The sequence below is a fragment of the Cherax quadricarinatus genome, unplaced genomic scaffold (assembly GCF_038502225.1).
Source record: "Cherax quadricarinatus isolate ZL_2023a unplaced genomic scaffold, ASM3850222v1 Contig1253, whole genome shotgun sequence".
NCBI classification, from domain to species: Eukaryota; Metazoa; Arthropoda; class Malacostraca; order Decapoda; family Parastacidae; genus Cherax; species Cherax quadricarinatus.
Window position 1 is genome coordinate 30,574 of NW_027196279.1, and position 68,416 is coordinate 98,989.

General features: G+C 41.6%; 1 protein-coding gene and 1 long non-coding RNA gene across 2 annotated transcripts in view; both read right to left on the bottom strand.

The window, feature by feature from the left end:
* LOC138851618 (uncharacterized) overlaps positions 1–3,359 on the bottom strand; it is a 4,400-nt gene extending 1,041 nt beyond the window's left edge. Inside the window, exons 1-2 of the long non-coding RNA XR_011391308.1 lie at positions 3,114–3,359; positions 1–253 (exon numbers count right to left, since the gene is read on the bottom strand). The exon at positions 1–253 is cut by the window's left edge and continues 1,041 nt beyond it. This is a non-coding gene — a long non-coding RNA (uncharacterized lncRNA). The remainder of the gene's footprint in view (positions 254–3,113) is intronic.
* Positions 3,360–11,876: 8,517 nt separating this feature from the next.
* LOC128691079 (putative inorganic phosphate cotransporter) lies at positions 11,877–60,498 on the bottom strand (the record flags this gene model as incomplete). The annotated part of the gene is given in 4 exon segments (XM_070080919.1): positions 11,877–12,251; positions 30,099–30,282; positions 36,083–36,324; positions 60,366–60,498. Coding segments are annotated over 4 exon segments (549 nt in total). The 3' UTR covers positions 11,877–12,228.
* Between the last annotated feature and the right edge of the window lie 7,918 nt (positions 60,499–68,416).

Genomic DNA, 68,416 nt, shown 5'->3' on the forward strand with positions numbered 1-68,416 from the left:
GTGGGGGAAGTTCATGAGGCAGTAGGTAAAATGAAAGGGGGTAAGGCAGCCGGGATTGATGGGATAAAGATAGAAATGTTAAAAGCAGGTGGGGATATAGTTTTGGAGTGGTTGGTGCAATTATTTAATAAATGTATGAAAGAGGGTAAGGTACCTAGGGATTGGCAGAGAGCATGCATAGTTCCTTTTTATAAAGGCAAAGGGGATAAAAGAGAGTGCAAAAATTCTAGGGGGATAAGTCTGCTGAGTATACCTGGTAAAGTTATTATTGAAAGAATTAAGAGTAAGACGGAGAATAGGATAGCAGATGAACAAGGAGGCTTTAGGAAAGGTAGGGGGTGTGTGGACCAGGTGTTTACAGTGAAACATATAAGTGAACAGTATTTAGATAAGGCTAAAGAGGTCTTTGTGGCATTTATGGATTTGGAAAAGGCGTATGACAGGGTGGATAGTGGTGCAATGTGGCAGATGTTGCAAGTGTATGGTGTAGGAGGTAGGTTACTGAAAGCAGTGAAGAGTTTTTACGAAGATAGTGAGGCTCAAGTTAGAGTATGTAGGAAAGAGGGAAATTATTTCCCAGTAAAAGTAGGCCTTAGACAAGGATGTGTGATGTCATCGTGGTTGTTTAATATATTTATAGATGGGGTTGTAAGAGAAGTAAATGCGAGGGTCTTGGCAAGAGGCGTGGAGTTAAAAGATAAAGAATCACACACAAAGTGGGAGTTGTCACAGCTGCTCTTTGCTGATGACACTGTGCTCTTGGGAGATTCTGAAGAGAAGTTGCAGAGATTGGTGGATGAATTTGGAAGGGTGTGCAAAAGAAGAAAATTAAAGGTGAATACAGGAAAGAGTAAGGTTATGAGGATAACAAAAAGATTAGGTGATGAAAGATTGAATATCAGATTGGAGGGAGAGAGTATGGAGGAGGTGAAAGTATTCAGATATTTGGGAGTGGACGTATCAGCGGATGGGTCTATGATATATTTTTTTCATTAATGTTAATAATTTTTTTTTTAATTTTGCATCAAAAGAATCTTAGAAAACTTACCTAACCTTATTGTAACAAGAACAATTTATTTTTGCCTAACCCAACTAAATATATTTTAAATACGTTTACAATAATTTAGTACTAAAACACAATCAAATATATTTTTTTTACGTAGGTTCAGAACGATTTTGGCGAAATTATTGCATACAAAAATTTTCACTTGTCCTATATGGCAAGATGAGCGTTTCCATTTAAGGCAAGATAGCTAATTCTGTCTATTCGGCACGACATACATACATACATATATATATATATATATATATATATATATATATATATATATATATATATATATATATATATATATATATATATATATATACGTATATATATATGTGTGTGTGTGTGTGTGAGTGTGTGTGTGTGTGTGCGTGTGTGTGTGTGTGTGTGTGTGTGTGTGTGTGTGTGACAACTCCCACTTTATAAAGAATCACACATAAGGTGGGAGTTGTCACACTTGTTCTTTGCTGATGACACTGTGCTCTTGGGAGATTCTGAAGAGAAGTTGCAGAGGTTGGTGGAAAGGGGGTAGGGGAGTTTCGGTGGGGGGAAATAAATGGGATTAAATCTGGAGTATCTGAGAGAGTTAGAGCAAAGGAAGGGGTAGCAGTAATGTTGAAGGATCAGTTATGGAAGGAGAAAAGAGAATATGAATGTGTAAATTCAAGAATTATGTGGATTAAAGTAAAGGTTGGATGCGAAAAGTGGGTCATAATAAGCGTGTATGCACCTGGAGAAGAGAGGAATGTAGAGGAGAGAGAGAGATTTTGGGAGATGTTAAGTGAATGTATAGGAGCCTTTGAACCAAGTGAGAGAGTAATTGTGGTAGGGGATCTGAATGCTAAAGTAGGAGAAACTTTTAGAGAGGGTGTGGTAGGTAAGTTTGGGGTGCCAGGTGTAAATGATAATGGGAGCCCTTTGATTGAACTTTGTATAGAAAGGGGTTTAGTTATAGGTAATACATATTTTAAGAAAAAGAGGATAAATAAGTATACAAGATATGATGTAGGGCGAAATGACAGTAGTTTGTTGGATTATGTATTGGTAGATAAAAGACTGTTGAGTAGACTTCAGGATGTACATGTTTATAGAGGGGCCACAGATATATCAGATCACTTTCTAGTTGTAGCTACACTGAGAGTAAAAGGTAGATGGGATACAAGGAGAATAGAAGCATCAGGGAAGAGAGAGGTGAAGGTTTATAAACTAAAAGAGGAGGCAGTTAGGGTAAGATATAAACAGCTATTGGAGGATAGATGGGCTAATGAGAGCATAGGCAATGGGGTCGAAGAGGTATGGGGTAGGTTTAAAAATGTAGTGTTAGAGTGTTCAGCAGAAGTTTGTGGTTACAGGAAAGTGGGTGCGGGAGGGAAGAGGAGCGATTGGTGGAATGATGATGTAAAGAGAGTAGTAAGGGAGAAAAAGTTAGCATATGAGAAGTTTTTACAAAGTAGAAGTGATGCAAGGAGGGAAGAGTATATGGAGAAAAAGAGAGAGGTTAAGAGAGTGGTGAAGCAATGTAAAAAGAGAGCAAATGAGAGAGTGGGTGAGATGTTATCAACAAATTTTGTTGAAAATAAGAAAAAGTTTTGGAGTGAGATTAACAAGTTAAGGAAGCCTAGAGAACAAATGGATTTGTCAGTTAAAAATAGGAGAGGAGAGTTATTAAATGGAGAGTTAGAGGTATTGGGAAGATGGAGGGAATATTTTGAGGAATTGTTAAATGTTGATGAAGATAGGGAAGCTGTGATTTCGTGTATAGGGCAAGGAGGAATAACATCTTGTAGGAGTGAGGAAGAGCCAGTTGTGAGTGTGGGGGAAGTTCGTGAGGCAGTAGGTAAAATGAAAGGGGGTAAGGCAGCCGGGATTGATGGGATAAAGATAGAAATGTTAAAAGCAGGTGGGGATATAGTTTTGGAGTGGTTGGTGCAATTATTTAATAAATGTATGGAAGAGGGTAAGGTACCTAGGGATTGGCAGAGAGCATGCATAGTTCCTTTGTATAAAGGCAAAGGGGACAAAAGAGAGTGCAAAAATTATAGGGGGATAAGTCTGTTGAGTATACCTGGTAAAGTGTATGGTAGAGTTATTATTGAAAGAATTAAGAGTAAGACGGAGAATAGGATAGCAGATGAACAAGGAGGCTTTAGGAAAGGTAGGGGGTGTGTGGACCAGGTGTTTACAGTGAAACATATAAGTGAACAGTATTTAGATAAGGCTAAAGAGGTCTTTGTGGCATTTATGGATTTGGAAAAGGCGTATGACAGGGTGGATAGGGGGGCAATGTGGCAGATGTTGCAGGTGTATGGTGTAGGAGGTAGGTTACTGAAAGCAGTGAAGAGTTTTTACGAGGATAGTGAGGCTCAAGTTAGAGTATGTAGGAAAGAGGGAAATTATTTCCCAGTAAAAGTAGGCCTTAGACAAGGATGTGTGATGTCACCGTGGTTGTTTAATATATTTATAGATGGGGTTGTAAGAGAAGTAAATGCGAGGGTCTTGGCAAGAGGCGTGGAGTTAAAAGATAAAGAATCACACATAAAGTGGGAGTTGTCACAGTTGCTCTTTGCTGATGACACTGTGCTCTTGGGAGATTCTGAAGAGAAGTTGCAGAGATTGGTGGATGAATTTGGTAGGGTGTGCAAAAGAAGAAAATTAAAAGTGAATACAGGAAAGAGTAAGGTTATGAGGATAACAAAAAGATTAGGTGATGAAAGATTGGATATCAGATTGGAGGGAGAGAGTATGGAGGAGGTGAATGTATTCAGATATTTGGGAGTGGACGTGTCAGCGGATGGGTCTATGAAAGATGAGGTGAATCATAGAATTGATGAGGGGAAAAGGGTGAGTGGTGCACTTAGGAGTCTGTGGAGACAAAGAACTTTGTCCTTGGAGGCAAAGAGGGGAATGTATGAGAGTATAGTTTTACCAACGCTCTTATATGGGTGTGAAGCATGGGTGATGAATGTTGCAGCGAGGAGAAGGCTGGAGGCAGTGGAGATGTCATGTCTGAGGGCAATGTGTGGTGTGAATATAATGCAGAGAATTCGTAGTTTGGAAGTTAGGAGGAGGTGCGGGATTACCAAAACTGTTGTCCAGAGGGCTGAGGAAGGGTTGTTGAGGTGGTTCGGACATGTAGAGAGAATGGAGCGAAACAGAGTGACTTCAAGAGTGTATCAGTCTGTAGTGGAAGGAAGGCGGGGTAGGGGTCGGCCTAGGAAAGGTTGGAGGGAGGGGGTAAAGGAGGTTTTGTGTGCGAGGGGCTTGGACTTCCAGCAGGCATGCGTGAGCGTGTTTGATAGGAGTGAATGGAGACAAATGGTTTTTAATACTTGACGTGCTGTTGGAGTGTGAGCAAAGTAACATTTATGAAGGGGTTCAGGGAAACCGGCAGGCCGGACTTGAGTCCTGGAGATGGGAAGTACAGTGCCTGCACTCTGAAGGAGGGGTGTTAATGTTGCAGTTTAAAAACTGTAGTGTAAAGCACCCTTCTGGCAAGACAGTGATGGAGTGAATGATGGTGAAAGTTTTTCTTTTTCGGGCCACCCTGCCTTGGTGGGAATCGGCCAGTGTGATAATAAAATAATAAATATATATATATATATATATATATATATATATATATATATATATATATATATATATATATATATATATATATATATATATATATATATCCGTGTCGGCGGATGGATTTATGAAGGATGAGGTTAATCGTAGAAGCATTCGTCTCTCGACCTGCGGGGAGAGAGGACGCTTCTACTGGTTCTCTTGCACGCCACCTGGTGAGGAAAACATAGTATTAGCACCAAGATGGCGGACCGACTGTACCGGCGCATAAATACTGTCTGCATTCAGCTGGTTAGAGGATCTTTAAGCAACGACACGATGAACGTTCTCCTGCCAAGCATTATCAGGGACTGTTATGGCATCCCCAATGAAGAGCTGTATGGTGTGGCATTGAATGGAATGTCAAGGGTCTTCGTGAAGTTCATGAGGGCTGACTTCTACTCTACCATCGTAGATGAATTTCAAGAACGACGGATGAGTATCAATTCGGCAGTGGAAGTATGCTTGCATGATGTGTCTAAGTATTTTACTTGGGTGAAGGTAAGGAATGTACCTTTTGAGGCAACAGCATACAGCCTACAAGATGTGTTCAGTGGTTATGGAACTGTACACTCGACGAGCATGGGAATGTGGAGGGACGGCCCTTATGAGGGGATGCCGGAAGGATCCTTCACACTGAAAATGACCCTGAGGAGACCGATACCATCATATGTTACATTGCATAACCATAGAACACAGGTTTTTGTACACTATGCGGGGCAGAGGAAGACGTGCCGTTTATGTGACTCTTATGAGCACATGGTGGCACAATGCCCCAGGAGACAGGGCCTAGGCGTCAGGAGACAGCTTCTGTGGATACGCCATTAGAAGCCACGGATGTTATGACGGGTGAAGTGGAAAGCCGGGGTACAGGCCTATGGAGTGAGGAGGTCGACAGGGCAGAGGTGGTTTTGGAGACGTGTGTTACACTACCAGTGGAAACGGGGGGGGAGGGAATATCGCCGTCAGACAGGCCGTTAGATAATGCAGAGTCAGCTCAGGACGGGATTTTGGAGGCTGTGCTGAAGGATTTTTTGGAAGAGTCGGAGCATGGTGTGGAAAGTGATGTGAGGTCAGGTGATGACAAGGTGATGGATGAACAGAAGCAGGGTAAGGAAGACTTGAGTGAGGTTCGAAAGGAGAGCAATGTGGTGGTGGAGGTCCATCAAGAAGATGTGGTTGCAGAAGAAATGTATGTAGAGGGTAGCTCCCGCAAGAGATCAGCGGGGGCATCAGACATGGACGAGGTCCTCACACCAGCGCAGAGGCCTGGGAAGAAGATGTGGGCAGCTGTGGTTGCAAAGGCAAGTCAGGGAGGCGGGGGGGGGGGGCCCAAGGGGAAGCTAGGTGGGAAGGGACAGGGAGGGGTTGGAGGGCAGGAACGAGGGATTGATAGAGAAGAACCGAGACCTATGAAAGGAGGACCAAGTAAGCCTCAGCGGCACAGGGGTAAGCCGCCATTCTTGTAAAATTCAGGTGTGTAACTTTCAATGTAAACGGTCTTAAAACCGAGGTCAAGAGGGTATGGTTAGAGTGGGTTTTGAGGAGATTTAGTATTGATGTCTGTTTTTTGCAGGAACATAACCATAGGTTAGGATGTGAGTTGTTGTTGAAAGGTTATAGGTTGTTTACATGTGATGCTTTGAGGTTGAAAGGAGGTGTGGCTGTGGCGGTAAAGGAGACCAGTCCTTTGCGTATCCTGGGTTGGGAGGGGGGGGGGGGGTGGGAGGGTTGTCAGGGTGGATGGGTTTTGGGGGGCCAGGAGGGTTAGTTTTGTAGGTGTGTACATGCCAGCAACTAGTAACACTAGAGTGAAGGTGGATTTTGTACGCGAGGTTCTGGTATATCACTTGAGAGGTTTACCTGCTTTTACGGTGATTGGTGGGGATTGGAATTGTGTCATTAGGAAGGGTGATGTGGTTCCGAGGGGGGCGGGTTGTGTTTTGGGGGTTCTGCGGGATGTTTTGCGAGATGTTGGAGTGGTAGATGTGGTGGGAAGTAGGGGATATGGAGTGGAGCACACTTTTATTCGTAGGGGATATGAGGCACGGTTAGATAGGATTTATGTTAGGCAGGGCATAGGTGTGGAGAGGGTGAGGACTATCGATGTGGGTTTTTCTGATCATCGTGCTGTTATAGCAGATTTGAGGGTAGATGGCATAGTGAGAGTTTATGCAGGATATTGGAAATTAAATGTGAGGCTACTTAGGGAAGAGGGTGACCCTACGGGGTTTGAAGATTGGTGGAAATCCTTTTGGGAGACTAGGAATATGGAAATGGATTTGCTGGATTGGTGGGAAATGAGGGCTAAAGTTGAAATTGGGAAATTTTTTAAAGTACGGGGTAAGGAGATGGCTAGGTGGAGCTATGGCCTACAAAATTATCTTGAGGGTCAGTTAAATGACTGTTATGCAGAGGAACGGGTGGGGCGGAGTGAGGACATGGAACGTTTGCGAAATAGGTTGGCGGAAATTCACAATGAAAAATTTGAGGCAATTCGAGTTAGGGCAGGGTTGGAGGATGTCTTAAGGGGAGATAGGCCATCGGGTTTTGTATTAAGGAGGTTTAAGGAACGGCAGGCGAAGACCACCTTGGCGTATATTGAGGCAGGTACAGGGGGGGGTGGCTTTGAGGAGGGTCAAGGCCTATCCACCACGGAAAATATTAGTTTGTATGCAGATTTTTGGTTTAGGGAGAAGTGGAGGAGGGTTGGCAGGGGAGTGGGTGAGGGACGGTTTGGGGATGAAGGGTTTAATAGAGTATTAAGTGAGCAGGACAGTGACAGAATCGAGGGTAGTATTAATGTAGAGGAGGTGGAGGAGGCAGTTTTTGGGATGTGCCAGGGTAAAACCCCAGGCATAGACGGAATACCAAACGATTTTTATAGGTATCATTGGGGGAGTGTACGGCATTGTCTGGTGGGGGTTTTGAATTGTATGTTAAGTAGTGGGAGGATGGGGAAATCACAAAGAACGGGTGTCACGGTTTTAGTGCCCAAAAAGAAGGAATGCCGAGTTTTGAATGATTACCGTGCGATTACGTTAATGTGCTCGGATTACAAGATTTTTGCTAAGGTTTTGGGCAACAGAATGAGGAAAGTGTTGGGTTTAGTGTTACATAGGGGACAGTTGGGAATTCCGGGAAGAAGGATGAGGGATGGACATGGTTTGATTAGGGATTTTCTAGAGAGATGTACGGGAGGGGGAATACTAGGTTTAGATTGGGTGAATGCTTATGATTGCGTGGACAGAGATTTCTTAGGGGTTTGCTTAGAGAGGTTGGGGTTTCGGGAGGGGGTAGTGAGGTGGGTGAACACCCTGTATGATGGGGCAGAGGTGAGGGTACAGGTCAATGGGAGGTTGGGTGAAAGTGTACCAATGGAGAGAGGTTTGAGACAGGGCTGTCCGATGTCACAGCTGCTCTTTGCGTGTGTGCAGAATCCTTTTTATGAGTCTGTTGAGAGGGTAATGAACAATCAGGAGATGGAAGGGGGGTGCAAAGGGGGCATCGTTGGGTATGTGGATGATACTACTGTTTTGCTAAGGGGTAAGGAGGAGTTAAGGAGGGTGGGTAGAGTGATTCAGATGTTTGGTATGAATACCGGAATGAGAGTTAATACGGTGAAATCAAGGTTACTAGAGGTCGGTAATTGGATAGGGGGGGGCTTGGGGATAGGGTTAGGATGGACAGTGGTTGACAGAATCAAGGTATGTGGGATATGGTATTTGGCGGAAGTGCAGGCATGCAGAAGGGTAAATTCGGAGTCTGTCACGGGTAAGGTTTTAAGTAGACTAGGAGGTTTAAGTGCGAGGGACTTAGCTTTACATCAGAGGGTAGTGGTGGTAAATTCACTTGTCTATAGCAAGGTATGGGGGGTGGCAGAGGTTTTTCCCTTAGAGGTACGAGATATTGTGGAAATGCAGAGGAGGGTGCTGAAGTTTGTGTGGGGATTTGGGAGGGCATGGTTAAGTAAGGAGGTAGTTATGACGGATGTTCGGAGAGGGGGTTTAGGTTTGTTGCCTTTAGGACTGAGAGTAATGGCTGTATATATCAAGTGGAGGTATATGAGGGAAGGGGGTGTGAGGGGCGCTAAAGTAGGAAGAGTTATGGAGGAGGCACGTAAATGGTGGAGTGGGAAGGAATTGAGGGTTTGTGAAGATATGTTGAGATTTTTATTGACAGTGCAACAGGTGGATAAAATCAAAGTGAAACGGTTGGTGAGGGTAGTGAAAGGTCAAGGAATTATGCAAGGGGTAGCCGTGTATCCAACGTATGATTGGGGGGTTATTTGGAAAGATTTTAGTAAGCTTCGGATACCGGCTAGAGTAAGAGAATTAGTATATAGGTTTATCATGGGGATTCTGGCTTCCAAGGAGGTGTTACGTAGTATGGGGTTTGTGGAAGAGGCTTTTTGTCAGTTTTGTGGTGATGTTGAAACGGCGTTTCATGTGGTCTTTTTTTGTACCTCCTTGGAGGGGGTGAGATCATGGATGGGTGGGGTTATCAGACTGTTGGGGGGGGGGTCGTTTGCCGCTTTTAAGGGCTTTACTACTGGATGTAAGGGGAGTGCCTAGGGATGTTGGAAGGGCTATAATGTATATCATAGTGGATTATCTGGACATTTCATGGGGAATGAGGGGATTAAGGGGTGATATGAGGATAAAAGCGTTGGCGGCCAGATTCTATAGGACGAAGTGTAGGAATAAGTTGGTTTATGGGGCGTCTTGGGAAAAAAGTTTCCCGGAAGGTTATAGGAATCTCACTGTGGGTTCCCTTAGGCGGGGTCCCTGAGGATGGACAAAGGAGTGGTCTCCTTATGGGGGGATGTAAAGGGGGGGGGGGTTGTTTTTGGTTTATCTGGAACTGATGTAGTGTGTAAGAGGAAGGTAGTGAGAATTAGGTATGGATGGTAAGCCATGTTTCACGAGAATGTTTGTCATAGTGAGATATAAGTGTGGTTTCCAGGGTTACATTTCTAAGCCTGATGGTTATGTTCACTGGGTTTAAAATTTCCTTGAAAGCCAGGATACCGAGCCCTTAGGATCTCGTTTTTAAGTAATTAGATTGGCACGTTGGTATCAACACAAAATTTTTCTGAGATACGTGTCAGTTCTTTTGGGACTGGCACATTACAGCAGCCTTATTCTTATAACTACTCTAGTTTTATTTTAGTCTCGGGTTCTTTAAATAATTTACATAGCCTAGTATTGTACCGCTAATGTGGCATGTGGTGTATTATCTTGCATTTTGAGTGTGAACTTCACTATATGCAATGTTTTGAATGTTTGTAATTCATGGTTAACATTAATATTTGATATCATATTGGTGGTGTATATTCTTCTACTTATTACAGTGTATGTGTATAGGAATGTAATGTTTCATATCTGTTTTAGTCTGTAAATTTTGTGTTTTTGTCTTGTTCATGCACTACCAACTTTTAGGTTTTGATGAGGTCAGGGTATGACCTTTCATTAGGATAATTCAATGTATGTTATTTAGAACGGGGACTGTACATACGGGGAGGGGGGGGGGGGTAGAAGTGTCAGCTGTGTCTGCACTGGCAATAATGATTATTATAAAAGGAGGGTTTATAGGTTATGTATATGGTTGTGGGGTTATGTATATGGTTGTAATATGGCCTTGATCTATGGTGTTCTTAAAATGTACCGGGATTGTGTACTAGAGGTTTTGTAATATCTAGTATGGTTTTTAATTTTATACTATAATCATTATTGTATTTGCTCTGTTTATAAAATTCTGTATTGTAAGGATGTGGAAGGTTGGGTTTTCAATATTGTGGTGTATGTGTTAGGTATGGTGCTCCTGTTTAGCCAAGTACTTGTGACATGCAAGTAAACTATATGTATTTTTTCTGTATACCGATCTGAGTTGTATATTAATTTAATTTATATATATGTATGTGTGTGTGTGTGTATATGTGTATATATATGTATGTGTATGTATGTATTGTCATCAATACTAAGTACTTCTATAAAGTTACAGTGGATGTGGTTGGTTTTATTGACTAGTTTGTAATGTTGGTGTTTAATTTCATGTTCGGAGAGGTATGAAGTTCACTGTATGTACCATTTATTTTATTTTTCACCGTGGTTTGTTTTGTAAGTAATACAATGTATTATGTATAAGCAGTTATTTAAATAAAATATAAAAAAAAAATCGTAGAATTGATGAGGGAAAAATGGTGAGTGGTGCGTTGAGGTATATGTGGAGTCAAAAAACGTTATCTATGGAGGCAAAGAAGGGAATGTATGAAAGTGTAGTAGTACCAACACTCTTATATGGATGTGAAGCTTGGGTGGTAAATGCAGCAGCGAGGAGACGGTTGGAGGCAGTGGAGATGTCCTGTCTAAGGGCAATGTGTGGTGTAAATATTATGCAGAAAATTCGGAGTGTGGAAATTAGGAGAAGGTGTGGAGTTAATAAAAGCATTAGTCAGAGGGCAGAAGAGGGGTTGTTGAGGTGGTTTGGTCATTTAGAGAGAATGGATCAAAGTGGAATGACATGGAAAGCATATAAATCTATAGGGGAAGGAAAGAGGGGTAGGGGTCGTCCTCGAAAGGGTTGGAAAGAGGGGGTAAAGGAGGTTTTGTGGGCGAGGGGCTTGGACTTCCAGCAAGCGTGCATGAGCGTGTTAGATAGGAGTGAATGGAGACGAATGATACTTGGGACCTGACGATCTGTTGGAGTGTGAGCAGGGTAATATTTAGTGAAGGGATTCAGGGAAACCGGTTATTTTCTTATAGTCGGACTTGAGTCTGGGAAGTACAATGCCTGCACTTTAAAGGAGGGGTTTGGGATATTGGCAGTTTGGAGGGATATGTTGTGTATCTTTATACGTATATGCTTCTAAACTGTTGTATTCTGAGCACCTCTGCAAAAGCAGTGATGTGTGAGTGTGGTGAATGTGTTGAACGATGATGAAAGTATTTTCTTTTTGGGGATTTTCTTTCTTTTTTTTTTTGGGTCACCCTGCCTCGGTGGGAGACGACCAACTTGTTGAAAATATATATATATATATATATATATATATATATATATATATATATATATATATATATATATATATATATATATATATATATATATTATATATATATATATATATATATATATATATATATATATATATATATATATATATATATATATATATATATATATTTATATATATATATATATATATATATATATATATATATATATATATATATATATATATATATATATATATACATACAATCATGAATCCGTTACCTTATTAAATTATGTACGATGACATGTATGTTACCTTTACCCATTTTAGACATCACTTCTGTAAAATAAGATTTTATAGGAGTGAGGAATGATATAGCTCTGTCACTCGCATTCACAGATTCTCAGCAGTGAAAATTTTGCACGTGGTTTTTACTGAGGAAAATATGATAACTGATGCATTTTTAATGATTATTGCAGAAGTGTAGAAAAGCTCCCTGTCTTGCCATGGTCACTACAGCATATTGATGAAGTTGAAACGAAAGATCTGTACATCATCTTAGTGAAGGTTCCACGGACGGTCAGTATCTCTCCTTGGTGTCACCTGGAGGACAAGGTAATCTTGGCATTAGGATTACACGACATCATTGAATATTAGACAAGATGTTCTCTTGTACTAGGCTCATTGTTCAATTAATTATCTATTGGCAATTCATATTTGACTTATTATATATTGTGAAAGCTCTTAGATTTAATCCTCAATAGTATTACACTTACTGACTTATTGTACCATCTCTGATTTATTTTATGTTACTTACTGTTTTCATCTTCTCACAAAACAAAGGCGCATAGGCGTAATGGATTCATTATTTAAACAATGTTTTCCCTTGGAGATAAAATTTTTAGAGCGAGATTATTTTGTCCAGATAAAATTTCCTTCACCGTAATATTCCTAAGACGAAGCCAAAAGTGAAAACTAAAATTAATATTAATAGCCTCTGATCCCTTATATAGGCTATCGCATACCAGAACTATAGGCGTTCGGTTCCACTACTAGTCCTGGAGAAAGTTTACTAATTTTTTGGTTGCGTAGGTGTCAATGGGAAAAAGAAGTTGGTTAGGCGTACAGGTCGCTGAAAATTAATCCTTGGAAAACTGTCAAGGTGTTAACTGTGTAGAATGTCTATCAATGTCCTTCCAACAGTAATTGTAGCTTCATGGCGAGTGAATGTGATTTAACATAAGCCTCTGATGGACACTGGTAGTCGTACGTATATTGCGAAGGTGTTCTGTTGACATCCAGAAAAGATTTTAATAGTCTACAAGCGTTGACCTGGAGAGAGTTTACCTGGAGAGAGTTTCGGGGGTCAACGCCCCCGCGGCCCGGTCTGTGACCAGGCCTCCTTGAGGAAAAAATTTTTTTTTTTTTTTTTGGCATGCTTATTTTAGTCACACTTCTCCTACAATCCCCAATGCACCTTTTAAAGTTCTGGTTGCAATGTTATAGGTTACTTATCAGAAATGTTGGAAATGAACCCGTATTGATAACCAAAAAATCATACGGCACATATTCTGAATATGAGATTTCTTATCTTTTCAAGTGTCTACAACTTTATTGTTTGTTATGATGGTGGATGCTGTAATTGACAAGACATTTAACATAAAAATTTCCCTAAGGACTTTGAAAAAAGAACTCTAAGGATCTTAGCTATGAGGTGGAAAAAATAACATTCATCAGATAAAATTCCATAAAGTTGTTTTGATTCTGAAGTAGTGCTATTGCGCTATGAATTTTGAGTTACCCTCCCTTGTCTTGGATCAAAGCATATTACGTCCTATTTCCCAGACGTTGTGTAACCACTACGAGTTTTTCGCTTATCTATGAATTTATAATAATATTAATACTAATAATGTCAGTGACAAACCACATTTACAATTTAAATGAACCGTTAATCAAACTAAACCTCGGCAGCCTGAATGATTTTTTTTTTATTAACGAGACTCGTACCTTTCAATACGTCGAAAACTTCTGACACGGTCCTGACACCACTGGACCTCGGAGAAGTCATGACTACATGTCTATGTACTCTGCCCTAGGCTCAGGCTGGTGGAACCCCGTTCATGAAGAACTGAATGAGACTCCTTTGCGTGCCTTAAGCATTCTATGGAGAGGAAGCCTGTTGTGATGAATGGTTTGAAAAACCGACAAGTTGAAGATTGAGACACTTATGCAGCATATGGGAATCTTTATTCAGGAAACGTTTCGCCACACAGTGGCTTCATCAGTCCAATACAAAGAGGAAGGTGGAAGGAGAGGAGGAGAATGAGGTAATCAGTCCCTCAACCTGGAGTCGATGTGTTCAGTCCATCAATCTTGTAGAATGTACAGCATAGGGCCGTAGACGTGGCTTATATACTGTAGTGAGGTGAGGTGAAGCAGTTGGAGGCGGGGTCATAGTGGTACCATCCACTAGTCGAAGTAGGTCTTCGTCCAAAGGTTGAACAATTGTTGAAGAATTCTTTGTAACAAGCTCCCATGATGCTGCAGTGTCTGACAGTTGTGATGAATGGTTTGAAAAACCGACAAGTTGAAGATTGAGACACTTATGCAGCATATGGGAATCTTTATTCAGGAAACGGTTCGCCACACAGTGGCCACTGTGTGGCGAAACGTTTCCTGAATAAAGATTCCCATATGCTGCATAAGTGTCTCAATCTTCAGGAAGCCTGTACATGGTGTCTTCATACAGTCGCTAGAAACAACGGATGTAATATTCCACAAAGGTAGCACCAAAACAATAGCACATGATTACAGACAGGGAGAACTAACGCTACACATAAAAATCTTAGAACCCTTTCAAAGAAGCAAGATCGCCAACCACTTCGGTTCCCAACAACCAGGGCACTATAGGCTTAGAGCAGATCGCTCCTGCCTCTCACATAGCGCCGTATGACCCTGGTAGGTTTAGCTCTTCCTTTTGATTATGATAATAATCCTGCCTCTCACACCTACTGGACCACTATGTCATGGTCTTGGATACAACGAAGAACAAACAGAATGCAGATGTTGTATACGCAGACATTGCAAAAGCCTTCGACAAATACGATCATGCATACAAAACTAATATAATGGATAATGAGAACCTTCAAAACAACGGATGTGACGATATTGAATTTTTTGCCAGTACCAACTACGATACCCAGTTTTCGGCAGATAACAATATCGATACTTTTCCTATATTTTTATTTTTTTTTTAAATTATAACGACTTTTTTCAACAGAGAAGGAAATGATAATGTCATTACTTATTACTTGGCTTGTTGCGTTAGTAACTGGTTGTCAGAGGCACTTGTCGATAGTATGTGTGTATGTGTACTCACCTATACGTACTAACCTATATGGAGTTGCGGGGGGTCTTTAATATCCCTATGACTCAGAGTTTTTAACTTCCAGTTGTGTCTTCTTGCTCCTGCATCAAATCTCAGAATCATTCTGCGAATGTTTGTGTGTGTGTGTGTGTGTGTGTGTGTGTGTGTGTGTACGCACCTACATGTGGTTGCAGGGGTCGGGTCATAGCTCCTTGCCCCTCCTCTTCACTAGTCGCTACTAGGTCCTTTCCCTTCTACATGAGCTTTATCGTACCTCTTCTTAAAGCTATGTATGGATCCTTCCTCCACTACATCACTTTCAAGACTATTCTACTTTCTGACAACTCTGTAACTGAAGAAATACTTCTAAAAATCCCTGTGACTCATCTGATTCTTCAACTTCCAATTGTGACCCCTTGTTGCTGTATCATGTCCCTCCTGTCTTCCATTGTCGTCGATTTTCCTCAATATCTTCTCGTAGGACATGCCCCTTATCTCCAGGACTAATCTTATTGCAAACCTTTGCACTTTCTCTAATTTCCTGATTTGCTTGAACAGGTGTGGGTTCCAATCTGGTGGTGTATACTCCAATATGAGCCTGACATACACGGTGTACAGAGTCCTGAACGATGTTTTACCGAGCTGTCAGAACGCTATTCTCAGGTTTGCCAGGCGCCCATATGTTGCAGCAGTTATTTGTAGTATTTAGCCCCATAGCTTTCATTTCTCTGTGGTCTTCTTTGCCCCTTCCCTAATCTTAATTACTTTGCATTTGGTGGGGATAAACTCCAGGAACCAGCTGCTGGAACAGGCATGCAGCCTGTTCAGATCCATTTGTAGTCCTGCCTGATAGTCATTAGAACATAAGAAAGAAGAACACTGCAATAAACCTACTGGACCATGACAGGCAGGTTCATGTCACACCAATGACCCACCCAGTCAGGTCACATCCAATTAAGGAAGAAGCACGGCATCAGACCTAATAGCACAAGCTAGTCAGGTCCAACTCGCATCCACACACACCCACTTATGTATTTCTCTAACCTATTTTTAAAACTACACAACGTTTTACCTTCCATGACGGTACTCGGGGGTTTATTCCACTCATCCACAACTCTATCACCAAACCAGTGCTTTCTTATATCCTTCCTGAATCTGAATTTGTCCAACTTGAAACCAATGCTGCGAGTCCTGTCTTGGCTAGATATTTTCACCACGCCATTTACATCCCCTTTATTTATTCCTGTTTTCCTTTTATACACCTCAGTCATATCCACCATCATTCTACGCCTTTCGAGAGAGTGCAGATTCAGGGCCCTCAGTCTATCCTCACAGGGAAGATTTCTAATACATGGGATCAACTTTGTCTTCCTCCTCTGTATGTTTTCCAGTACATTTATATCCATTCTGTAATACGGTGACCAGAACTGTGCAAGCATAATCCAAGTGAGGCTTAACCAAGGATATATAGAGTTGAACAACCTGAGGACTTCTATTAATTATGCTTCTTGATGTGAAATCAAGGGTTTTAGCTTTATTACGAACACTTATGTACTGTTGCTTGGTTTCAAATTACTGGTGACGAGAATTCCCAAATCCTTTTCACAATCAGTAATATTAAGGTCTTCATTATTTCGATTATATGTGGCAAAGTTATTTTTCTGTCCAATATTTATAACTTTGCATGTGTCTATATTAAACTGTTTCTGCCACTTCTCTCACCATTGCATCAGTCTATTCAAATCATCCTGGAGTGCTCTAATGTCCAAATTAGAATGAATTGGACGGCCTATTTTAGTGTCATCAGCAAATATGTTTTTTTCGCTATTTATTCTCTCATCTATGTTGTTTATGTAAATTGTGAACAACAAGGAGCCCAACACTGACCCTTGTGGAACACCGTTTGTGACGTGCCCCCATTCTCATTTTTTCCAATTTATGCAAACTCTCTGCTGCCTATTTGTCAATCATGCCTCTACCCAGGAAAAAATTTCTCCTCCTATTCAGTGTGCCTTAAGTTTCCTCAATAGCCTCTGATGTGCAAATCTATCGAAAGCATTACTGAAGTCCATATAAACAATGTCATATTCAATACCATGATCTACCTCCTCAAATATCTTTGTGAAAAAAAAAAAAACAGTAAATTCGTAAGACAGGAACTCCCCTTTGTAAAACCGTGTTAAGATTCATTAATCCATTTATTCCTTTCATGATGGCTACGAATTGCCTCAACAATTGTTTATTCCATAAATTTTCCTACTATGATTTGACCTGAGTTACTCTTAAGTGGGCCTATCTTGTCCCTAATCTTAAGTCTATATACCTGAAAGACCCCTTTTGGGTTAGTCTCAGAATCTCTTGCAACCTTAGCCTCATAATCCCTTTTTGCTTTTCTTATTCCTTTTTTTTATTTCTCTCATTAACTGAATATACTGATTTCATAACTGTCCATCCCCTCTTTTGATACGCCTATATATGCCTCTCTTCTGACCAGTAAGATGTTTTAATCTATTGTTCATCCATTTGGGATCATTTTTTTTAGACCTCAAAACAAAAGTTGTCTGGGAAGCTAGGACTATACTCTGAAAAACATCATACTGGCAACCAAGACCACCTACCTGTCCCATAATCATATCATCCCAATTTAGCCCACCCAGGTAATTTCTCAGTCCCATGAAATCTGCCAAGAGGAAGTCTGGGACAGAGACTTGATTGCAGGTACCTGGGTAATTCCAAGATATATTGAAATTTAATGATTTGTGATCACTTTTCCCAGGCTCAGCATTAACCGCATTAACCTCAAGATTATTAATTTGTGATTCATTGATGGAAAGAACCAATTCATGCACATTGTTTCCTCTAGTTGGTTCTGTCACAAACTGTTTTAAAATGCAATTCTGAGCCGTATCAAGAAAGTCACTAGACTCAAGATTTCCTGTCACATTCTTCCAATCAGTTTGTCTAAAGTTAATCTCCCAGTAACACAACATTTTCATATCTAGATGCCTTATGAATTTCGTCCCATAGCAGCTTACTGCACTCCCTATCAAAGTTTGGGGGTCTATATATCACAGCCAAAATTATTTTTTCACTACTCTCGATAAACTGTAGCTAAACGGATTCTGTGTCCGATGTTTTTAATCTTATATCTCGTCTAACACAACAATTTAAATTATCTGAGACATACATCGCCCCTCCACTACCCTACTACCCTTCCTAGTTACCCTATCAGTGTGGAATAGTTTATAACCCTGTATGTTGCATTCAGAATGCATTTCTCTACTGTAAAGTTGAACCAGGTCTCTGTTATAGTAATAATATCTATATTTTTTTTTTTTTTTTTTTTTAAATTGTCCTAAACTAGCTACATGTGGATAAGTTAACTTTCGCAAAAACATGCAAACCTATATTAACTCTTCCTCAAATTAATCATCCTTGCTCTTAATTTACACTAGAATAATAAAATACAAGTATAATAAAGAGCAGTTTGAATCAAAGAACATTCCACAATTATCATAAATTTACCCTAACCTAAGCCTAGTATTTCATCTGTATTATAAATGTCTAATCAACACAAAAATTTTACCACATTCCCCTAACCATATTTGTTGGTGTACATAATACAACCTTGTATTACCATAAAGAGAAAAAAATAAAAATAAAAAAGGAAAACCCATTCTTCACCTTCAAAATCAGACTTCAATTTACCATTAGGTACATACATATAAATAAGTATATAAAGTATGTTGTCTAATTGAACACAATCACTTACAACGTCAGTTATAATATTACGTCAACTCAACCACGAATAATTCATCCATTCTTACAACTTCAAGGTTCGTAAAACTCTTAAACTACATACATAGTATTACCACCATCTAGACAAATTAAAAAGAAAAACAATACTCAAATATATCAAAACACACTATGCTTCTATTGGCACCAAATCAATTGTGCTTACAAAAAAACATTGTAAATTAAACTGAAACATAAAAAGCCATTTTGACATTTACACATTGTATCAAAATCATAAATGCGCATAGAAAATATGTATTGAATATCATTGAAAATGTTCATGAGAAAAACCATTAAAGGTATATACAAGAAAGTAAACATACATACAATACATACATATACATATATATATATATATATATATACATACACCTACATACATACATACACCTACATACATACATACACATACATACATACATACACATACACACACATACAACACATGCATATATATACACACATACATAGTTATAAGTCGATAATTCCAAATATAACTGTATTGTACTTGACACACTCGGAACAAATAATGTTAAAATTGCACCCCAGACATACCTCATATAACATTCATCAAACTCATCATGCTACCGCCCATTCTAGGAAACCAGCCCATTTCATCCCCCTTACCTGCCTTTCAACTCCCGTAAATCCCGTAAAGTGAAATTCCTATAACCCTCACTTAAATCCCTCTCCCATCTCCCCCCATACACCTCCTTATTTCTACACTTTGTCCTATAAAAAGTTGCTGTTAATGCATTAATTCTTTCACACACGTTCGCTCCTCTCATAGCCCAAGACATATAAATATAATCTGTAATTATATACCCTACCGCATTCTCTACCATCTGATTCACCCCACCTATGTCTAAGCTTAAAACCCTCAACACCTGCAAACCCCCCCCTCCCACTAACCTGATTACCTTACCCAACCAAACCCTTATTAGTTCAATACATTCGCAAAAATACACTATATGGAAAACAGTCTCCCATCCACCACAAGCCTTGCATATCCCATCCTCCCGTATTCTCTTATGGAATAAAACCATTCCAGACGGTAAGATCCCATGTAAAAATCTATACATTACTTCTCGTACTTTAGGTTTTAAACGTAATTTGTTCAAACGCCCCCAGATATTACGCCAATCATACATCGGATAAACACCTTCTACCACTGCTACCACTGCCTTACCTTCCACCCCATCAAGGTTTCCCAATTTAATATGTGAAGGATCGCTCATGTTTATGATGACCCGTAACATTGCCTCACCTATTATGAACTCCCTACCCACCCACCACCGTTGCATATCCTGACGTATCTTATGAAGTCCGCCTTCCCTCGCCCCCCCCTCCCGCTTATAACTACGTTTCAAATACACACTCATAATCCTCTTTTCAACAGCTATAAGACCCAGCCCTCCACGGCCAACCGGGAGTGTGACAACCGCTCTACCTAACCATTCGCTTCCAGTACCCCAAATGAATCTAAAAACGCGCTTTTGTAACCTTTGTATCTCACTACGAAGTATCGGATATATTGCTGCTACATGCCAAAGTTTACTATATAATAGGACATTCGTTGTAATTACTCTTTGATGCAAAGTTAAGTGTGCAGCTCGTAAACCACTGAGGCGCTTCAGTACACCATCTACAATACGCACTGAATTTATTTGTTGTGCTAACTTGATATCACTTACATAAACGATCCCACATATCAGTAATTGGTCCACCTTTTTCCACCTTTCAACTACTTCACATTCCTCACTTAACCTATCTCCAAGATCCATATACTTCGTTTTCTCCTTATTAATTGACATGCCAGAAGCCTTTTCAAAAACATTTACTAACTTTTCCACCCGAGGCAAATCCCTGTTACCACTTACTAAAATCGTTGTGTCATCAACATATCCAACAATGCCAGCCCCCCCACCCCTTTCGTCACCTACCCCATTTGCTGCCAATAAGACCCTAATTCCTCTATAAAAGGGATCCTGTAAACACGCAAAAAATATTTGTGAAAGGGGACAACCTTGACGTAGACCCCTGCTCATCTGAATTTGTTCTCCTAACCTTCCATTTACCTGCACCCGCAAGGATGCATCTTGATACATTAATTTGGCCCATGATATAATTTCCTCTCCAAACCCCTGCCATCTCATAATCTTCCATAACGCTTCCCTTTCTACACTATCATATGCCGCCTCCCAATCTATAGCCAACACCCCCCCCACTCCCAATTTTACTCTTTCTTCAATAAAACTTCTAATCAAACCATGCCCGTCATACATAGACCTTCCCGGCACCCCATATTGTCCCTTATCGATCACTTTATCCAGGACCTTTTTTATTCTGTTAGCTAAAATTCTTGCAAAAATCTTATAATCACCACACAATAACGAAATAGCACGATAGTCTTTAACTGTTAATGGCTCACCTTTAGGCACTAAAACGACCACAGCCATCCGCTGCTGTGCCCCTAAAACCCGATCCCGCTTAATGATATTGAATAATCTTACCAAAAATTCTTTTAAAACGCTCCAATTTTGGAGATAAAAGTCACTGGGCAACCCATCAATTCCTGGTGCCTTTCCTAATTGCGCCCCGGATAAAGCTACCCATGTCTCGCACTCCGTTATCGGCCCTTCCAAAACGAATCGATCATGCTCTGTCAACTCACACTGCACAAACCTTCCAATTGACTGTAATGCTATTTCACTTATTCCCACACTTTGCGTTTTCAACTTAACCCAAGCATCAATATACCCACTCATACCCTCAGTCGTCGTCAACACCTGGTCCACTTTATACCCTTGCATACCTACCTGAACATTCAACCCCATTAACTCCATTGCCTTGCGACGTGTGTGTTGACTCCGCAACACACACGCCGACGGCCGATCTCCCCACAAAACCTCCTCAATCCCGCCCTTAAGCCTTTCCCCATCAAACCTCTCATTTTGTAAATTCCGGATATTTTCCTTCAAACTTTCAATTTCAATAACAGGATAATTAGCATTAATTTGTGCATAACATTCGCGCAACTGCCCCTCTAAATATTTTTGAAAACCGTATTGTAACTGATTATATCTCTTCCCTCGATTAATATAATATTCCTTAATACGTTTTTTAGCTATTGTTTCCCACCAATTAACCATGGCAACATCCCCTGGTGCTTCTACCACTAAACGATCCCACATTTGTCCAAAAGACAAAAGACTATCCTCTTCCTTTAATAACTTTACATTCAATTTCCAAAATGATGGACCCCTCCGAGGCACACCCTCAATATCCACATCTATTACCACTCCTCTATGATCGGAAAAAACCACATCTATCACATCCACCCTCCGCACAGTAACCGCACAAGGCACGTACATTCGGTCCAACCTCGCCGCATAACCTCGTTTAATGAAGGTATGCTCTACCATCCCTCCCCCCCCACACACATCCTTTAACCCCACCCCGGTCAATATATCCCCCAATATACCCAAACAACACCCCGCACCTCTGGGCTCCACATCTTTACGACGTATCACGCAGTTCCAATCTCCGCCTATTATTGCAACATTCGGTAAACCACGTAAAAAATAGACCAGCACGTCCCGAACAAATTTAGTTTTAATACTCACGTCACCCTCAGCCGGACCATATACACATACTAAACTAATGGGAACCCTACCCCAAGTTCCATCCACCCTAATTACCCTCCCCTCCCCCCCTTCACTACGCCTTACTATAAACGGGCTAGTTTCCTTTACCAAAATGGCAGCCCCACCTTTCAAACGTGTCGCATGTTCCATGTACACATTATAACCACTCATATCCAACTCATAACCAGGCCTAAAATTATGTTCCTGTAAGAATACCACATCCACACCAAGTCGCACCAAATACTCATTAAACCACTTAAGCTTCCTCTCAGCTCTCAACCCGTTAATATTTATAGTAAAACACTTGAATTCAACAAATGGGTTTTCCTTTTGTCCCCGGCATTGACTTTACCCCAGTTCGTTTTGCAACACCTCTGTCCCTCCCCCCTTTGTTGGGAATCACCTTTGCAATCCCTTGATCCTTGGGTTCACCATTCCCTCTCTTCTGTACCTCCACCCAAGACTTTTTCCCAGGGCGTTGGGCAGGAGTTAGCACATCATCAGAATCCGATGATGCTGCATTCCTCTTTCGTGTCCCGCCCTCCACCTGCATTTTGACTTCAGAAGCACCGTCCTGATGCACCTCCACCTCTACTGCATGCACCTTCAATCCTGTAGACTCTCTCGTCGACAAACCGTCATCTTCTGCCATACCATCATTCACATCCTTCCCCAGAACTGAGCCTGGGTCTTCCACCTGATCTAGGACCGATTCCTCTAACAAGTCATCCAACGCCTTTACCAAAGACGCCGCCACTTCTTCACCCATATTAGGTAGTCTCTCCTCAAAAACCTTATGTATGTCCAATGACTGAGATTCTCCTTGTAGCGTTACAACTGGCGATTCAAGCTCCTTTTCTTTGTCTACCTCCTCACTCCATGACAACCGTTGTTGGGTCGGTGTAGCAAGAGACTGTTCTCGCTCATCGCCAACCTCGTCCACTGGCTGCTGTTGCTGCTGTTGCTGTTGCTGCTGTTGCCGTTGCTGTTGTGCCGGGTACCCACTTCGTTTCTCACACTGCGCCGCGATGTGGTCATATGACCCACATAGCCGACACGTACGTTGTTGCCCCGCATACGTTACATAGACTTGAGTTCTTAATTCTTTCAACACAATATATGAAGGAATAGGGTGCCGAAGAGTCATTTTAACTGTATACGCGCCTTCCAGCGCACCTGCATACGGTCCAGTTGCCCATCTCCCTGCTGTGGCTACGTGAACCGTCCCGTAAGTACGCAGTTCACTGGTAATATCAAAATCAGTCGCCTCAAAAGGCACATTCCTGATTTTCACCCAGGTGTAATGTCGAGATACATCATGAAGTCTCACCGACACAGCTGTATTAACCTGTATGATGGTCTCCTGATACTTGTCGACCACTGCCTCGTAGACTTGTGCAGACGTCATCTTAACGAAGATTCTTGTCATTCCATTTAATGCGACACCACATATCTCCTCATTTGCTATACCATAGGTATCGCGAATGATCGCTGGTAATAATAAATCCATGTTGGATCCTGTGACAGCACCACGGATCATCTCAATGCAGACAGTGTTGATTCTTCTTCTGCTATTCAGCGCCATGTTGGAGAAAATAAAGTTTCCACCAACCAACGCTAGGGGCAGCTCAATCAGGTAAACTGCGCAAAACAAACTCAAACAGGAGCGTCTGCGCAGCTCGTCCACACGGCTTGGAGGCGATGAGGACAATAATATCTATATTACCTGCACTTGCGAGTAATCATAGCTCATCTATCTTATTTCTTAGACTCCTACTATTTGTATAGTAAACCTTAAGGGAGCTAGTCACTTGTTGCCCTCTACTATCTCTCTTTGTTTGTTGATCATTTGTTTTGCCTCTACTAGCAACTTTTATTTGAATATTGTCTTTTAAACATATCCTTGAGGTACCCTGGTAATATCTGCTGTGTTCTACCTTAGTACTGCAACCTGATTGTTTCCCACAAACACCTATTCCTCTATAATCAATCAGTTTAAAGTCCTATACCCCCTCAATCATAGTGGCTATTGCAACCACTCCAGCCCCAGAGAGATGAACCCCATCTCTTGCATACATATCACGTTTGCCATAGAATTTGTCTCTGTTATCAATGAATGGGACTGCAAGTTCCTAGCAGTACCTGTCTAGCTAACAATTTATACCAATTTCCCTAGACATCCATTCATTGCCTACTCCCTTTCTAGGCAAGATGCTACATATGACTGGGATCCCTCCCTTAGACTTGACTATGTCTATGGCTGACCTGTACTTATCCAGCAGCTCCTGTCTCCTGCCCTTCCCGATGTCATTTCCACCAGCGCTAAGACAGATAATGGGCTTTTTCCCATTAACTGACATCATATTTTCCAACCTCTACTCTTCTCTATTAACCTTCCTTTTCTTCCTTCTTCCTGAATTGTGAATCACTTGCCACTTAAAGTGGCTGCCATTCTCCATCTCACTGCTGGTAACCTTTTCCTCCTTACCAGCTCCATCCATCTCACACTCCCAAACCCATCTAGACAAAGCTTCAGCCTCCTATTTTCCTCCTGAAGAAGTAGAACCAACTCATTAGCTTAACATAGTCTTCAGAGACACTTCTGAGTCTAACCCTTCTGTTATGTCATTCTCATATTAAAAAAATAGCACCTGTCCTAGGACCGATGTGTTTCTGATACCTCATCATGTACCGTCTTGATACCTCATCACGTACCATGCTGACATCTCATCACATACCATGACTTGTTCATGCCTTCCTGTCAGGTATTCCCTAATCCATTGTCGTGCCTTTCCTGTTATACCTGCCTGATCCTCTACTTTTTGCACTTGAGTGCAGCTGTGTCGAAAGCCTTATTGCAGTCCATAAAAAGGCAGTCTTCACACCCCTCTCTTTCTTGTCTTACTGCCGTCACCTTGTCGTAAAACTCCAATGAGTTTGTAACTGTGAGGGAAAGTTCAATAGATAGGAGTAGAGATATAGTAACGATAGTTTCATTACCGGCTACTAGTTAAGGTAGGGTAAGTCAAGCTCCCGCCTTTCTTCCCCCTCCCCGAAAGTGATAGTTTCATTGCCGGCTACTAGTTAAGGTAGGGTAAGTCACGCTCCTGTTTTTCCCACCTTTTTCTCCCCCACCCCTAAAGTGATAGTTTGATTGCTGGCTGCTTGTTAACGTAGGGTCAGTCTAGCTCCCGCTATCCCTTCCCCTCCCTCTTCCCCCCCCCTCGAAAGGTGACGTGTGGGGCTCTGGTCAAACAGTAAATCACTCGACTCACAGCTCCCAACACTACTGTAAGTACATGCCTGCCTTGTATTCTAGTGGATTTATTGGTTAAAAGCTTCACTTTTGACCAATAATAAACTTAGTCCTTTCAGTCTTGGTCTAGGTTGACTGTTGTAATAATCACCACCTCTTTTGAGTGTTGTACACTGCCATGGAGAGTGATTATTTAAGCAGTGGGTAACCTGTCTATCTTTTCAGCTTGGATGACAGTGAGGGTCATCTGTCAATCAACGAGCAGAACGGATGGAGAAGGACTAACGTCCAGAGACTTCCCCATTTTGTATTGAACTACCTGTGCACCTGTATGAAATTGCAGGACGTAACCCCTCATCATTGCAGCGGTAAAGAACCTGCTTTCCTGTCATCGGGATAATAATCACGGCGATTCTCTGTGAAGAACTAGCCAGTGGTGGTCACCAACACCTGCGACCCCCCCCCCCACATCAGCAACGGCTAAGATTTCAACAAGCAGTGTCACCAACACCAGACACCCATGTTTTAAATTAGCATTGAATTCAGTTATCATTTATATTTTTCATTTTTCATTTTCTTTAATGTAGGATTAATATTTCATATTTAAGTGTTTTACGTTTTATATTTTCTACATAATAAAGTGTTTATATTTCTGTTATTTCTTTTTCTATTCACTAATTTTCCTGAGGAGGAGCCACCCTGGGTAATACTGTCTGAAGTTGTTACAGGGCTGAGTAAGACTTCACAGTAACACAGGACTTCCTTTCCCTGAGATTGTCCTGGTTGTTATGCATAAGCTCATTCCTTTCTAAATGCTCCACCACTGTTCTGATAATCTTCTGCATGAATCTGCATACCATAGATATCAGTGACACTGGTTTGTAGTTTAATGCTGCGCGTCTTTCTCCTTTCTTAAAAATTGGGAGAACATTTGCTGTCTTCCACACTTCATGTAGTCGCTCTGTTTCAGTAGATGAGTTGAAGAATGTTGTTAGTGCCACCTATAACTCCTCTGTTCCTTCTCTCAGGACCAACCGAGAGATATCTAGTCCCTCCACCGTTGAGGTATCTAGTTCACTTAGCAGTCTCTTCACGTCCTCAGTTGTGTGAATTGTCTAGCACTTGTTGGTATACCCCAACATTCTAGCTTTCTGGAGGCCTTTCTGTCTCCACTCCCCTCAAGGAAGGTTCCTTGATGTTGGTGAGGGGCTCTTGATTTAGGGAATTGGATCTGTGCTCCAGTTCCCCGAATTAAGCCTGAATGCCTTCCACATCCCCCCCCCCCCCAGGCGCTGTATAATCCTCCGGGTTTAGCGCTTCCCCCTTGATTATAATAATAATAATCTGTCTCCACTGAAAATACTTGAGCTCTTCACATACTTCTCGGTCGTTTCTTGTTAAGTTCCCTCCATTCTTCCTCATCCAGATTACCTGGTCCTTGATTGCTGTTTTCCTCCTGAAGTGGCTGTACAACACCTTCTGATCAGGCTTGGCTTTCGATGCTATCGTCGTCAAATTTCCACTGGGCTTCACTCCTTATCTGTTCATATTCGTTTCTGATTCTTCAACTAATCTCTTTGTTTTCCTGCATCCTTTAAGAACATAAGAAAGAAGGAGCACTGCAGCAGGCCTACTGGCCCATGCGAGGGAGGTCAAACTTACCCGCCCACACCCACTCATGCATGTGTAGTTTTAAAAATAGGCTACAAAAATGTTTCTGCTTTTATGACTGTACTCGGGAGTTTGTTCCACTCATCCACAACTGTTACCAAACCATTGCTTTCCTATATCTTTAATGAATCTAAATTTTTCCAACTCGAAACCAAGGCTGCGAGTCCTCTCCTGATTAGATATTTTTAGCAGGTTATTTACATTTCCTTTATGTATTCCCCTTTTCCATTTACACTTCAGTCATATCCCCCCTAATTCTACGCCTTTCTAGAGTGTAGATTCAGGGCCCTCAGTCTATCCTCGTAGGAAAGATTTCTGATACATGGGATCATCTTTTTCATCCTCCTTTGAACGTTTTCAAGCGCATCTATATATGTTCTGTGATACGGCGACCAGAATTGTGCAGCATAATCTAAATGAGGCCTAAAAAACGATATATAGAGTTGAAAAATAACCTGCGGACACCTGTTAGTTATACTTCATGATATGAAGCCAAGAAATCTATTCGCTTTATTCTGCATACATATGCACTGTTGTCTGGGCTTTAGATTACTGCTAACTAGAACCCGCAAATCGCAGTCATTATTTAGTTCATAAGTAACATGGTTATATACCTTTCCAAAGCTTAGAACTTTTCATTTGTCTATGTTAAACTGCATCTGCCACTTCACCGACCACTGCATCAGTCTACTCAGATCTTCCTGTTGCATTCTAGCGTCCCCGTCAGAATGAATTCTACGGCCGATTTTCGTGCCATCGGAAACTTGCTAATGTCGCTATTTATACCCTCATCTAGATCGTTAATGTAAATTTTTCCATTCTCTAGTTCTCTTACGTTTTGGCCTCTCTACACCTTTGGGCGAACCAAGGGCTTGTTCTGGTCTTCACATTATTTCTCTTTCCCTTGGGAACCAGTCTTTATCCTGCCTGCTTGCATTTTGATGGCATGTATTCCATTATCTCATTTACTGATTTTCCCACCAGTTCTCTCTCCCATTTAACCTCGTGTAGGAAATTCCTAATGCCTTTGTAGTTCCCTCTTTTGTAGTTTGTCTTCTCCCATCCTCTTCCTGCTTCCATCTCTACTTGTAACTCAACTATCATACATAGAGCGGCCTCTCATATGTGATGTCCTCAGTGTTTGAATTACTCTGGGTAAATATGAGGTTCGGTCTTGCTCGTTCATCCTCTCTCTCTCTCTCTCTGGTAGTGTCCCTAACATGTTGATGCATGAGGCTTTGCAGTACCACATCCATCGTCTTAGCCCTCCACGTTCCTGGTCTCCCATGTAGTTCCAGGTTTTCTCAATAAGTTTCCTTGAAGTCACTCACAACAAGAGTTGGTCTCATTATATTCTTGTTATGGCCTCCTGCTATTCTGTGGTGGATTATACATTACTGTGTGTGTTTGTGTAAGTAACCCTGACAACTGGGAGTTAGTGTTAATATTGTTATTTTTCAAGACACGTGTAATATTAATGTTTTAAAATATATCAGGTGGCATAGGCCGTTTGTTTTCACCGATAACTTAAACATAGCCGATACTTCCCGATACGAGTATCGATACTTTGGCACATCCCTGTCCAAAACAGCGGATGCTTAACCAATGGCGATCCTCTTTAAATCACTTGTTCTCTCGAGGGTAGAATAGTTGTACAATAACAGCCCCTTTAAAGATAGGTGAAACTGCATGTCTGGAGAATGCACCGAGAACCTTCACTGCACATTCAGACACTGGGAACATCTGAAGTCCCTGACATGAAAACTGAGACAAATGTGCAACATCTGGGTATCTTTATTGTAGACGTTTCGCCATCCAGTGGCTTTATCAATACAGATTCTAGGACATAATTTGATGACAATAGAACTATATACAAAAGATGAGGTAATCAGTCCCTCAGCCTTGGAGTTGGTGTGAAGAGCACCGTAGTCCTGAAGATTCTGGAGCAGAGGCAAGGAGACTTGCGCTTATACTAACGCCAAGTGGATTGGGATGGGTAGCAGACGAGGGCATAGTCACTGGTAGGCGGGATTTCCCAGTGGAAGTAGGTCATACCCAAAGGGATGGGTAAGCTGTACTAGAAGTTGTAGTAGCCGTGGAGAAGGTCATGCAGATATCCTTTAAACCAAGATTCCACGATGTAGCAGTGTCTGACAAGTTGTACAAGAATCGTATACAATACCGACAAGATGAAAACTGGACATCTACATGACCTTCTTCACAGCTACTACAACTTACCCATCCCTTTGGGTATGACCTACTTCTAATGGGGAATCCCACCTACCAGTGGCTATGCCCAGGTAGGTGAGCATAGTCACTGGCAGGTGACTATGCTACTATCTTAATCAAACCCACGTTGCAATTTTTTTTTAAGAGTGAGGAGAGAGTGAGGAGAACATCAGTGTTGACAGAGGGGGTAAAACAAAAAGAAAGAATTGGTGCAGACTGAAGTAGCAAAAAAAGAGGGAACATGTATTGACAGAACGAGTAAAGAAGGCAAAGAAAATTGTTGACAAAGAGTGTATAGAAGGTTGATGTGGTATGTGGTGTAGAGAGAAGTAAAGTACTGAGAAAACCAATTGTTCAGAAGGGAAGAAAAAAGTGAGAGAAGTTGTGTTGACACTCTGAATAAGGAAGATAGAGTTTTTCCCAGGATTAGTAAAGAATACGTGAAGTAGAGTAAGTGCAGTGTAACAAAACTTATTAAAACTTGCCTTCCTCCATCTCGTGGTCCAGGAGCACACTAGGGAGTTCATAATTCTGGCCCGGAACCGTTTTCGGGTTTTGTTCATTCCAGGGCTGGATATCGGTGGAGATGAAGACCAAATAGAAGATGTTGGAGACCAGATACGTCCCCACCGAGATGAGGAAGACGGTCCTCCAGGCACTCAATGTTTCCTGAAGGATGGGCCGTAATATTGAATATAGTCAAGAGAACTCTGGAAGAGTGAGCATGAGTGTTTTGTAAAATTAGGAAGGAGTTAATAGTATGTGAGAGTTTGGTGGAGTGACGGAATACTTGGTAGTGTGGAAATATAAACACAAATGCAGTATAATGTGATCCTTTATTGACAACGTTTCACCCACACAGTGGGCTTTTTCAAGTCACACACGGATCTACCTGGGGTTGGAAGGTACGAGAGTATTTATAGCCAGAATGTTGAGGTCAGGTGGAGAATGCTGCATCTGATGATCTACCGGGTGGGGTTATAGAGTCTTGGGTAGCTTGGCAGGGGTATTGGACAAGTTGTAGACCTTCTGCAGTGTTCTATGTAATTATGTGGGATAGCGATGAAGAAGTTTCTTGGCGAGTGGTTCAGCTATGTTATAGAAGCCATTGTTCTGGTTGAACCACTCGCCAAGAAACTTCTTCATCGCTATCCCACATAAGAACATAGAACACTGCAGAAGGTCTACAACTTGTCCAATACCCCTGCCAAGCTACCCAAGACTCTATAACCCCACCCGGTAGATCATCAGATGCAGCATTCTCCACCTGACCTCAACATTCTGGCTATAAATACTCTCGTACCTTCCAACCCCTTCCAAACACAAAACAAAGAAACAGGACAGCCCTGGTTGCAAAAGACGTTGAAAAAGCTTTTGACACTGTGTGGCACGAAGGGCTCAAGTACAAACTCTGCACTAACTTCAACCTGCCTCTCAATACTCGTAAACTCCTCTGCAACTTCCTAGACGGCCGTACCATGAGAATCAAATTCCAAGGCTGTTACTCTGACTACTTCACACTAAATGCCGGAGTACCCCAGGGATCTGTCCTCTCCCCTACCCTCTACATTTTATACACTAACGACATTCCAACACCTGTATACCACAACTCCATCACACTAGCCTATGCAGACGACATTACACAACTTATCACTCATGCCAATATAGATACACACACACAAAACACAAAATGAGGTTGACAGGATAGCCATCTGGGAACAAAAATGGAGGATCAAAACCAATGCAGCAAAATCCAGCATTACGTATTTTAACTACAGGAAACGTGATCCTCCATTACCTGTCGAACTCAGAACAGCTGACACCCGCACTTACTTCCCCATCACACAATCTGTCACTGTCCTTGGCGTTAATCTTGACTACCTTCTTCGTTTACACGGACACATTCACTCAAGGCATGCAATAGCTAGTAAGGCCCTTGCTGGCCTCTACAAGCTGAAACATGCCTCTCAACGCACCAAACTACACCTCTACAAATCCCTAATACGTCCTCTGATAACTTACTCTCCTCTTGCAGCAAAAACAAACTTACTTAAACTGCAGCGTGTCCAGAACAAGGCGCTGCGCTGGGTGCTTGATGTCAGATGGGAGGACTTCGCCACAAGCGAGTCTCTCCATGCCCAGTTAGACATCCCTGCGCTGAATCTGTACTGGAAGAGGCTCAGTGACAGACAGACAGACAAACCTGAGACACGACATGACTACTGGACCTCTCTCCTTGACGAAGACATTCGCAGACCCACAAACCAACACAACCTTTTCTACTCCTTGCATGATCCTGCTCCTAACCCTACTTACAAATAACCTTGGATCCGCTGACAGGGACCTTCTGAGACAGGTATTCTCTGACCCACGTTCGCCTTAGCATTTTTGGGTTAAGACATGGCTCAGTTCTGCACTCCTCTCTAGCTCTAAACGTTGCATGTCCCTTACTCCCAGCTCACCCCACCGGAGTCCCAACAGAAGAACCTGAATTTCTCTTTTCAATATCTGTCCCACGATCGCCTTTGCTGCTGGGTTAAGCCCTGGCTCTATTTCTACGACTAAGAACACTCCTCTCCAGCACTATTCTTCGTCTGTCCCGTCTTCCCCGCTCATCCCATTTGGGATCTTACCTGAACTTTCGTTCGTTCGTTCAACCCCAGGTAGATCCGTGTGTGACTTGAAAAAGCCCACTGTGTGGGTGAAACGTTGTCAATAAAGGATCACATTATACTGCATTTGTGTTTATATTTCTATTGTGTCGGTATTTTATACCATTTATTTCCAACTTGGTAGTGTGCAAGTGATCAGTGGAGTTTGTGAACACACTCACCCGTCACCCACCCAGCTACTCTTATCTCGGCCCAGCAGGTTGTTTTGAGCCTTGTACAATACCAATGACCTACATCCCAGCGGCTGCCCCGGTGTCCTACCTGTCTCAAGGGCAGGTAACTTACACACCATACACACCCACTAACTCAACCTGAACATAATCACGAGGAGCCATTCAATCAGTATCCTGTCGGCCAACATTAGAGGATTCATTACCAATGTTAGAGAGCTAACACACAGTTTCGTGAGCACTCGACATCCCGATATGATTGCTGTTATTAAAACAGTTTTGGATGACAGGACTTCAGAAAATTTTTCAAGAATTGCTGGCTACACCTTATGGATGAGAAGATACAGGCAAGGGCAATGAGGAGGTGTTGTTGTGTGCTTCTCTAAAAGTGAACATGCACATCCTATTGATGTGGTCACCCCTACTCGCCTAGATATGATGTTCTTCAAGCTATGCACAAACACTAGTACCATTGAACTGGCATGTGCAATGTACAGACTTCAGTGGAAACATGTAGACCCCATCAACTTCCTAATGGAAGTTGGAGTCTGCATGGGGAGTCCACATTTTCCTAATGGAAATTCCCTTCTGCTCTAACACAAATGTCGACGCACTATAATTGTTTGTGACCTCAACCAACATCTTATACAGAGGTACTTTAATTATCTTCTTGCAGTGTTTGACATGAGAAATTTTGTTGATTTACCTACTCACATCTCTGGCTCCTCTCTCGACCCAGGAGTGAGTGATCTAGCGAAAGGTATAGTCACCTGTCAATCTCTCGGCTGTTTTGGATCGTCTGACCCCCAAGGCTGTTTTTACGACACTGAAGATCCCAATAGAAGAAGGTGAGAAGTCCACACGCACTACCTAGTTATGGGAAAGAGGTAATTGACCAGCCCTTTGCTCTGAGCTCGCCACCACCGATTGGAATGCTTTTCTCCAAGAGGATGTTGACAGCCAAGTGAATCCCTTTACTAGACACATCCTTAATCTACAAGAACACATCCCTCACCGGCAGTATGTGGCGCGACCTACAGATCAGCCTTGTCCGGCTTTCGTTGTAGAGAGGCTGCTACTGCTAAGTACAACACTTAGCGAAGGTATAAAAAACATCTCACTACCTATAACAGGAGCTTGCACAGGCAAGTTTGTAGGTATATGGGTGAAGTTCAAAAGTGGGCCGCCTCTAAATGGGAGGTTGACACAAAAAGAAAGCTGGCATTAGGTAGAGTGGGCTCCAAAACCTGGTGGTCCGGGCTGTATAGCCCTTGTGGCTTAGAGCTTCTTTTTGATTATAATAATAATAATAACCTGGTGGTCCTTGGTCGAGGACAGACAAGATTATCTGTCTGATGAACTCATTCCACCTCTAAATCGACAGGATGAGACCATCTGTACTAGTAGTCTAGAGAAAGCTGACCTCTTTGGTGCCAAGATGCAAGTTCTTGATCCAGAGAGGAACCCTCCTTGGCTACCTGCAAGAACTGTATCAAAGCTCTCAGTGGTGACTATAAAGCAGTAAGAAGTGCATTTTCTCCTTAAATCGCTAGACGAAGAAAAGGCTGTCAGCCCAGACAAGTTGAGACCAAGACTGCTGGGTAGATATACTAACCAGGTTGTAACTCCTCTAACTCGCATCTATCATCAGGGCCTAGCACATTGTAAACGACCTTCTCTGTGGAAAGAGGCAACTGTAGTCCCTGTTCACAAACAAGAAGAGCAGAGCAGAAATTAGTAACTACAGATCAGTGTTACTCCTTTCAATCACTAGCAAGATCCTTGAGACAATAATCTCACGACAAATGAGTTTTTTCGACTACCACTCACTTCTTCGTGAGTGACCGTCAATATGCTCTCAGAAAAGGTTACTCTGTTGCTCCTCTGTTGATAAACTTCTCCACTAAGCGGCTCCATCCGCTTAGTGGAGAAGTGTAATCTGACATTTACTTATCCAAGAGACGAAATACCAGCTTCTCTAAGCTACATCAATCACAAGCTAAGAGCTATATCAGCCTGGGGTAAGGAAGATAACATTTTCTCTTGAGAAAACACCAATGATTATGGTCTCTAGGCGCCATGATGGTACTGTCAGAACAGTAAGTATGAATGGGAGAGCGTTGTTACCCGGGGACGATGTTGATATCCTTGGAGTGAAATTTGACTCCAAACTCACCATGAAGAACCATGTTGTAAATCTTGCAAACAAGGTAGCAGGAAGCTCATAGCACTTCGACGTATCTCGCATCTGTTTGACGGTACAGGCTGTAAGATTCTGTACTAGTCACAAGTACGCTCACACCTTGAGTATGCTCCACTTTCTTGGATTGCCTGCCCCCTATCTCATCTGCAACTGCTTGACAGAGTAGAGAACAAAGCAAGACGCCTCATCCCTCGCCTGGACCCAACCTGGATAGATCTGTCATTTCAGCAGAGCCTTCATCACCGGAGGGATGCAGGCGGTCTTACTGTTATGTATAAGGCCAATATTTTCAAAGTGCCACACTTGGCTCCACTCCGAGGACAACGAAAAGTGAGTTTCTACACACCCAGACGTGCAGCAAGCAGCAACTTCACTATGTATCCTTCTCCAGAACATTTATTCATTTATTCCTAGGATGACTCGAGTCTGGAACATTTTCATAGAGCATAATGACATCAGTGAAATAAAGTTAAATGATGAAATGAAATTGCTGACCCACAGATGGCTCCAACTTTATCCTGTTCCCTACGTCTATGTCTCATAACAATAAAAAAGGTTTTTAAATGAGCTGATGGAGGTAACAGCTCTTAGCTTGTAAATAATGTAAGGAATCCTTAACCTAACCTTGTAAAGCCCTGTGTTAAAAGAGAGAGAGAGAGAGAGAGCAGCAGCAGCAGTGCAGCAGCATGCTCACTAGGTGGCTATGTGGCTTATACAAGACCACAGAGCTATGCTCCAACAACTGTCTCAAGGTCAAGCACTTTACCCATCAACCCAAGCTGAACACAATCATGGGAAACCAGACGATCAGTATTCTGTCTGACAACACAAGAGGCTTCATTACTAATGTTGAGAAGCTCACGCACAGTTTGTGAAAACGAAACGTCCCAACATGATAGTGTTGTTGAAACATTTTTCGACGAAGGGACTTCGGATTTTTTTCTAGAAATGTTGGCTCCACCTCATGGATGAGGAGAGATGGGCATTCTGGTGCGAAACTCTATCGAAAGCCTTACTAATACAAAGTAGAATTTGTCACAGTTGCTTTTCGCTGATGAATCGGTTCTTATGGGGGATTCTTAAGAGAAGTTTCTTATGTTTGTGTAGGAATATGGACGGGCATAAAAAAAATTAAAAGAGTACAATAGAAAGAACAAGGTGATGTGAATGACGAAGACTCCAGGGGATGAATGATCGGGTATCGGAATGGAAGCAGGAATTTGGGAGTTGCATGTCAGCCAAAGAGATGTGTGAAGACTCTTATCACTACTGGCATAGACAACAAGAATATACAATTGCATAAGGCTAGAAAAAGATACATTATTCATTTAAAACATCCATATAACAAATTAAATTTAGAAGATGAGATAACACTCCCTGCTTATGTAACTTCAAATAGGTATTCGCACATACACACGACTCACGTTGCCATCAGTAATGCTGCCGGTGACCACTGGTGAGACGAATCCAGGTATAGTTGCCACTGTATTGCTGAGGCCCAAGAGGGAGCTTGCTAAGTTAGGGGAGAGGTCCTGATGGGAGGACATAAATCCGCTGTAGACGGCCCCGTTGAGCCCGACAGCCACACACAATACTCCCATAGCCAGAGCCCCGTCGCAGTTGACGAAACACATGGCAATGAGACCAAGCATTGGCCCGAATACACCTGAGGAAACGTCTATAGATAAGAATACAAGCAATGAGGAGCACAGCAACAAGCCTACAGGCCCATGTAGGCAGGTGCAACTCTCACACACCTACTCATTTATTGTCCAACCTATATTTAATGGCACCCTAGGTCCCCACTTCAGTAACTCTACACGAGAATTTGTTCTACCCATCATCCACAGTTCTAATGCGAAACCATTGCATTTCTATATTCTTTCAAAATCTAAATTTCTCAAACTTGAACCCATTGCTGCTTGTCCTGTCTTGGTTAGACACTCATCTTAAGATTATAGGAATGAAGGAACACTGCAGAAGGCCTACTGGCCCATACAAGGCAGATCTTTATCATAACCACCTTTTCGCAAAGCTGGAAATATAAATACAAATGCAGTATAATGTGATCCTTTATTGACAACGTTTCACCCACACAGTGGGCTTTTTCAAGTCACACACGGATCTACCTGGGGTTGGAAGGTACGAGAGTATTTATAGTCATGTTCAGAATGTTGAGGTCAGGTGGAGAATGCTGCATCTGATGATCTACCGGGTGGGGTTATAGAGTCTTGGGTAGCTTGGCAGGGGTATTGGACAAGTTGTGAGTAGACCTTCTGCAGTGTTCTATGTTCTTATGTGGGATAGCGATGAAGAAGTTTCTTGGCGAGTGGTTCAGCTATGTTATAGAAGCCATTGTTCTGGTTGAAATTGTTGGTTATAGAGATAAGCGATGATTCCAGGATTCTTCTGTATTGAGTGTTGTCTTCTGTGGCTATAAGTCTTGAGTTTCTGTAGTTAATTAAATGGTTGTGTGAATTGCGATGTTGTACACAGGCATTCCTTGTATCGTCAGTCCTGCTTGCATATTGGTGTTCTGAAATACGTGTTTGGAGGTCTCTTGATGTTTCGCCCACATATAATTTGTTGCAGTCATTACAAGGGATTATGTATACCCCTGCAGAGGATGGAGGCTTGTCCTGTCTACTACTGGTGATGTCCTTGATGGTCGTGGTTGTGGAGGTAGATACTTGGAATGATGTTTTGGCAAAGATGTTGGAAACATGTTTGGCAATGGAGTTGGTGGGGAGGACTATGTATCTCTTCTCGGCAGTGTCTTCTCAGTTTAATGTCTTCTAGAAAATACTTGTTCAATTAAGTGACTGGGTGTGTTGAAGATGTTTAATGCCCGCCGTCTGCAGTCTCTGATGAAGTGACTAGGATAGTGGAGTTTGGAAAATACTTGTTCAATTATAGTGCATTCTTCCTCAAGGAAGAACAATGGCTTCTATAACATAGCTGAACCACTCGCCAAGAAACTTCTTCATCGCTATCCCACATAAGAACATAGAACACTGCAGAAGGTCTACTCACAACTTGTCCAATACCCCTGCCAAGCTACCCAAGACTCTATAACCCCACCCGGTAGATCATCAGATGCAGCATTCTCCACCTGACCTCAACATTCTGAACATGACTATAAATACTCTCGTACCTTCCAACCCCAGGTAGATCCGTGTGTGACTTGAAAAAGCCCACTGTGTGGGTGAAACGTTGTCAATAAAGGATCACATTATACTGCATTTGTGTTTATATTTCCAGCTGGAGGAGGCAACGATATTGGCAGACGTAGGATTGAGGACCTGATTAGCAGGTATAGGTCAGCAATAGACATATTTAGGAAGAAGGATGGGAACCCTGTGATATGTGGTATTTTGCCAAGGAGAGGAGGTGGAAATGAATGGTTGTCTAGGGCAGATGGTGTCAATTGCTGGCTGGACAAACACTACAAGAAAAATGCAGTAACATTCATTGACAAGTGGGGCCTCTTCTTTGGTAAAAATTGCATGTATACCAGGGGTGGGGTTCACTTATCTAGGTCTGGGGTGGGGGCACTGGCCACTGCAGTGAAGGGCTTTAAACTAGAAATAGTTAGTGGTATGGGTTTTGGGGGGAAAACAGTGAAGTCCTAGTGTAGTAATACTGTGAGTTTTAGGGGAACAAATAACAGGCAGAATCAGGTGGATATTAGAAAGCCAGTGGCACTAGGTGACAAAGACAGTAATAAGTATAGTGCAAAAACAGAAATGAGCAAGAAGGGTAAAGAGAAAGGAGGGTCTTTAAACTTATTTTAGACTAATAGTCGTAGTGCTAGGAATAAGATGAATGAGTTGAGGTTTGTTGCTAGTGCAGGTAACATTGATGTTACCTGTGGAATGTCACATTCAGGGTTTTAAATTGTTCCAAGAAGACAGAAGTATCGGGAAAGAGGGCAGGGTGGCAATGTATGTCCGACAACGCTTGAACTGTTGCATAAAAAAATGCATACAGAGTCTGTCTGGATAGAATTTTCAGAAGAGCATGAAAATTGATTTTACGTGTGATATAACACCCCCCTAAACTTAGATAGGGAACAAGGGAGACTAATTTGGGAGGAAACTGTTAAGGCCACAAGGCATGATAATGTAGTAACTCTAGAGGAATTTAACTTTAGTCAGATTAATTGGAATTTTTTTACTGGGAATTTGAAATATAACGACTATTTAGAAGTAGTTCAGGGGCCTATAAATCACACCCAAAATTAATTTGCCACGACCCTCGAGAAACTATAGCCGAACAGATTCTGTGTGCTATACTTGTCTAACACAAGAGTTTAAATCATCTCTGACCTACATCGCCACTCCATCACCCTTCCTGTTGATCCGATCGGTGTGGAATAGTTTATAACCTAGTATGTGGCATTCTGAAGGTATTTCTCTATTTTTTAGGTTGAATCAGGTGACCGTTTGGCAATAATTTCTATATTACCTGCACACATGAAAGTAATCTTAGCTAATTCATCTTATTTCTTAGACTCCTAGTATTAGTATAGTAAACCTTAAGGTAGCTAGTCACTCTGCCCTCTATTTTGAATATTGTCTATTAAACATATCTCTGAGGTATCTTGGTAATATCTGCTGTTTTCAACCCATGTACTGCTGCTTGATTGTTTTTCACATACACCCATACCCCCTAGACAAGTCAGAAATGGCCCCCTCGATCAAGTTGGCTAATGCAATCACTCCAGCCCCTGAGAGATGTACATATATGCATATATATCACGTTTTCCATCAAATTTGTCCCAGTTATCAATGAATGGGATTGCAAATTCCTTGAAGTATCTGTCTAGCCAGCAATTTACACCAATTGCCCTGGACATCCATTCATTGCCCACTTCCCTTCTAGGAAAGATGCTACATATGATTGGGACCCCTCCCTTAGACCTAATTACATCTATGGCTGACCTGTACTTATCCAGCAGCTCTTGTCTCCTGCCCTTCCCGATATCATTTCCACCAGCTTGTTCACATTATCTGACATAATATTATCCAATCTGTTGACTATTCCATCAACACCGGTTCCTGGGAAGCGCACTCTCTGTGTAACGTTCTTCTCTCTGTTACAGAAAGCACGGTCCATATATCTTACCTGTGAGTCACTCACAACCAGAATGTTCTTGCCTTGATTAGTAGGGGAATCAGTGGTACCTTTAACCTCGCTAACCACTGAATACACTCGTCCTGGAGAGAATCGATTTCCTACCTTCACATCTTCTCTACTATTCTTCCTTATCTTAATACTTCTACCTTTAGTAGAGACCACATTCCACTTGTACTGTAAGTGATGGTAATTCTAGGTTAATATGTGATGGCAGGGTTTATTGCTTTGAGTAGAATTCTAGATAATACCTTCGAAGGTATTCAATCAAATACTTTCTGAGACATTAACAAAAATTCTACTTAAAACAGTAAAAATTACCATCATAGAAAAACCTATAGTTACCTTCACTTATGCTACTACTGCTACTCCTACCATCACTACAGCTACTAGTACTACTATTAATACAACTACTACTTATGCTACTTTTCCTACTTCTTCTTATTCAACTACTACTACTGCTACTATTACTACTACTGCTACTTTCTTCAACGTGGGCCAGTGAGCCTACTGTAGGTCTTATGCTGCTTTACCTCAAGAGGTACCTATATATACCCTCTGTGTTGTATTATATGTATTGACTTGAAAAAGCTTCTGGAGCGAAACTTTTCCACAATAAAATTTCACATTACTTGCACATTTCTCCTTTTACCTAACACGAACTATCATGTTATTACTCTTTTCGTCTCTGGTGATGCAAGCCATTTGTTTCCCACAAACACCTTCTAAGGTATCTTCAGTCAATTTAAAGTCCTCTACAACTCAGCCAAAGGTCCCATCGACTAAGTTGCCTAATGGTACCACACTCGCCTCAGAGAGTCACCATATCTGTCGCACTCTGATCATGTTTGTCAAAGAAATTATCACAGTTGTCAATGAATTTGATTGCAAGTTCTTTACTTATCTAGCCAACAATTTACATTAATTTCCCTAGACATCCATTCATTGCCCCCATTTTTCTAGGCAAAATGCTACATATGATCGGAATCCCGTCCTTGGACCTAATTAGATCAATTGCTTTCCTGTACTTATTTAGAAGCTTCTGTCTCCTGTCTCCTGTCTCCACCGATGCCATATTCCCAGTGCTAAGGCAGATAATGATCCTGTCCCTATTAACTAATATAATATTACCGGCGGAAGATGAATATGATTTTAGGCAATCAGAACAACGACTCCAGACTGAAGGCCTGATTACCTTAAACCAATCCTAACCTTCTACCGTTCTTTGAATTGAACCAAAGAAGCCACTGGCTGGGGATAAGTTTCCAGAAAAAAAAACCCCAAATGTTGCACGAGTGTCTCATTAAGTCTGAGGCTAAGTAGTGAAGGACAAGTCTGAGCCTGAGTAGTGAAGGATAAGTCTGAACTTGAGTAGTGAAGGACAAGTCTGAGCCTAAGTAGCGAAGGACAAGTCTGAGTGGAATATGTGATCATGTTACATCTGAATGAGTGGCGGCGAGTGGTGCACAAGGGAATTTGAAAATATTAAACTGAGTGAGTAAATATGAGTAGGCTAGTTGATGATTTTGAACTGGAATGAATGTAGGTGAATGGTGTATTTGAGTATATTAGATAAGCGTTAGGGAAGACGTATATTTCAAATGATCATGTAAAACGCGTGAGGGAGGCTAGTAGTTTGTATGAGTGTGTTAGACAAGGATAGGAAGGAGTGATGTAGTGGACAGTGTTAGAAAAGTGTACTTGTGTGTGAGGAAATGGTATGGTGATACCGACAAGATGTGGAAAAAGACACTTATGTACAGTTCAGGACATTTATTAAAGGAAACGTTTCGCCACGAGTGGCTTCTTCAGTCCTAATACAGAGAAAACTAAGAAAACACACATATATATAGTGGCGGGAGTCAGGTGAGGTGATGCGTGGGTAGAGGTGGTAGTAGTAGAAGTAGTAGTAGTAGTAGTAGTAGTAATGGAACTAAGGAGGTGAGGCAAGAGAGGGACCTGCTGGCATCAAGTAACACTGGTGTTACTTGATGCCAGCAGGTCCCTCTCTTGCCTCACCTCCTTAGTTCCATTACTACTACTACTACTACTACTACTTCTACTACTACCACCTCTACCCACGCATCACCTCACCTGACTCCCGCCACTATATATATGTGTGTTTTCTTAGTTTTCTCTGTATTAGGACTGAAGAAGCCACTCGTGGCGAAACGTTTCCTTTAATAAATGTCCTGAACTGTACATAAGTGTCTTTTTCCACACGTACTTGTGTGTGTTCAACAACAATGAAAGTAGAGGTGTGCTCATTGTGATATCGTCAAAAGAGTGTCGGGAGTGTCCTAAGTGATTTGACCTACTGTTGACTGCGAAAAATAGTATATTTAATAAGAGACTCAGTGCTTCAGGAAATACAGACTCCAGCTTGAAAGTTGGGATGCACCTACACTCCGAAAATGATGTGGGAAATGTGCTTCAATGATTCAATAATATCACTCACGAAATCGTAATGACACGATTGCAAACAAATTAAACCAAACCAACCCAAACCATACCACGGGCGGGATTTGAACCTGCGGTCAGAGAGTCTCAAAACTCCAGACCGTCGCGTTAGCCACTGAACCAGCTAGCTTCAATAAGGTTCGTCCAGCTAGGTATATTTCTACACCATAGGAAGGTTAGCATAGGCACCACTGTGTCACAGTCACAATACCACTTGCTTTAGCGACTGTGAAATGAATTATTAAAAATATTAATGTATTTTTGTTCAGAAGAAAAATCAGAATTTAAGTGCACTGTCGGAAACAAATTATCTTTTTTGGACATCTAAAAATCCCTTAACATTCTTGAACTATAAATAAGTCATATTATTATTGCCTTTTATTAGGAGAAAGTTGTTTTTTTCCCTTTTTCCCTACAAAGTCTTTTAGAAATTCGTCGAAGTTTTAACTCCTGCTAATTTCAGATTCAATGGACATAATCGCTAAACTACTCAAACGTTCTTGCAGAACTGATGATCTCAAGTAAGTTTTGATCAGTCTCAGCTTGAAAAAACTCCTATATCCAGATGCCACACTCACTGGGATATTCGCCAACATATTATATCCAACGCCCCCTCCCCCTTTTCTTTTTACTTCGTGTTGTTGTGTGTACTTGACAAGTCGATAGAAGATTATACTCTTGAACGGGGCCCTATTAGGCACGGGGCCCTCTTAAGCACGAGGCCCAGTTGGGAGCAATCGATGCAATCGGCTTTAGGCAGGCCCTGCGCATCACCTAAGCATTTATTTATTTATTTATTTATTTATTTGAACATGATACATTGAAGTACAAAGAAATAGAGTGGTTAAGTGTAACATGCCAAAGCCCCTTGTATGCAGAGCATTATGGGCAGGCTTAAAATTAACTTAAGATTAACTAAGCAATGATATATTCAGTGGTAAACATTATTGTAAACAGATTACAATTAAGCACAAAGGAGTATTTCAAAGACAGGTCATATTGTCATTTACTGTATTGATGTGCATTCAGTAGAATGGAGCATTCTGTTAGGTAATGTAATTAAAAATAACAAAGTTTGATTGGGTCACAGGTTAAACATTTATGAGATACAATTATTCAGTATTTATTTAGTTGTGGGTGAGTAAGTGATTTTTAAGAAGAGACTTGAATTTATAAACAGACAGTGTTTCTTTTATATTCATAAGTAATGAATTCCAGATTTTTGGGCCTTTTATGTACATTGAGCTTTTGCATAGCGTGAGATGGACACGAGGAACATCAAAGAGTGATCTGTGCCTTGTGTTATGGTCATGTGTTCTGTTGTGGTTGGTAAGGAGACGTTAGAGGGGAGGATTTATATCCGAGTTAAGTGTTCTATGTATATAGTAGGTACAATAATAAGTATGGATGTTTTGTATGGTGAGTAGGTTTAGAGTTTTGAATATTGGTGGAGTGTGCTCTCTGTAGTGGGAATTTGTTATCATTCTGACTGCAGCCTTTTGTTGGGCAATTAATGGTCAGGAGGTGGTTTATTGTTGTTGAGCCCCATGCACAAATTCCATAGGTGAGATAGGGGTAAATAAGTGAGTGATATAGGGCCAGGAGGGCTGACTGTGGAACATAGTACCGTATCGTCGATAGTATGCCTACGGTCTTGGAAATTTTCTTGGAAATTTGTTGTATATGTGTGTTTGAAATTTGAGTCTATTATCAAGTTGGATTCCTAAGAATTTTCCCTCTGTGAGCTTAGTGATTAGTGATCCGTTTATCATTATGTTAGAGGGACATCTGTAGCTCTGTTACCAAACTGAATGAAGTAGGTTTTGTCAATGTTGAGAGTAAGTTTGTTAGTCCTCATCTAGATAGATATTTTCTGTAATTCGGTATTCATAGTATTGGCTAGCATGAGTGGGCTCGGGTGAGACAAGACGTATGTAGTGTCATCTGCAAACAGTGTGGGTTTGAGTAGTTGCGATGCATTTGGTAAGTCATTTATGTAAACGAGAAGGAGAAGAGGGCCAAGGACACTTCCCTGTGGGACACCAACTGTAATTGGCTGTTCGGAAGAGTTTGCCCCATTTGTGTACACATATTGGCTTCTGTTGCTGAGGTATGACTTTAGGTAGTTGAGGGAGTGCCCTCTTATACCATAGTGCGACAATTTTATGTGGTATCGAAAGCTTTTCGTAAATCCATGAGTCCCAGTGGGACTTCTTTTTTCTCTAGTGCACTGTATATTTGTTCTAGCATGTGTATAATAGCATCATTCGTATTTTTATTAGGCCTGAACCTAAACTGACAGGGGTTGAGTATGTTGTGGGAGATGAGGTAGGAATAGATTCGCTTATGAATTAATTTTTCGAAGATTTTAGAGAGAGGGTGTAAGTTGGATATTGGCCAATAGTTATTCAAGTCTGTTTGGTCTCCTCCTTTATGGATCAGGGTGACCCTCGCTATTTTGAGAACTGTAGGGAAGGTAGAGGATTCGATAGATTTGTTAAAGAGAGTTGCAATGATTGGTGACAGCACTTGTAACACTTTTTTGTATATAAAGGGTGGTAAGGTATTTAAATCTCCTGTCTTATTTTTTAGTGGGTTGATAATAAGGGAGACTTCTGTTGGGTTAGTCGGAGCTAGGAACAGTGTGTTCGGGTAGTTGCCAGTGAGGCAGTCATTGGGTGGGGTATTTGAGCTTGGGATTTTATTGGCAAGGTTTTTTCCTATGGTGGAGAAGAAATCATTGAGTCTGTTTCCTGTTTCAGTTGGTGGGAGTTGAGGTTCATCTGGTTTTGTTAGTTCAATTTCGCTATTTCGTGATATCTTTTTTGTTCCTAGAATTTCTGATAGGGTTTTCCAGGACTTTTTTTATATCACCTTTTAAGTTGGATAATCTGTTCTCATAATACAATTTTTTTGCCCTTCTTATCAGGCTGGTTAGGATTGATGAGTAATGTTTTGTTTGGTCTCTGGTTATGTGACCCATTCTGTACTGTTTTTCGTATAGGTGCTTTGTATTTATGGATTTGAGGATGCTGGGTGTTAGCCAGGGACTGTTCAGTCTCTTAGCTGTCATTTGTTTAGTTTTTTTTAGGGCAGTGCTTGTTATAAAGGTATCAGGTCTTTTTTAGAAAATTATTAATTCATTCGTCAATATCTGTATAGATTTCTAGTTCAGTGTGCCAGTCAATGTTTGTCACTGCTGTTGTGAAGTTATTAATGGCTGCCTCATTATGAAGTCTGAAAGTGACTTTAGTAGTCTCTTGGGGTAATTTGCCTAGATTAGTTATGAGGAAGGTAGGGTAGTGGTCTGTGGTATTATCTGTGATTATGCCTGATTTTAAAGGGGATATGGTGTTGGTCCAGATGTGGTCTAGTAGGGAAACACTAGTCTCTGCAATTCTTGTAGGTTTTGTTACTGTTGGTAGCAACAAGCAGTTACTCATAGTGTTTGTGAATTCAGTAACGTGTGGGTTCTGGTCTTGCAGGAGATTTATATTGAAGTCACCTGAGAGTAGTAAGTGATCTTTGTTCAAGCATGCATCAGTTATCATACTTCCTAGGTTTTCACTAAAACGGCTAATTTTTGACTGTGGTACTCTGTAGATGTTTATCACCGTAAGAGGTTTTTGTAGGTATTTGGATTTGAATTTAGCTATTATATATTCTCCATGTTCATCCCTTGTGCAGGTATTAGTGATACATTCTAGTTGGTCTGAGTGATATCCAGCTGTGACACCCCCTTGTTGATCTGACCTACAGTTGTGTATGGCTGTGTAACCAGGAATGGCATAGACATCTGTAGTATCAGGCTTCAGCCAGGTTTCGGTGAGAGTAGTGATGGACATACTGGCATGCAGGGAATTTAGTAATGCTATGAGGTCATCGTAATGTTTGCTTAAAGATCTGATATTGTAGATAAAGACAGTTATGTTGTTGTTGGCTCTGAGAAGTGTCTTTGATTGTTCTGCTGTGTAGTAATTACAGTTACTGTTTGATTCATTTATCTTATTCAATAAGAGGTTGGTATCAGGATAAATGCTTGTAATCATAAGATTTATAGTGAAGCTATAGTTAGAATTAAGTATAAGACAAAGTAAATATTCTAAAGCTAAAAAATAGCGCCTGAATTATTTTAACAAATGTAAAAATATGAGCTAAGATAGTTATTTAAAGCTAAAATAAAGGAGACAATATAAAAGGGGCTAAAATAATTTGTGGTGAACAAATAAAGTGGTAATCAAATAAATGAGCTTGGGAATATAATGGCAAAGTAGTGAACTTATTACACTTTAGCACCTGAGAAAAGCACTTTAATTATTTTAACGATTGTGAATATATGAACTAAGGTAGTTATAAAAAGCTAAAATAAAGGAGAAAATATATAAGGGACTAAATTAAGTAATGGTAAACAAAGTTTACCAGCATCACACGCACCATCTCAACAGCAGTAGGACGAGAAAGCCGGAACACACACATCACATCAGCACGAGAGAGAGAAACAGAGAGAGAGAGAGACCTCAAGCTCAACCACCTCAAGCTGGTCTATCAGCATCGTGTCGGCCAACATTAGAGGTTTCATTACTAATGTTGGAGAGCTCACACAGTTTTGTGAACACTCGATGTCCCGACATGATAGCTGTTGTTGAAACATTTTTGGACGACAGGACTCGAAAAAATTTTGCAAGAATTGCTGGATGAGAAGAGACAGGCAAGGGCAAGGAGGTGTTGTTGCTGTGTACTTCTCTAAAAGTGTTCATGCCACGCACATTGATGTTGCCACCCCTACTTATCTTGAAATGATGTTCTTCAAGCTCTGCATAAACACTAGTACCTCTGTACTAGCATGTTCAATGTACAGACCTCAGTGGCAACATGCAGCCCCATCAACTTCCTAATGGAAAATATGGACTCCCTTCTGCTACAACACAACTGTCAACATATCATAATTGTTGGAGACCTCAACCAACACCTTATACAGAGGGACTTTGATGACCTTCTTGCAGTATATGACATGAGAAACTTTGTTGATTTCCCTACTCACATCTCTGGCTCCTCCCTTGACCCAGTAGTGAGTGATCTTGCAGAAGGTATAGACACTTGTCAACCCCTAGGCTACTTTGTTCATTTGACCACAAGGCTGTTTTTACGACACTTAAGATCCCAACAGAACGAGGTGAGGAGTCCACACGCACAACCTGGCTATGGGAAAGAGGTAATTGGCCAGCCCTATGCTCCGAGCTCGCCACCACCGATTGGAATGCTCTTCTCTAAGGGGATGTTGACAACCAAGTGAAAGCCTTCACTGGACACACCCTTAATCTACAACAAAAGCACATTCCTCACCAGCAATAAGTGATGAAGCCTACAGATCAGCCTTGGTTTGGCTTTCGTTGTAGAGAGGCTGCTACTGCTAAGTACAAAGCATAGCAAAGGTATAAGAGACATCCTACCACCTATAACAGGAATTTGCACAGGCAAGCCTGTAGGCATATGGGTGATGTTCAAAAGTGGGCCATTGCTAAATGGGAGGTGGACACAAAAAGAAAGCTAGCATCAGGTAGGGTAGGCTCCAAAACCTGGTGGTCAATGGTCAAGGACAGACAAGGTTATCTGTCTGATGAACTCATTCCACCTCTAAATCGACAGGATGGGACCACCTCTACTAGTAGTCGAGACAAAGCGGACCTCTTTGCCGAACACTTTGCTACCAAACTGCAAGTTCCTGATCCAGCAAGGGACCCTCCTTGGCTAGCTGCAAGAACTGTGTCAAAACTGTCAGTGGTGACAATAAGTCAGGAGGAGGTGCATTTCCTTCTTAAATCGCTTGACCAAGAAAAGGCTGTGGGCCCAGACAAGTTGAGCCCAAGATTGCTGAGATGTGCAGACCAGCTAGCAGCACCTCTAACTCGCATCTTTCAGCACTGCCTAGTAGTCCCTGTTCACAAAAAGAAGAGCAGAGCAGAAATCAGCAACTACAGACTAGTGTCATTCCTGTCAATCACTGGTAAGATCCTTGAGACAATAATCTCAAGATAAATGACAGAGTTTTTTCACTACCACTCACTACTTTGTGATCGTCAACATGGCTTCAGGAAAGGTTACACTGCTGCTATGTTGTTAAACCTCTCCACTAAATGGCACCAGTCACAGGATGAATCCAAAGTCAGAAGTGTGGTAGCACTGGACATTGCTGGTGCTTTCGACAGGATGTGGCACCAGGGCCTCTTAGCAAAACTTCAAGCACTGGGAATTGCAGGCTCTACACTATGTGTCCTCAGCGATTACCTTCATGGTAGATCTCTAAGGGTAGTTCTCAATGGAACGGAATCAGCAAGACATCCTATTGGGGCAGGTGTTCCACAAGGAAGCATGCTGGGACCATTGTTATGGAATGTCTACTTCCAAGACCTTCTTCATCTCATCCCAGAATCCCATGCATATGCAGACGACTGTACACTAACATTCACTTATCCAAGAGAAGAAATGCCAGCTGCTCTAAGCTACATCAATCACCAGCTAAGAGCTATATCAGCTTGGGGAAATAGATGGCAAGTAACATTTGCACCTGAGAAAACGCAAATGATGATAGTCTCTAGGCACCATGATGGTAATGCTGGTGCAGTAGTAAGGATGAATGGGAGGGTGTTGGCACCTGGAAAAGAAGTTGATATCTTTGGGGTGAAATTTGACTCCAAACTAACCATGAAGAGCCATGTTGTAAATCTTGCAAACAAGGCAGCCAGGAAGCTTACAGCACTTCGCCGTATCTCGCATCTGCTTGACAGTAAGACTTGCAAGATTCTGTACAAGGCACAAGTACGCTCACACCTTGAGTATGCTCCACTTTCTTGGTTTGCCTGCCCCCCTCTCATCTGCGAGTGCTTGACAGAGTAGAGAACAGAGCAAGACTTCTCATCTCTCGCCTGGACCAATCCTGGATAGATTTGTCATTTCAGCAGAGCCTTCAACACAGGAGGGATGTGGGTGGCCTTACTGTTATGTACAAGGCCAATATTGTCAAAGTACCACACTTGGATCCACATCAAGGACAGCGTGAAACAAGCTTCTATGCCACAAGACGGGCAGAAAGCAGCAACTTCACTCTGGCTGTACTCTTCTCCAGAACATCACTCCATCTGAGATCATATATACCTAGGATGACTCAAGTATGGAACACATTCGTACAGCATAATGATGTCAACGAGATAAAGTCAGTTGATCAAATGAAAATGTTGGCCCACAGATTGCTCCAACTTCATCCTGTTCCTTACTTGTATGTCTCATAACAATAAAAATGCTTCCAAATGAGCTGATGTAGGTAACAGCTCTTAGCTTGCAACTAAAGTTAGGAATCCTTAACCTGTAAATCCTCTTCAAGGGGGGCTCCTTGGCGTGGTGAAAAGGCTCTTGGTCTGAGGAATTAGACCTGTCGGTCTCCTTCCTCAGACCGAACCCAATTACCCCCCAATCCCCCCTTCCCTATCCCATCCTCCCCTTTTCCCTTTCCTCCTCCTCCTCCCCACCCCTCCCTTTTGCCCTTCCTCTTTTTGGCCTTTGGGATTTTTCTCACAGGTGCGCTAGTTCCTAGGTAGGGGAAAGGGCACCGGGGTCCACCTCATTCCATTGAGGTTCTTGGCGGTGGCGTAGTTTGCCGTGGAATCTGGATCGCCACGGGATGTCCTGATCCCTCTCCAGTGTCCCGGAGGGTGGCTTTGGGTGTCTTTCGGGCGATGGGTGTATCTCTGGAAGCCACCTTTCAGATTCCGGGGGTGGTGGCCAAAGGAGGTATGCTTTGTGGTGGATATCCGGCCGCCCCCTCTTTTGTCTACCGAGGTAGCTCGGCAGATGTGAGGTTGCTATCCTGGATTGCTAGTTTACTGGCATGATGGGTAGGGTATGGCACGGGTTCCATGCTGCATCTATGCTACTTGCGGTGCTGAGGTCCTCTAGGGCGCGGAGGGAGATTTCTGGCCTTTTCATTCCTCCTAGGAACTATCCCTCCCCGGTCCCCCCCCCCTTTTTTTTTTATTTTTTTCTTTTTATTTTCTTTTCTTCTTTCTTTTTTTCTTAAAAACAAAAAGAAAGAAGTAACCTAACCATGGAGATCCCAATCCATGAACCTGCTACCCCCGGGCTCCTTCTTGATACCACACCCCGTTCTGACCCCGCCTCATCTTTGGACCACTCTTCGGACACTACTCATGCCTCTGTACCTCTTGCCGGTGCTGTTTCCTCACCCGCTTCAGGTACTGAGGTCTCGACTGACTCCTTCGATTTATCTGACCTCTGCTTTCCTTTGACTATGCTTCCGGCCTCTTCCTGTATGGTGCAGCAATTTTCGAATTGCCGGCCCGTTCCACGTCGGACCAACTCTGGTCCCACGCCTAAACGCCAATGACAATTACCTGCTGATGATACTTCTCCACCTTCTCGTTCTTCTCAGAAAAGATCGACACGTCCTGCACTCCCTTTCCATGCTCAGTTTCAGACTGCACAATGGACTAAATTCTTCACTTTACGACCGACTTCCTCTACCACCTATCTTTCCGACCACAGTAATGGCAAGGCACTCCTACGCAATGTTGGTAAAGATATTTCTTTTCATGCTCTTAAGAGCGGTATGTGCATCATCACTGTACAGAATGCTACCCAAGCTCATGATCTTTCTCTTCTTTCCCATATAGCTACTGTTCCTGTCACTATTGAAAAACATCATTCCCTCAATTCTTGTAGTGGTACCGTCATTCTGCCCCATACCATAGTTCAACAAAATTTCCAGACATGTGGCAATGAAGTTCAACGATGAGATTTTTCAATTACTCAGATATGGTAAACACGAGGAAATTAAATCTTCATCAGAGTACAAAACAAATTCTGGCCACAAAACAGAGCAAAACACCAACGTCAAAGACCTGGGAGTGATCATGTCGGAGGATCTCACCTTCAAGGACCATAACATTGTATCAATCGCATCTGCTAGAAAAATGACAGGATGGATAATGAGAACCTTCAAAACTAGGGAGGCCAAGCCCATGATGACACTCTTCAGGTCACTTGTTCTATCTAGGCTGGAATATTGCTGCACACTAACAGCACCTTTCAAGGCAGGTGAAATTGCTGACCTAGAAAATGTACAGAGAACCTTCACGGCGCGCATAACGGAGATAAAACACCTCAATTACTGGGAGCGCTTGAGGTTCCTGAACCTGTATTCCCTGGAACGCAGGCGGGAGAGATACATGATTATATACACCTGGAAAATCCTAGAGGGACTAGTACCGAACTTGCACACGAAAATCACTCACTACGAAAGCAAAAGACTTGGCAGACGATGCAACATCCCCCCAATGAAAAGCAGGGGTGTCACTAGCACGTTAAGAGACCATACAATAAGTGTCAGGGGCCCGAGACTGTTCAACTGCCTCCCAGCATACATAAGGGGGATTACCAACAGACCCCTGGCAGTCTTCAAGCTGGCACTGGACAAGCACCTAAAGTCAGTTCCTGACCAGCCGGGCTGTGGCTCGTACGTTGGTTTGCGTGCAGCCAGCAGCAACAGCCTGGTTGATCAGGCTCTGATCCACCAGGAGGCCTGGTCACAGACCGGGCCGCGGGGGCGTTGACCCCCGGAACTCTCTCCAGGTAAACTCCAGGTATGACATTCTTGAACAGCTGGAACTCCAAGATCTCCCAATCCTCAAGGTAGACACTTATGTTCTTCCTGCCCGCTGGCGGAGATGATACCCTAGCAATGTGGCTCGTTTAACTTTTGACAGCCATGAACTCCCATCCTCAGTTTATGTAGCAGGACATTGGTTTCAAGTTCGAAAGGTGATCCATACACCGCAACAGTGTAGAAATTGCTGGTGATTTGGCCATCCAGTGAAATATTGCAGATCTATAGCCGAATGCCCAGTCTGTGGTGCCGATGACCATTCAAATACGTCTTGCAATCGACCTCCCTCTTGCCTTAATTGTCATGAAGCTCACCCTTCGTACTCTCGCCGTTGCCAAGTCTACTTAAATGAGCAGGAAATCCGTTACCTCAAAGAGGCGGAAGGTCTCCTTTATGCCATGGCAGTTTCTCATCTCCGCCTCCAAGGGAGACTACATCGTGTTTTTTATTCTCGTGTTTCAAAACGTCCCCCCACTTCTGGGGTCCCATCTTCTGCAGCCTCCTCTGTGGTTACCTCTCCCATAGTCACTCCTGTATCTAATTCTTTTGCTGTCCCTACTTCAACGCCTCAGTCTGTTCTCGCTTCTTCGTGTTCTCCCTCACAAGCCTCAGTATCGACGAGATCTCGTACGACACCTCCTCCCAATTGTCCCTCTACTTCTCAGATGTCAAAAAAAGGTCCTTTAACCCCTCCTTCCCTTCTTTCACCTCCTCATTTTACCTTCCCTGTCTCTGTGCCGGGTTCTTCCCTCTCACTGGCTCTGTTACAAGTGTAGAGGTTCACCCTCCTCCTCATACTATACCTACCTCCCCTGTTCCCTCCCAAGTTTCTTCCTCTTCTGCCACCTCACAGGTTTCTGCCTCTTCTGTCCACTTCCACGCTTCTTCTCCAGTTCCCTCCACCCTTTTGCCCTCCCTACCTTGGTACAGTCCATTACAGTTCCAATCTTTACTCATCCTCCCCCTACCATCTCCAATATTGTCTCCCATATGACGTCTCTGAATTCCAAAACACTTGAAGCAATCTCTGAATATATTGCAGAGACCAAACCATCAATGGACACTGATCCAACCTCTGTTCCTTCTCTCTCCTCTCCTCCATCTGCGCAACTCCTTTCTTCACAGCGCACCGTTCCTTCACTGCTTGAACGTTTTCCGCTGCCTCACATGTGGACTTTTCTAACCCCTCTAGTCCTTAGGAACCCTTACCTGTGGATTTCAAGTATCTTTATCATTGCCAATCATGGCCTATTTACAGTGGAATATACGCGGCCTCAGGGGTAATCAGGGTGAGCTTCAGATGTTACTCTCCCAGTTTTCCCCTGTTGGTGTTTGCTTACACGAACCAAAATTACACTCTGCTGTTATCTATCCCATCTCAGGCTATAATTTATTGTATTCTTCAGATCCTTTTCTTGATGGGACCTTTAATGAAAGTGCCCTTCTTCTACACACTGATATTCCGTACCATCAGCTATTTGTTCGTACTTCGCTGCATTACACAGCAGCCCGTATCCACTTGCATAGATGGTATACACTCTGTTCTTTATATCTCTCTCCTTCTCAGGCATTATTTATTCCGGATATTGCCTTTCTTGTTTCGTCATTACTGCCACCGATTCTGTTACTTGGCGATTTTAATGCCCATCATTTCCTCTGGGGGGTCTCACTGTGACTCCCGTGGCATTCAGTTAGAGGCTTTTCTTGCCACCCACCCCCTCCATGTTTTAAATACAGGTACTCACACCCATTTTGATCCTCGGACTCACACTCTCTCTTGCATCGATCTCTCAGTCTGTTCTTCCTCCGCCGCATTAGACTTCACCTGGTCTGTTCTCCCAGATTTATATGACAGTGATCATTTCCCAATCATTCTTATTTCCCCTTCATATTCACCACCTCTTCGTATCCCAGGCTGGCAATTTGATCAGGCAAATTGGAACCTTTACTCACAACTAACTGTTTTTAGTGAGGTTCCTTCTTCGTCCTCCATTAATGAGCTTTTACACCTCTTCTCATCCTCCGTTTTAACCGCAGCTTCTCATTCTATACCCCAAACTTTGGGCAGGCATTCTCAGAAATGCGTGCCTTGGTGGTCTCCTGCTTGTGCTTGTGCAGTACGTTTGAAACGCGCTGCATGGGGCAGGTACCGGTACAGTAGAACCACGGAGAGACTTCTTGATTTTAAGCAGAAGCGTGCGATCACTCGCCGTGTCATCCGTGACGCTAAACGCACTTGCTGTCAAGATTATGTCTCCACCATCACCTCTGCTTCCTCTATGAGTGCAGTCTGGAAAAAAGTACGAAAACTGAGTGGTAAATATTCTCCTGACCCGGCTCATGTTCTGCGGGTTGCCGGTGTTGATGTAGCAAACCCACTAGATGTTGCCAATGAAATTGGCAATCATCTGGTCCATATTTCTCAGGGGCTCCATCTATGCCCCTCGTTTCTTTCCTCAAAGTCTGCCAGAGAGTTAGCACCCTTGGACTTTTCTTCTCTCAGAGAAGAACAGTATAAAGTGCCTTTTACACTTCAAGAACTGGAGGCAACACTCTCAGCTTGCCGATCATCGGCAGCTGGGCCCGACGACATTCATATTCGTATGCTGTAACATTTTCATCAGTCAGCCCTTGCAGTCCTATTACGTCTTTTCAATCTTATTTGGTCACAAGGAGTTCTTCCACAGCTGTGGAAATCTGCCATTGTTCTCCCTTTTCGCAAACTAGTCACTACGGGACATGAAGCCTCCCATTATCGTCCCATTGCTCTTACCAGTGCAGTTTGGAAAGTGATGGAATGCCTGGTAAATAGACGTTTAGTGTGGTATTTAGAAACACACAACAGTCTCTCCACTCATCAATATGGCTTTCGTAAGGGACGTTCTACCATAGACCCCTTACTACGCTTGGATACGTATGTTCCTAATGCCTTTGCGAATAACCACTCAGTTATTGCCATATTTTTTGACCTTGAGAAGGCATATGACACAACTTGGAGGTATAATATTTTACCCCAAGCCCACTCCTTAGGCCTTCGAGGCAATCTACCATCCTTCCTTAAGAACTTTTTAACTGACAGGCATTTCCATGTTCGGGTTAATAATGTGCTCTCCCCGGACTTTATCCAAGCTGAAGGTGTCCCCCAGGGATGTGTTTTGAGCACAACACTTTTTCTCCTTGCTATAAATGATTTGGCCTCTAGTCTTCCATCAAATATTTTGTCATCACTCTATGTTGATGACTTTGCTATTGCCTGTGCAGGCGCTGACTGTCACCTCATTACAGTTTCTCTCCAGCATGCGGTCGACCATGTTTCCAATTGGGCCACCACACATGGGTTTAAATTTTCCAGCACCAAAACTCACCAAATTACTTTCACTAGACGCTCTGTCATCTCCGATCATCCTTTGTACCTTTTTGGCTCCCGTATCCCAGAACGTGATACAGTCAGGTTTCTGGGCCTCTTCTTTGACCGTAAGTTATCCTGGAAACCTCACATCACCTCTCTGAAGGCAACTTGTCACAGCCGGCTGAACCTTGTTAAAACCCTTGCTCATCTTTCATGGGGAGCTGATCGTCGAACTCTCCTTCGCCTACATTCCACCCTCATTTTATCGAAACTTGATTATGGTGACCAGATCTATTCAGCGGCTTCTGCTACTCTCTCTAACCTTAACCCCATTCATCTCCAAGGATTACGTTTATGCCTTGGTGCTCTTCCCCTGATGAGAGCCTCTATGCAGAAGCGAACGTTCCATCCTTATCCGATCGCCGTGATGCCCATTGCCTTCGCTACTATGTACGCTCTCATGATCTCCGCAATCCTTCCATTTATAGAATGGTCACTGATATTAGTAGACATTCTTTATTTGTTCGCCACCCCTGTTTACTCCGTCCTTTCTCTCTTCGCCTACATTCGCTCATGTCTTCTCTTCAATTACCACCTTTCTATGTTCATGTAGCATCTCACTTTTCCCTACCCCCAGGGAAGTTCCAGCTGTTCGAGTCTGTTCTTTCTCTCTCCCTTGCTCGATAGCCCAACTGCCTACGGTCGCTTCTCACTCTCTTTTTCTTGACCACTTCCACTCTCATTCCCATGCCATTGCAGTGTATACAGATGGCTCTAAGTCTTCTGATGGCATAGGACTGGCAGCAGTGTTTCCGGACAGCGTCGTACGATGGCATTTACTATCTTTGGCTAGTATTTTTACTGCTGAATGTATGCCATTCTTGCAGCACTTATCCATATTGCATCTATGCCTGTGTCATCATTTGTGGTTGTTTCAGACTCCCTTAGTGCTTTACAGGCTATACAGAAAATTGATATACCTCACCCCTTAGTCCTCCGTATCCAACTTTGGCTATGCCGCATCTTCACCAAGCATAAAGATATTGTTTTTTGTTGGGTCCCTGTTCATGTTGACGTACAGTGCAATGAACAGGCAGACACTGCTGCGTGGTCAGCAGTACATGACCTACCAGTTTCATATAGAGGTATTCCATTTACGGACTATTTTGCTGCAATAGCTACCCACCTTCACACCCGTTGGCAACAACGTTGGTCTACTATGCTCGGTAACAAACTTCAATCTATTAAACCGAGTATAGGTTACTGGTCGTCTTCTTGTCACCAGTGTCGAGGTTGGGAGACTACTCTCTCCCGTCTTTGCATTGGCCATACTCGTCTTACTCATGGATACCTCACGGAGAGGCGCCCTGCTCCTCTCTGTGAGAATTGTCAGACTCCATTATCAGTCAGCCACATTCTGTTGGACTGCCCACTTTATCAGCGAGCACGCAGAATTTACCTCCATCGTCGTCTTCGCTCCGCTGCTCTCTCTTTACCTTCCCTTCTCGCTGATGGACCCACCTTTCATACGGACTCTCTCATTGACTTTTTGACAACAGCTGACTTACTTCACAAACTCTGATGCCTTCAGCCCTTTCTACCTCAATTTGTTGCTACCCTCTACCCCCGCACTATCCTATGCCCCGCTGTTTTCTGTAACCTACTGATCATCCCTCCCTCCTTCTGCCTCCCAATACCCTCGCTTCCTTCCCTACCCTGCAGTGCTGTATAGCCCTTGTGGCTTAGCGCTTCTTTTTTATTATAATAATAATAATTAACCTGTAAATAGCTTGTCAATAAAGCTAGGAATCCTTAACCTTGTCAAACCCTGTGCAAAAAAAAAAAGAGAGAGAGAGAGAGAGAACACATTGCAAGGACAGATAACCGAAGAACTACCTACTTCCTATATTAATAACTATCGTCTATTAACTAAGTGTACGAATGAAAGACAGAAGTGAAGACGGCTTTTTTCCACCCTCAACTCCCTCTGGCTATGACTGGCCAATCGGAGAAAAATAGAACATTCCATATTGAATAATGGCATGGACTTAGTTGAAGAGATGATACTTGATGGAGGGAATGGCCTTCAACTACGAGTACTTAAATAGTACTGTTTCTATTTTACCAACTCATCTTATACTCCACTGGTGCTCACAGGGCTGAGTTTAACAGTACTTCTACCTCTGGTTACCACTAGTTCTGCTGTGATGATAGGACACTCATGCATGCACCTACATCTTTATTAGACACGTTTCGATCCTGAGACCTTGGTCACTTCTACTTATATACGATAATGAGAGAAAACTGTTTTTAGCAGAGAAAGCTTATCATTGGTTAAGATCAGGTGTCAAGTTAATCGCCATGTTAGGAAGCACGAGAGAATCAGTGTGGTGTTGTATTATAAATCTGTGGAGAAATTTTCTCCAGGAGGGGGGTATCAGCCCCTTCATCCCCCTTCAGCCCCTTTCAGCCCTGAGGGGCCCAGCCCTCTCAGAAGGGGCAAGCATCTTGTTTACTGCTACAACAAGTAAATGATCCCAGATGCAGTACGAGAATGCGACGTGGTCAAGCGACTGATGCTCCTTGCAAAGTCCAGTGTTGCAAAGTGTAGTTTAATAAAAGACAGTCCATCTCTTACCTTAGCAGGACAATTAAGGAAAATCCTGCTCCCACTTTATTACCATGGTAAAGATAGTGTACATTGTTGTCTATGCTTAAGACAGCAAGATTCAAGCATTCTGCTTTGCTTTATAGTGGAAGTTTAACAAGGAAGCAAAAAGTACTAGGTCAGCTTTTCCTTTATGTGCTAGGGGTAGTGATGGTGTAGGAGGCTGTGGCGTCTTGAGATTTCTTTTGACCCTACTGGGAGTCACATTGACGCTGGAATAACCAACAAAGAACACTGATCTGTGCGTTAGTGTGAACAAAGTGTCTCACAAAACATGATAAACACTTACAGAGAAGTGTGATCAACTTCTTAGTGATATTGTGTGAACAATTATTGATGAACAGTGTAACAACAAGTGTTGCGATCCAACAGAGTGTAGTGCGAAATTCTTCAAAGAACACTATTCTTCAATCAACTCATCGGATATCTGGGCATAACTACGGGTCAGATACATATACCCAGGTAAGTGTTCTAACTCGTGATGTACTACTATTGACTGCACAGTTGAGTCAAAGTTACGAGTTAGTCACTTATCATAAACCCCGGTGATAAGCGGACTTTTGAGTCCACACACGTAAGTTTGTCAGCAATCAGTGAATGAAATATGCTGACATAACACCCCCTAGGGGTAATTTATAATCTTACAAAATATAATTCATTTCAGCCCATTGAGAAGTGATCAAGACAGCTACTCAAGACCTCGTCTGCAGAGGCAGCTGTGCAGGCGATGAGCTGTCCTTCTAAGCTAAGATTTTCCTATTTTTAAACTTAGCTGGTAAACCATTTCTCAACAAAGTCCAAGGGTAGTTGATATGATGGATTTGTCTGCTCTTTGTTCTATGGTATTGAAAAAGTAAAGCTCTAGGGGGGAATATCATACACTCTGAAACAAAGCAGAATTAATCCTCAGGGAATCCAACTCTGATAGACGCCACTGAAATGAAGTATCCTTAATTGATATTCCAATCCCACTGAAAAAAAAAAACAGGCAACTCAGTCATCTCAGTTATCCTTACACGTATAATATTTCTCCATGTCTCTTCTCTGATGCCATGTAGAACCTAACGCCTTCACCACATCTTCACAAGTAACATGCTTTCTCCACTATATACAAAGTGGTGTCTCTTCATTTTCTTACAATATTTAGAGTGATCAGGAGCGAAAAATATCTAACAAAAATGTCCCAAGTGTATGTTTGAACATGTGTTCTTTCATCCATAACGCAGGCATCGTTATACTTTCTACAATTACTTATATCTGCAACTACTAATGTTACAAACTACCTAGTCTCGTTGTCCTGTTGCAGTTGCAGAGTGACCATATGTAATCCGTTGACTTCAGATTGTCCCTGAATTATGTATATAATTGAAACCTACACTTGTGAGATATTTGCCCACCTTTAGTTTATTCCATTGTGCTACGTCTCTGTTTGCAGAAAATCCTTTGCATACGTTCGTACTGCGACTTCTGCCTCACAGTATCATTCCACCGAGTTAAAGGTTCATTCAGCTCTTCAAATAGTTTTCCATGACTGTTTCGAAGCTATTCAGTCTCTTGAATAAGATCTAATCTGTCTCCGTTGCCTAAAAATGCTGAGTGCTAACAGTTTTTCTTCGTGTGACTTATTTGTGAGTAATGCTTGAAGTCTGGTACCTTGTCTCTGTACTCTCGCAAGTACATCCTTATCTTTTATGTAATCTAAAAATCAAAACTGGTCGGCATAATTACGATGCGGTTTGACAAGTTCCTTAAATATTGAATATCGAAGTTCTTATGTATCCTTGCATTTTATTGGCTTTACTTCTCCCATTTATGCATTGTTTGTTTCTTGTTAGGTCAATGAATGTGATTTCTAAAAGGTCCTTTTCGTCGATTACTTTGTACAGTTTGTCTAAATTGTTATATTCAATTACTAATCCAAATTGAGACTCGTCTTCACGTATTTAAACTACAACAACAATTTTAGGTCACTTTGAATACTGAGATAATCCTCTTTGTATGCTGCACGTAACTAAATTGGCGTTATCGACAAAAAATGCAAATAACGCCAGGATGACAACAAGAGCAGATGCTGAGACTAATTATTACGTCTACCCATCCAGATATTTCTTAGTAAAGTACAGCTATGTTTCCTGTGTGTAAGCCAGTCAATTGTGAAGAGAGGGAAAGAGAAAGAGTGTATGGTCACACAATCAAGGCTGGACTATACACAGAATCCATCGAACTCAAGAAAGAGAAGAGTTAAATACATTATCACCTCAGAACAAGAGAGGATAGGGCCACACACACATCCTTACAGTAGATAGAGATCATATGGTAACCTCACCACAAAAAAAGAGGACAGGACCACACACTTAATAAACTCAATACGTGACAGACGACATTGCTGCAAATAATTTTGTTAATTTCACCACTCACCGATGCTCATGGAGATCTTTCTAATGGCCAGGTTCGAGATCTTGCCAGCGTCGAGGAGCCTGTCAGCAATGCCACCAAACACAACGCTGAAGATCCACATAATCAGGTAAGGAACAGAAGACAACACACCATTCTGTAGAGGATGTTTATGACACTCATGAGCTTAGCTACCTAAGGAAGGACGTGGTACACAGATTACGTGAGGTAAACCCGAAATTAATTTAGTTAACCGACCAAATATAACCATGGATATTTAATCCCACCATATTGGCGGAGATTAGCTATTTTTAATTTCATCCTCCAGGAACAATAGCAATGATAAACAAATTATATATATATATATATATATATATATATATATATATATCTATATATCTATATATATATATATGGGGAGGTACCACCTCTGGAACTTTACTGGGGACCCTTGTCCTCAGAGAAGACAATAAAGGTACCTCAGGGAAAACTCAAGGTTCTCTCCGGAGCTTTTTTAATATTTTCTTTTCCTACCACCCTTTCTATTTTACATTCTATATGAAATTTTTTTGACAGACAGAATACATTGACAGAAAACACAAACATGAATACATTAGTACAATATATCAAAGATTATGAATCTCCTCCTCCTCCTTCGAAGTCGAGTGCGAGCCAAGTATGCAGCAAGCATTTCCCCTCTGGATGGCCATGCAGAGGCGCTGGAACATGAAAGTGGCTACCCTTGGCTCCCTGGTGGTGTTGTTCAATCTGGAATCCAGTTCTTTAAGGAAACGTGTGGCATTTTTTCCCCCATGATCCAAAGGTCTGACCCCACTGGGAAAATTGATGCTGTTGGCTTATGTCCCTGTAATATATATATATATATATATATATATATATATATATATATATATATATATATATATATATATATATATATATATATATATATATAGTTGCAACCCCTGAATGGGTTACAATGCATATGATGTATATATATGTAATGTATATTACCTTTTCATATAATTTTATATTGCTTATATTTGCGATAATAGCTAAATCGTAAATATATTGCTTTATATTATTATTTGACTTAGTTATGCTGTTAGGTAGGATGTAACACATATATTATGTGCTCATAGTTCAAGTTTTGATTGTCTAACTACTGTAATTATCGCTTGTGGCTCGTTACTCTGCCTGCTTCTGTTGCTGGGCAGCAACTGTCCACGGAGCTATCACATGATAGAGAGGTGGGGTGGGGTGTTCTCACCTCGCCTGAAGTATTCAGTCTGGTCTAGATTCGCTTGGTGGTTGGACGTATTCCTGACAAGTGCCTAATTCTTCCTTATAGTCCCTTGTTGGAAGATCGTCTCTTGTCTCATTGTTGGTAGTTCTGGAGACTGTTCACAGAACATTGTATAGACTTAGTGATTTTCGACGTTGTATTGAGGTTGTGTGTCGCTTAGACACTCTGAGCAACTCAGGTCCTGAGCTGTAGCTTCTGACCTAACTTGTACTGGTATCTGTGTACTGTCACAGTCGGGGATTTTCTTATGCTGAACTGAGATTCAGTATTATGGGAGTTTGGTGACTTTTGTGGAGGATCTGCTGATGGTCCCTACTTAGTGTCGTTATATTATCTCCTTGATCCTGATTCTGTCGCAGTATCTTGTTATATTGCTATTGGGCTTAGCATTCTTTTTGTTGTTCAAGCAGACTGTTCTGATTGCCAGTTGGTCAAGAAGTTAGTTTATGTGAGGACTTTGTCAGTCACTTGTTTAAGTCTAGTCGAGTCGTGAGACATAGCGAACTACTTAGAGCACTTACACACATACACAAACTTATTTGTATATTGTATTATTAAATATTAATGTACCAGACGGTGCTTAAGAATTATAAATGTGGTATGTGCTTTCAGCACAATAATACTGTACACGAGAGAAGTGATTAATATTATTTTGATTACTGTGATTAATTTAATTTAATTTAATATACCTCTAGACAACTTGATTAATAAATTTATTAAATTTTAATTTCTCTAGTTAGTAGCTTACCAGTTGTAATCCTGAAGCATTAATATATATATATATATATATATATATATATATATATATATATATATATATATATATATATATATATATATATATATGCAAGGAATTCGCAAGAGCAGGCGAAATATACACAAGCACTGATCTCTGGCTGAAGGAGACTCGAACCTACGAACCTTGGAACAAGGTATGCAGTGCTTTACCAATCTACCCACACTGGAACAATACCTTGGAGTCCAGCTTGCGCTAGACTTTGATCAAAGGCAGCCAGCTTTCAGGGAGAAGGCTTACAGCTTTTCATCTCATCCCCTGCATGCATCAGCAATGTTTGTGTATATTTCGCCTGCTCTTGCGAATTCCTTGCATTGTTAATATCTCTAGTAAGGCTGAAGCATGCAGGGGATGAGATGAAAAGCTGTAAGCCTTCTCTATGAAAGCTGGCTGCCTTGGATCAAAGTCTAGCGCAAGCTTGACTTCAAGGTATTGGTCCAGTGTGGGTAGATTGGTAAAGCACTGTGTACCTTGTTCCAAGGTTCGTAGGTTCGAGTCTCCTTCAGCCAGAGATCAGTGTTTGTGTATATTTCGCCTGCTCTTGCGTATATATATATATATATATATATATATATATATATATATATATATATATATATATATATATATATATATATATATATATATATATATGTCGTGCCGAATAGGCAGAACTTGCGATCTTGGCTTAAATAGCAACGCTCATCTTGCCATATAGGACAAGTGAAAATTTGTGTATGCAATAATTTCGCCAAAATCATTCTGAACCTAACGAAAAAAATATATTTCACTGTGTTTGTTTAGTATTAAATTATTGTAAACAAATCTAAAATATATTTAGTTGGGTTAGGCTAAAATAAATTGTTCATGTTATAATAAGGTTAGGTAAGTTTTCTAAGATTCTTTTGGAGCAAAATTATTTCTTTTTTACATTAACATTAATGAAAAAAATAGATCTTTAAACGTATAAGAAAAATTTTTAGAAAGGACTTAATTTTAAATGAGTTCTTGCTAATTGACCAGTTTTACATATTCGGCACGACATATATATATATATATATATATATATATATATATATATATATATATATATATATATATATATATATATATATATATTATATATATATATATATATATATATATATATATATATATATATATATATATATATATATATATATATATATATATATATATATATATATATATATATATATATATATATATATATATATATATATATATATATATATATATATATATATATATATATATATATATATATATATATATATACATATATACATTTTTTTTTTTTTTTTTTTTTTTCAACAAGTCGGTCGTCTCCCACCGAGGCAGGGTGACCCAAAAAAGAAAGAAAATCCCCAAAAAGAAAATACTTTCATCATCATTCAACACTTTCACCACACTCACACATTATCACTGCTTTTGCAGAGGTGCTCAGAATACAACAGTTTAGAAGCATATACGTATAAAGATACACAACATATCCCTCCAAACTGCCAATATCCCAAACCCCTCCTTTAAAGTGCAGGCATTGTACTTCCCATTTCCAGGACTCAAGTCCGACTATATGAAAATAACCGGTTTCCCTGAATCCCTTCACTAAATATTACCCTGCTCACACTCCAACAGATCGTCAGGTCCCAAGTATCATTCGTCTCCATTCACTCCTATCTAACACGCTCATGCACGCTTGCTGGAAGTCCAAGCCCCTCGCCCACAAAACCTCCTTTACCCCCTCTTTCCAACCCTTTCGAGGACGACCCCTACCCCTCTTTCCTTCCCCTATAGATTTATATGCTTTCCATGTCATTCTACTTTGATCCATTCTCTCTAAATGACCAAACCACCTCAACAACCCCTCTTCTGCCCTCTGACTAATGCTTTTATTAACTCCACACCTTCTCCTAATTTCCACACTCCGAATTTTCTGCATAATATTTACACCACACATTGCCCTTAGACAGGACATCTCCACTGCCTCCAACCGTCTCCTCGCTGCTGCATTTACCACCCAAGCTTCACATCCATATAAGAGTGTTGGTACTACTATACTTTCATACATTCCCTTCTTTGCCTCCATAGATAACGTTTTTTGACTCCACATATACCTCAACGCACCACTCACCTTTTTTCCCTCATCAATTCTATGATTAACCTCATCCTTCATAAATCCATCCGCCGACACGTCAACTCCCAAGTATCTGAAAACATTCACTTCTTCCATACTCCTCCTCCCCAATTTGATATCCAATTTTTCTTTATCTAAATCATTTGATACCCTCATCACCTTACTCTTTTCTATGTTCACTTTCAACTTTCTACCTTTACACACATTCTCAAACTCATCCACTAACCTTTGCAATTTTTCTTTAGAATCTCCCATAAGCACAGTATCATCAGCAAAAAGTAACTGTGTCAATTCCCATTTTGAATTTGATTCCCCATAATTTAATCCCACCCCTCTCCCGAACACCCTAGCATTTACTTCTTTTACAACCCCATCTATAAATATATTAAACAACCATGGTGACATTACACATCCCTGTCTAAGACCTACTTTTACCGGGAAGTATTCTCCCTCTCTTCTACACACCCTAACCTGAGCCTCACTATCCTCATAAAAGCTCTTTACAGCATTTAGTAACTTACCACCTATTCCATAAACTTGCAACATCTGCCACATTGCTCCTCTATCCACTCTATCATATGCCTTTTCTAAATCCATAAATGCAATAAAAACTTCCCTACCTTTATCTAAATACTGTTCACATATATGCTTCAATGTAAACACTTGATCTACACATCCCCTACCCACTCTGAAGCCTCCTTGCTCATCCGCAATTCTACATTCTGTCTTACCTCTAATTCTTTCAATTATAACTCTACCGTATACTTTTCCTGGTATGCTCAGTAAACTTATTCCTCTATAATTTTTACAATCTCTTTTGTCCCCTTTCCCTTTATATAAAGGGACTATACATGTATATATACATATACATTATATATATATGTACATATATATATATGTATCTTTCTTTCAACACACCGACGGTATCCCACCGAGGCGGGGTGGACCAAAAGGAAAAACGAATGTTTCTCCTTTCATATTTAGTAATGTATATAGAAGAAGGGGTTACTACCCCTTTCTCCCGGCATTTTAGTCGCCTCTTACGACAAGCATGGCTTTCGGAGGAAGAATTCTGTTCCACTTCCCCATGGATATATAAATATATAAATATATACATATATATATATATATATATATATATATATATATATATATATATATATATATATATATATATATATATATATATATATATTTATATATATATAGGGAGGTACCACCTCTAGAACTGTGCTAGGGACCCTCATCCTCAGAGAAAAGAATAAACTTGCTTCAGGGAAAGCTCAAGGTTCTCCCTGAAGCTGTTTGAGAATTTTCTCCTACCACCCCCTATATTTCAAGTATGTTTTATTTAAAGACAAAATACATTGGCCAAGCATTCACAAAAATACTACAGAAAGTAAAACAACATAGGTAACTCAGAGCTACATCTCGAACACTTCGTCCAGCTCCCCGGCGGTGGACCGCGTGCCCAGAATGCTGCAGGCATTTCCTCTCTGGATCGCAACACTGAGTCTCTGAAAGAGGAAGCTGGTCGCCCTGTGGTCCTTGGTCCTGTTTTATTTCTTCAAAGTTGTCCCCCTTGGCTTCTTGGAGAACGTACACAAAAACTGGCCTCGCCCTTTCCTCCTCCCACTGAGTCTCCATCTGCTTCCTCTGAGGCATTTTATTTCCTTCCATTGACATGTTCTTGCCTTCAGTCCCTGTCATATCTGAAACTTCTATTCTCAGTGAACTGTCTTTCATGACCAGCTGTCCCTTGCTACTGCAGTTGGCTGTTAGAATCTCTGCATATAGCATACCTTCATTGTCTTCGGACCTGTCATTTGATCTTAGTGTGCTCCTCGTCTTTTCCCTGGCCCCACGTGGGTCTGATAGGGCCTTCGTGTACGTCATGTCTGCATTGTTGCTTACCTTCCCCTTGTCTGCGCCTGACATTGAATTTCCTGATGTCACATCTGAATTGTCATTTGTCTCTCTAATCTGTTTCAGGCTTTGCAGTTTCTCTTCTAAGCACTGTATCCTAGCTTCTGCTGCTAAGACCTGTACTTCCCACTTCCTGCACTCTTCAGCTATCCGCTCCTCCATTTTCTTACCAAGCTCTACTATCTTCCTTCCCCACTCTTCCTCCCTTTTTTGGAGCTCTAACTCTCAGTCTTTCCTCCCTGGTTCGTCTACCAGATCTCTGGTTTTCCGTCCACTAGGGCCACCCATGTGTGTGTGTGTGTGTGTGTGTGTGTGTGTGTGTGTGTGTGTGTGTGTGTGTGTGTGTGTGTAGGTTGGTAGACAGCAACCACCCAGGGAGGTACTACCGTCCTGCCAAGTGAGTGTAAAACGAAAGCCTGTAATTGTTTTACATGATGGTAGGATTGCTGGTGTCTTTTGTCTGTCTCATAAATATGCAAGATTACAGGTATGTCTTGCTACTTCTATTTACACTTAGGTAACACTACACATACATGTACACGTTTATTTATACACACTCGTCTGAGTTTTCTTTGATTTTATCTTAGTTCTTGTTCTTATTACTTTTCCTTTTATATCCATGGGGAAGTGGAATAAGAATCTTTCCTCCATAAGCCGTGTTGTAAAAGTCAACTAAAATGCCGGGAACGATGGGCTAGTAACCTCTTTTCCTGTAATAATTACTAAAAAGAATAAGAAAAAGAAAATTGTCAAAGTGGGAAGTCTGAATGTGCGTGGATGTTGTGCAAATGATAAGAAAGTGATGATTCTGGATGTTATGAATGAGAAGAAGCTGGACAAATATATGAGTGGGAGGGGCTGGGTTTGATTGGTGTCAAGGGGTACGGGAGTTATTTCTTGAGTAGCTTTAGGTAGATGTCGTTTTGATAAGGACCTGCCCCGTATGGGCCAGTAGGCCTTCTGCAGTGTTCCTACATTCTTATGTTCTTATGTTCTTATGTCCTAGCTTTAAGCGAAACAAAGCTGAAGGGGGTGTGAGAGTTTCAGTGGAGAGGAATAAATGGGATTAGGTGAGGGGTTTCAAATAGAGTTAGAGCTAAAGAAGGAGTAGCAATAATGCTGAAGGATAAGCTATGACGGGAAAAGAGGGACAATAAATGTATTAATTCAAGGATTATGTGGAGTAAAATAAAGGTTGGATATGAGAAGAGGGTTATAGTAAGCGTATATGCTCCTGGGGAAGAGAGAAGTATAGAGGAGAGTGAGAGATTTTGGGAAATGTTGAGTGAATACGTGGGGAATTTTGAACCAAGTGTGAGAGTACTTGTGGTTAGGGATTTTAATGCTAAAGTGGGTAAAAATGTTGTGGAAGGAGTAGTATGTAAATTTTGGGTGCCAGGGGTAAATGAAAATGGGGAGCCTTTAATTGAGCTATGTTTAGTAAGAGGTTTGGTAATAAGTAATACATATTTTATGAAAAAGAGGATAAATAAATATACAAGGTATGATATAGCACATAATGAAAGTAGTTTGTTAGATTATGTATTAGTGGATAAAAGGTTGATGGGCAGGCTCCAGGATGTACATGTTTATAGATGGGCAACTGATATATCGGATCATTATCTAGTTGCAGCTACAGTTAGAGTAAGAGGTAGATGGGACAAGAGGAAGGTGGCAACAACAAGTAAGAGGGAGGCGAAAGTGCATAAACTAAGGGAGGAGGAAGTTTGGGTGAAATATAAGCAACTATTGACAGAAAGGTGGGCTGGTGCAAGTATGAGTAGTGTGGAGGGGGTTGAAGAGGGCTGGAATAGTTTTAAAAATGCAGTATTAGAATTTGGGGCAGAAGTTTGTGGTTATAGGAGGGTGGTTGCAGGAGGAAAGAGGAATGATTGGTGAAATGATGAAGT